We start from the raw sequence: 72,089 nt of genomic DNA, 5'->3' as shown, positions 1-72,089 counted from the left end.
CCTAAGTCAGGGCTGGGAAGCCAATACCACATTGCATATTGTAAATTGTTTAGGCCGCACGTACACATTTAAATCAAAACTACAGAATGCAACATCTGTTGGCGCTACTGATTGATTCATGGCAGAAGGCACTTAGGCTCTAGACCTGATGTTTTGACACGTTTACCTGAAATTGACCAAATGATGTAATTGTAAAAATGCTGCCGACTTGCTCCGCGTCCTGTGTTTTTCATTTCGCAGAAAGCGATTAGAGGAGATACGGTTGAAGTGTGCGCTGTAGAAGTGAGTGGGTTATTTTCCTTTTCTCCCTTGTAGAGTTGCCACCTGCTGTGCCACATTCTTAGATGTGTGCGTATGACGTCAGACTTATTTTTTGCAAGAAATAGATATCGTATGGAGATTAGTTCGCCGGTATTAACATTTTTAATGCATTAGGTTAATGTGATACAAAAAAACAATAATAAAAGCCAGTACCATTTACAGAACAAAACTCACACTAGTACACATGCAATGCAATAGATTTCGCAATTACAACAAAGTGAGCTATTGCCATTTTGCATTGCACCATTTGATTAATGTTTCACGAAGGGAAAAAAAACAATAACATTTACAATGCCAATAGCTCAAAACAATATCATTGCAAGACCTATTGCATTGTAAATGCTTGTTATTTCAGTTATACACTACAGCCCATGAAGAAGGAAGTGCATTCCGAAATGCATTGGGCAGTTTTTTCTTTACTGATTATAATGACAGAAATTCAAGTTTATTGTTCATGATTTGTATGCAATTGAATATAATGGTGTCATTAACACAATTGTTGTAGACTACACAGGAGTGGTCTGTGTGTTGGAGATGAATATACCACACATGATTTTAGTCTCAAATTTCAAATTATGAATAGAAATATAAAGTGAAATGTATGAACACGTTTTATTATTGTTCTGATATATTCTTTCAGCAGTGTTCTCAGGTCCAAGGAATCTGTGTCCTTGGCTATATTGAAAGATTATATTTTGTGTATGACAGACAACATACACACCTGGTGAGGCATGTATTTGTTTTAAACATAACTATCAGGGATTAATATAATGTGCACGACTATTATCAATTGGTAGAAAAAAGTTGAAATGGTAGTTAAAAACTGCATCCATGGGCTGCAATGGCAGGCCTGAGACATGTTTATAAGGCCTCTTAAGTGGGTGGCTCAATGAGTGCTGCAGGGCCACGGGTAGCATTTAATTTACAGTACATATAATCCCACTTTACTAGGGTCCTATAAGTAAATCAAGTGTGCCAATTAGGTGTAAGCAAATGCTACTATGTTTCAGGGAATTAGCTTATGTACTTTAGCACTGGTTATCACTATAAAAGTGCTAAGGTAAATAAAAATAAGATCAGCAAAGATGGAAGAGTAAAGCAAAATATTTGGGGGAAGACCACCCTAAGGCAGGTCTGGCAACTGAGTTCTGTTCAATGAGTGTATGAGTAGGTTAGGGCGCACATCATTACGTAGGAATACTCTGTCGACTGGATATTTCCAGTGTATTTTTCTGACAGTCCTAAAATGTGCCAATGCAGTAGCCTGTGTAGTAGAAGGCTGTGAGTCTTCCAAACGGCCGCAGGCTGCTATTAAGACAACATTAAAGTCCCCACCCAGGATGTGTAGGGAGGATGTCACCTTAAGAAGGATATCAATGATATTAGCCAGGTTCAGGCCTGCAATCAAGGTAGGGCATAGTTACACAAGAGGGACATCTCAGGCAGTCCCCAGCTGTCTTGTACCACCACATACCATTTGGATCAGTCCACGTTTTTAACATCCTTATTGGGGGGTTCTTTTTAATACCTATTTTCAGCCCCCCAGATCCCAATGTATAGCCCATGTGCCCAAGAGTGGAATATGCCTCTCACCCCAACAATGAGTCCCCTGCATATATCTCCTGAAGAAAAACCACATTCAGCTGAATACGCTTACGGTATTGAGCCACTTGACCACGCTTCGCCTTATTTCTCAAGCCATTAACATCCATTTCAGGACTGGGAAACCCTGCTCAGCCAGGGGTCCGGGCAGGGCCCTGCTGTAAATAAAAGGAGATGTATGACATGCTGTACCCCTTCCAAGAACAATCTATATAATACAACTAAACAATCCCATCAAATAACCCCACCTCACCTCCCACTATCCCCCTTTAGCATAGAACCACATTATCTTAGAACAACTGTGCACTAGAAGAGTAGGAGAGGTTTTTAGCTCACCCACCCACCTGAACTCAAACCCCAAGCAAGTCAAATACTCAAAAGAAACCAGAAGATTACTCCTAGTTCTTCCTAGGAGTTCCAGAGGGGGTAGCAGATACCCAGGTCATCCACAGCACCTCCGTCTCTGGTCTATAGTTATCATCTTTGTTCCTCTGGGTCAGCATTCAAGTCCTCAGCAGGAGACAGCTGACTCCCACAATCCTTTTCCAGTATGGCATTTGTGGCAGTAAGTGGATGGGTCCCCTCCGAGTCTGACTTCATCTCCCGTCTCGCTGATCCCGTTGAAGAGTCCCTTGATCAGTCACACCACTTGGACTTCTTGGAGACCAACCTGTTATCCCCCCTCCATGTCAGAGGACATTCCCAAATGCTGACCTTGTGCCATAGCCAGATGCAGAGTCCCTTTGATACACATAGTCTTGGACAGCAACTTTATCTCCTTACCAGCTGCCTGTCTTTCACCCTGAGGAAGACGCAGGCCAGTCCATCCTCCCTCTCCCGTCGCCACTCGAGGATGTTCTTCCAGCCAGGCCTAAGCCTCTTCCAGTAAGTGGAAGAAATTGCATTTCCTCTGATACAGAACTTTCAATTTTGCCAGAAACAGCAACATGTATTGCAACTGGAGTGCTCTCAGCTTGGGCTTCACAGAATCAAAGGTGCAGTGCTTTCATTGTCCCTCGCGTGTATAATGCGCGAACACCATGATTTTTGGAGTTATCATGGTGGACTTCACCATTGCGCTGCACTTCTCGGAGAATCATATCACGGTCCAGAAAGTTTAAGAATCTCGCTACTACTGGTCGTGGAGGGGTTCCTGGGGGACCTTCCGCCCAGAGCTCTGTGTGCCCTCTCGATTATGAAGCTGGAGCAGAACTGTTCAAGGGAAAGTTTCTACCAACCATCTATTCCATATTTGTACCCCCACCCCTTCAGGGAAACCGACAATGCAGATGTTATAGCACTGTGTGCAGTTTTCAGCCTCCTCCAACTCTCCACACTACAGTCCTGGTCGTGGCCCTGATTTGTGACAAATATTTGTACAGTTCCCGGACCACATCCTTCACCTTTGAAATTCTGGACTCCGCTGCCATCAGCCTCTCTGAGACATTATGTAGGTCCCGTCTCAGGAGAGAGACCACCAAGCCCAGATCTCCTATCCTTCTATTCAAGACTTCCCTGGGATGACTGAATCGACAGGAGTAATGAATCGTTGTCAGGCATGGAGGGTGGCTCCACTGCTGACTCTGTCGGGTGACACAACTTTAGTATAGCAAACAATATTCCCCTGCTGTGGGGTCTTCGGGTCCTTGCCTTTGGCTATCACCCCTGTGTTAATGACATCACACCAGGGAGGAAGGGCTACTCACAGCGGGAGGTGCACCAGGGTCTAGGAAGCTAACACAGAGCAAACACCCTCCTTGTACACCCGCACAAATGCTCAGCGGTCACATCTGTAGAGCCCACAGTGGTAGCATCATCTCACCAGTCGACTGTGTGAAGCTCTCTGTAGATGGTAGGGCCCTGCCAACCCAACACACATGCCCCGGTACCAAGGCGAGAGGGAGCATGGAGTAGGGGGAGTAGGAATGGAGTCAGGAGCTCCTGGGAGAATCCAGGCAGGCAAACATGCAGACAGTTTCAATACCACCTTCCTTGATCAGCAGCCACACCACAGCAGCACCACAGGCCCACCTAAACACAGCCAGGGGCCCACAAAGTCTCTGCACTAGAGGAGGGCACCACAACATGGATGAAGAGAAGACACACAGCCAGTGAGATCCAACAATACACCCTTCTCCCCCTGCCATTTTATTGAAAGGGGTTGAGAAGTATGCAGGTGGGTAATGGGGGGCAAGTACTGGATGACTGTTTGAGGTAGGAATAAATAGAGAAGAGAAGAAAAGAAGCACACTGGAGATGTGGATTTTAGGGTAAGACTGCGTATCAACATAATCTTCTCCATGCAGCCAAATAAGGCTTCAGAGCCTCTTACAGCACTGAATGGAAATCTCTGAGGCCATCCGGGGAACTTTAGATGCAGGGGGCAGGTCTGCAATGGTACTTTTGGACCTGTCTGCAGCTTTTGACACCCTACAGCATGCCTTGCTCATGTCCTGAATTAGAGTAATAGGGTCTGCATGGTTGTGGCTGTAATCTTACCTTGAGGGAAGAACTCAGCAAATCTGGATTCCTCCATGTACAGTAATGGGGTCAATGGGTTTATCGAAGCTGGAATTGTGGGAAAGGATACAGGAGATGAATAGATGACAAAAATGGATGATTTTGAATAATTATTACTATTATTATTATTATTATTAGTAGTATGCGTGATTTGTAAAGTGCATAGCTACCTAAAAAAGGTTTCCCAGCGCTAGTCTCCTCACTAAACCAAAGTCAATCAAGCATGCATCGTGCAATCAAAAGGGGACATCCAAGTTTTAAGCTGCTTCTAAAAGGCTGTGAGTGATTTACAGGCTCTCAGCGAGTGTGGCAGGACATTCCAAAGCTTGGGGTCCAGGTATGCGAATGTCTGGCCACCTTGGCAAGATTTCTTGAATCTAAGAACCACTTCCAAAACCTGATGGATGGAGCAGAGCACGCAATTTGGAATCTATTGAGACAACAGAAGTCTGAGGTACATAGACCCTGTGTTGGCAAGGCACTTGTGCACATATGACTTAAATATGACTGTGGACTACTGTGGCTCGCACTAGCGGGCTCATACTATAAGCGATGTGTGGTAGGTAATGTGGACATGTTGTATTGGTGGTGAGGTGTATGTTGAGTGAAGATTTGTGGTCTTATCTTTGGTGTCATGTAAGTTAATAAGGCTGCTCCACCTACCTTTTCTTCCACTGCCCTCCACCTCCCTTGGACTTTCCTTCCCCTTTAACATTCTCACACAGGTCTTGAAAAAGGAAATGATGATGGTGATGATAATGAAGACAATTTATAAAGTGAGTGAGTGTTTGATTTGCTCAAACGCTCCGTCCATCATCCCCTTTTGTATCGCTTTGTTCGCCCTAAGTGTGGCAGGATATGTTCAGACGTGAGTCCCTTGCTCACTTTGCCACTGGATTCAAGCAAGCCGGGCTGAAGACAGCTAAAATGCCAGAAACCGGTCCTCGGAAGCTTGTTTCCAGTGCAGGGAAGGCATGGCTTGGCAGTTCTGGCTGGACTGTTCCCATGAGGCACAGGGTCAGACTGATTTGCATATGGCCATGTCTGAACTGGGGTGGCTGAGTGGGCTAAAGAATGGTGATGGATTAAACCCAGATCAGTTGACCGGGGGTGAGTGTTTGATTTGCTCAAACGCTCCGTCCATCATCCCCTTTTGTGTTGCTTTGTTCGCCCTAAGTGTGGCAGGGTATGCTCAGACGTGAGTCCCCTGCTCACTTGGCCACTGGATTCAAGATAGCCTGGCTGATGAGGATTATGAATCCGAAACCAGTCCCAGGATGCTTGTTTCCGGTCCAGGGAAGACATGGCTTGGCAGTTCGGGCTGGACTGTTCCCATGAGGCACAGGGTCAGACTGATTTGCATATGGCCATGTCTGAACTGGGGTGGCTGAGTGGGCTAAAGAATGGCGATGGATTAAACCCAGATCAGTTGACTGGGGGTGAGTGTTTGATTTGCTCAAACGCTCCGTCCATCATCCCCTTTTGTATCAATTTATAAAGTTCAACAACTATCCCTTGGGGTGTCCTGGGTGTCCTGGCTCTATAATGCGAAATCAAACAGAAATAGAGTTGACAAAAAAGCCACGTTTTTAAACTTCTGAGAAATTTCCATTGATTAAATTATTTTCTCAGAGACGTTGAAAGATTCGTCCTGACATTGGGAACAAGAATGAGAAAAATCTTCCACCTTTCCTCCTACTTTGAATTTGGTGGTTTAAAAGAAGACATGCGGTCTCGGATCTTAAGGATGGATCTGTTTGATGCATAAACTCTGAGTTTCTGTAAATAGCAAATAGAACCAGTTTTTATAAAAGTCCCTATAGCGCAAACAGGCTGTTTTAAGCAGTATCCAATTAAGTTCGTTTAAAGCTGCCGAAGCAAAGTTATGCTTGTTTTTATTTTTAGCCAACTTTTGCCCAGTGATATTATCACCATGGCAAACCTGGGAAAACCTAAATTCACAACTAATTTACGTGAGTGTGCCTAATAGTAATCGTACGAATGCATTTCCATTATCTTTCAAATGTTAAAAGTGTCTATGTGTGAGACAAAATCAATGCAACCATTTTTATTTTATAATAGGAAGCAAAATAGTGCAAAATCAACTTGCTATATTATGTAAAGGGTCGGTCACGGACTAGGTTCTATTTTATGATATATCTATTACTCATGACAACGATGTATAAGCAATGAATATATTGCAACGTTGTCAAGTCCCTTTCCTCCATGTGTACAATTGTGTAAAACTCTATTTGTAATATGGTCTGCAAAAAAACATTATGTCTCTGTATTGCTCTGTCACATTCTTTTTTCTATGCTTGATGTAAATATCTTCTATTATGGAAGAAGTATGCATTTCAGAAGTAAGTATACAAATAAAAAATACATTTTTTTTTTCTTGTAATATTTTATTAAAGTTGAAAGGACATATAAATAGTTAAATACAATAAAAAGCAATACACTGACAACATAGCAATACAAGACTCAATGTCAATACTGTCATATATAGCTCCTACAGAACAATGTAATTATCAGTTGAGTTTCAGTTTATTTACCTTTATTTCGATTTTTATACAAAATCATGAAAGCACAAACATATAATACATATAATAAAATCAGTTCAATATTCAGCAAAGATCCAATCATAAAAATATACTAGGGTCCCGGAAATATACATATTGTTACGAGTGACGCAACATAATTTAACGCTAGCTAATCTAGTATTTACAAAAATAAAACCCAACAAGTATCACGTAGATTAAAACAGATAAAAATTCAGATAAAACAGGTAAAAATTCATTGTATTTCATAAGAAAAAGATTTAGTATGAGGAGACTAAATTAAAAAGATCACAGAACAGGCAGTTGGCTTGCTGAACACTCTTGACAATTCTCACAGGTTACATGGACTTCCTGAAAGCAATCGAAACTCTTAAATAAGAAGCCACTGCTTTAATCTCCAGCACTGTTTCCATCTGCTTTAGTTTGTAATAGGTATAGAAAGGAGGGGTCCCAGACAATACACAACAAATTACACAATTCAAGGTTTGATGCGTTGGATTATTTCACAAAAGATCGAATCAAGGTGCAAAGTGTTTTAATTTTCACCACACCTGTGCTAAACATTCATTAGCTCATTACTCAAAACATGAATATACACACATTAAACACAATTTCAATAAGCCCAAAGGGGGGGGAGGGGAAAGTGCAGGGGAGAGAAATATGCATTTCTTGATAGTTCAACATCACTATTCAAAAATTTCAATTGCGTGTGACCATATTTGAGAATCACAGGAGAAAATTACACAGATCCCCAGGAATGGGGTCAACAGCAGTGTGTGAAAATCAACATCATATTTTTGTACAGAATCTCCTATTTAGCTATATACATTAAACTGTTCTGTAGGAGTTCAAATTAGTAGAGAAAGTCCACGTTTCGACCCATAGATTGTAGGACAGTATATCCTTACTACGCGGGTCTTCGTCAGGACGTGAGGGAAGGGAAGGAATGTGGGGCTGTTCCTAAAGGTAAAACAATGAGAAGAGACTTTAAAAAGGTCTCCGAACGGAGTCCCTACACGATAAGTCAAAACAGAAAAAATTATAAAGACAGAAAATTCATAGAAGTAGTGATTGACAAGGAGGTATGTAAACCATGTTACCTGCTCAGGAGTCAGATAAAGGCCTGGTACCACATAGTTCTGGCCGTAGCCGAGCGGAATAGTAGAATTAGCTGTACCTAAGGGCCAATTAGTGAAAAGGCCAATCAATGAATGTGCTCGCCACACACGTTTGTATTAAAAATATGGAAACACTTAACCAATAATCCTACCTCTACAGCGGTGCTGTGTAGGATCATGGAAAGGATGTCAATGCAGTTGGTAAATTAGGTCCATACGCGTCAAAGTTCATCAGTGAATCTGTGGGTTTTTTTGGGGAGCCAGGTTAGTATTAGCGTCATAGCAGGTCTGGAAAAACGGGTTCTTATTACTATTCTGTTGCCTGTACCACAGGCGTCTAAACACAAATGACACTTAATTATCAACTCACCCGGGATGAAATTGTAAAGATAAACAGCGAGCCGGCGTCTGTCGCGGTCAAGGCACAGTCACAAAGTGCTGATAAAGACGTGTAGAGTTGCAGTTTCTAAGGACCAAATAATGGAAGCGGCAATCAGTGGATATGCGCGCCAGACATACCGTTTGTACCTCAAAGGACATTTAGCCCGATATCGTACCTCTGCTTAGGTAGGAATCCTTCAGCACGCTGTCAATTGCGGTCGGACGGTTTTTTAAAAAACGTTACATGGGTCCATGCTCCACCATTTGATCTGTGGATTAATATAGACCAGATTTAGTGAAAGCGTTACACTAACGCGAGGGATGAAGCAGTCATAAGACGCTGCTCGATTCAAAACAGACGCCGCGTAAAGCTAGACTCACCCGAAGTATTTTCTGTAGGCGCGCGTACGAGGCAGCGTCTAGTCCATGCCTGGAAAAATCAGGAAGTGCTGCCTTGGAAACGGAGACCAATTTGTAACCTCGCAAAGAGCGAGACTGGTGTTACCATGGTAACCCAGGACGCCAGCAAGCGTCAAGACGAGCGTCCATTAGATTAGAAGGAACGTAACCGAGGAACAAAGGACTTAAACGAAGGCTTATGTTAATGATATTGTTGAGGGGGCACTTAGCTATTACGGTGGGAAGCCTTTCTTTATTTATAACGACAACACAATGCTTTACATGGATAATGCGCGGACCTGCCATTAACACGGTAGTCAAGGCGCAACATTGAAGCACTAAAAGGGTAGTGATCACAATATTCACACAGATCATAGACTTGGTAAACACATCTCAAAACAGTGGACTATACCCACGTCAAAGCAGCTTTTACCAAACCAGGTATTTACACACGTATTCCACGGGCAGAGACATACATAGTGGTTCAAGACATTTTGTTGTGCGGACCTACCTTGCAAGGTGGTCAAAGGCACAGTTACTCAATACATTGATATGTTCAATAGAGCACAGTTTCTTAACACATTGATCAATAGAGATATCGCATAGTGGGGAGCAGTTTCTTAACACATTGATCAATATAGACATGATTCTCAGTACTGTGCGTGAACCTACCTCATGGTGGTTAAGACGCACGATTGATTTATAGAGTGGCCATCTGAGAAAAACTGCTTTCTGATTCATTCAGGCCCATGCGTACTGAATCAAAAAACCTGATCCATTTTATCTCTCTAATGTTGAGAATTGGCTCAAGATTGCCACCCCTGGGACCCAGTCTCACTTGTTCCAGAATGGTCCACTTAAGACTTTCCGGGGGGTGAGCAAGGTTTTTGCAGTGGTCTACCAAAGGTGCTCCCTCAACCTTACACCTTACACGGCTGCAGTGTTGCAAGAAACGTACTTTTGCTCGTTGCTGAGTCTGGCCAATGTATATTAAATTACAGGGGCACACTATGCAGTAAACTACATTGGATGAGTTACAGTTAGTATGTGACTTTAGTGTCACTTGATGTTGTCCATGGGCAAACACTTTGGTCTGGATTGTGACTGGGCAGGCTTTACAAGAGCCACAGCGGTAGTGACCCACGATGGGAGGTAGACTCCACATTGATGTTAGGGATTGTTCCTTTGCGGTATTCAAGAAAGAGCACACCACGTGATCTCGAATATTCTTCGCTTTTTTGAAAGCGTGAAGCGGTGGGTGGCTACAGTTGAGGTCCTCGGCGATCAAATGCCAGTACTTATTTATAGTTTTCTTTATCGCATTGCTTTTTGTGGAGAAGGTGGTCACACATACGATGCGTTGATCATCGTTGTCCCGTTGGGGTCCCGGCTGCAGTAGAAATTCCCTCGGGTTATGCCAAGCTCTCTTTTTGGCTTTTTTGACCAAACGCCTCGGGTACCCACGTTCCAACAGTCATTCCATCAGAATGGTTGCTTGCTCATCATAGTCATCCTTTTTGCTGCAGTTACGGCGAATCCGTAAAAATTGCCCGAAGGGCAGATTGTCACGGAGTCCCCGTGGGTGATGGCTCGAGTACAGAAGCAGGGAGTTCCTCTCCGCAGGTTTCCTGAAAAGGGTGGTTTGCAAGGTCTCATTCTCCACAAAGATGGTTAAATCCAGAAAATCTATAGATTTCTTATCATATTGAATAGTGAACTGAATGTCCGAAGTACGCCCATTTAGCCAAATGAAAAACGTTTCGATATCCTGTTCATTACCAGTCCAGATACAGATGATATCATCTATGTACCTCATCCACATGTTTATTTTAGGTCTGAAGGGATTGGCTTCATTGAGTATGAACACCTCTTCATACATGGACATGAAGATAATGGCCAGATCAGGAGCAAATGCCGCCCCCATCGCCACGCCCTTGGTCTGAAGGTAAAAAGAATTGCAAAAAATGAAGAAATTCCTCATCATTGCAATTTTTAATAGCAAGATGATAAAGGATGTAGGCACACGGGTTGGTGCCTCCCGTTTGTCAAGTGCAATAGTCATAGCTTGCAGGGCCTCATCTTGGGGTATGCTGGTATACAGTGACACGATGTCACAGGTTACCAACATTTCTTCATGTGAGTTATATGGACGTCCGTCAATCAGATTAATGACCTGTGTGGTATCTCACAGGTAAGTTGTAGTTGCTTCTGCTAAGGGCTTCAGAAAGAAATCAATGTACCTACACAGTGGTTCCAAAAGAGAGCCGCAACCCGATACTATTGGTCGGCCAGGAGGTTGGTGTAGATCCTTGTGTACCTTCGGTAGTGTGTAGATGGTAGGAAGGCGTGGGTTCTTTTGGTTTAGATACTGAAATTCATGGTCCGACAGGAAACCTTGTTGGAGGCCGTCCTGGGTCACTCTCAGGATTTCCGCTTTTAGTTCTCTAGATGGATCCCCATCCAATCGTTTGTAACTCACCCCATCATTTAATTGTCTCATTATCTCACTGGTGTAGTTGTCCAGGTCCTGTACAACAATTGCACCACCCTTATCGGCAGGTTTAACTACCACCTCAATGTTGTCCTTTAAAGATTTGAGCGCCAATTTCTCTGCTTTGCTAGTATTGAACTTAACGAATTGTTGTTCTCCCAAAATTTTGTTCACATCCCGTAGGACGAGGCTCTCATAGGCCAGGATACGTTGAGTCATGGCGTGAGTGGAATGTACGAAAGTAGATGGTGGCCTGAAATGGGTCGCCGATAGGGGCTGCACAAAAGGTTTATCCTTGAAAAAGTATCGCAGTCGTATTTTACGAAAAAACTTGTGGAGTTCTACTATGGTGTTGAAGGTATCAGGTTTTGCGGTTGGAACAAAAGATAAACCTCGACTGAGTACCTTGATTTCGTCATCAAGTAGAGTGTATTTGGAGATGTTGATCACAGGGGAAATCCTTTTTACCACCTGTAGTTCTTCCTGCGGGTAGACCGTTCCCCGTGCTCCTCCTGGGGGAAGCTCACTTGTTTCGTGCCCCTCCCTCTCCCGGAGTCCCACTCTTGACCAGCATTGGATTGACCCCTGCTGTTGCCTCTGTTCCAGTTGTTTGATCTGCCACGTGGAGGTCTCCATCCGCCCTGGCCTAAAAAAGGAGTAGGTTGGTATGCAGGTCCGTAGGGGTCTTGATACCCGTATGTACCACTTGGACCAGCTCGTTCAGAGTCTTCTCCCGAGCTGTACGACGAATCAGAGAAGGTGGTATAGTTTCGTCTACCTCTGAAGGAACCGCGGCCGCGGTTGGTGAATCTTCCCAGGCTATCTTGCCTGTAATATTCGTCCTGAAGGTAGGGGTATGTTCTTTTTTTGTCATACAATTTCACATCACGTGCCAGTTTCTCAAGTTTCCTTTTTATCGTGTTGGTTTCAAAGTCTTGTAGAGTAGCCACAAGTTTAGTCAAGGCTTCTTTTGAATTTGTGAGGGTAGCGTCCCCGGTTATTTCGGCCTTCAGGTCCGCTATCTGCTTGGTTAAGATGGCAATTTGCTCATTTGCAGTTTCAATTCCTAAGACCATCCAATGTCGCGAACAATTGTTCGCGACAAAACTGAAGCCTTCACGGAATTTGGGCACGTCTATAAAGATTGCGGGTTCTACCTTAACCTGTAAGCCCACAGGGATAATGTTCGATTGCAAACACTGTGCCAGAAAATGACCATGGAGTTTGGTTCTAACCAACTTCTTTTCCAGACGTTCCAGATTGTTTACTTTGTCATTAAGAGAGAAATCAATGACAGGTGTAGTTGGTGACAAAAAATTATTGGCAGGGTCTAGAAGAAGTTGCTTAATGTAGTCATCGGTATAGGAAAGGACCTCCTTGTCAACCATAATGGTTGGGTAAACTAACAAAATTACAAAAAGTATAAAAAAGAATTCAAAGGAGAAAAACCTCGCAGACCAGCGTCTGCACGAAGTATATTGTAAATTTTGGGGTTGAACCCATATAGTCAGTAGGACCTGGGTAATTGCTCGGTATAGAAAGGAGGGGTCCCAGACAATACACAACAAATTACACAATTCAAGGTTTGATGCGTTGGATTATTTCACAAAAGATCGAATCAAGGTGCAAAGTGTTTTAATTTTCACCACACCTGTGCTAAACATTCATTAGCTCATTACTCAAAACATGAATATACACACATTAAACACAATTTCAATAAGCCCAAAGGGGGGGGAGGGGAAAGTGCAGGGGAGAGAAATATGCATTTCTTGATAGTTCAACATCACTATTCAAAAATTTCAATTGCGTGTGACCATATTTGAGAATCACAGGAGAAAATTACACAGATCCCCAGGAATGGGGTCAACAGCAGTGTGTGAAAATCAACATCATATTTTTGTACAGAATCTCCTATTTAGCTATATACATTAAACTGTTCTGTAGGAGTTCAAATTAGTAGAGAAAGTCTACGTTTCGACCCATAGAATGTAGGACAGTATATCCTTACTACGCGGGTCTTCGTCAGGACGTGAGGGAAGGGAAGGAATGTGGGGCTGTTCCTAAAGGTAAAACAATGAGAAGAGACTTTAAAAAGGTCTCCGAACGGAGTCCCTACACGATAAGTCAAAACAGAAAAAATTATAAAGACAGAAAATTCATAGAAGTAGTGATTGACAAGGAGGTATGTAAACCATGTTACCTGCTCAGGAGTCAGATAAAGGCCTGGTACCACATAGTTCTGGCCGTAGCCGAGCGGAATAGTAGAATTAGCTGTACCTAAGGGCCAATTAGTGAAAAGGCCAATCAATGAATGTGCTCGCCACACACGTTTGTATTAAAAATATGGAAACACTTAACCAATAATCCTACCTCTACAGCGGTGCTGTGTAGGATCATGGAAAGGATGTCAATGCAGTTGGTAAATTAGGTCCATACGCGTCAAAGTTCATCAGTGAATCTGTGGGTTTTTTTGGGGAGCCAGGTTAGTATTAGCGTCATAGCAGGTCTGGAAAAACGGGTTCTTATTACTATTCTGTTGCCTGTACCACAGGCGTCTAAACACAAATGACACTTAATTATCAACTCACCCGGGATGAAATTGTAAAGATAAACAGCGAGCCGGCGTCTGTCGCGGTCAAGGCACAGTCACAAAGTGCTGATAAAGACGTGTAGAGTTGCAGTTTCTAAGGACCAAATAATGGAAGCGGCAATCAGTGGATATGCGCGCCAGACATACCGTTTGTACCTCAAAGGACATTTAGCCCGATATCGTACCTCTGCTTAGGTAGGAATCCTTCAGCACGCTGTCAATTGCGGTCGGACGGTTTTTTAAAAAACGTTACATGGGTCCATGCTCCACCATTTGATCTGTGGATTAATATAGACCAGATTTAGTGAAAGCGTTACACTAACGCGAGGGATGAAGCAGTCATAAGACGCTGCTCGATTCAAAACAGACGCCGCGTAAAGCTAGACTCACCCGAAGTATTTTCTGTAGGCGCGCGTACGAGGCAGCGTCTAGTCCATGCCTGGAAAAATCAGGAAGTGCTGCCTTGGAAACGGAGACCAATTTGTAACCTCGCAAAGAGCGAGACTGGTGTTACCATGGTAACCCAGGACGCCAGCAAGCGTCAAGACGAGCGTCCATTAGATTAGAAGGAACGTAACCGAGGAACAAAGGACTTAAACGAAGGCTTATGTTAATGATATTGTTGAGGGGGCACTTAGCTATTACGGTGGGAAGCCTTTCTTTATTTATAACGACAACACAATGCTTTACATGGATAATGCGCGGACCTGCCATTAACACGGTAGTCAAGGCGCAACATTGAAGCACTAAAAGGGTAGTGATCACAATATTCACACAGATCATAGACTTGGTAAACACATCTCAAAACAGTGGACTATACCCACGTCAAAGCAGCTTTTACCAAACCAGGTATTTACACACGTATTCCACGGGCAGAGACATACATAGTGGTTCAAGACATTTTGTTGTGCGGACCTACCTTGCAAGGTGGTCAAAGGCACAGTTACTCAATACATTGATATGTTCAATAGGGCACAGTTTCTTAACACATTGATCAATAGAGATATCGCATAGTGGGGCGCAGTTTCTTAACACATTGATCAATATAGACATGATTCTCAGTACTGTGCGTGAACCTACCTCATGGTGGTTAAGACGCACGATTGATTTATAGAGTGGCCATCTGAGAAAAACTGCTTTCTGATTCATTCAGGCCCATGCGTACTGAATCAAAAAACCTGATCCATTTTATCTCTCTAATGTTGAGAATTGGCTCAAGATTGCCACCCCTGGGACCCAGTCTCACTTGTTCCAGAATGGTCCACTTAAGACTTTCCGGGGGGTGAGCAAGGTTTTTGCAGTGGTCTACCAAAGGTGCTCCCTCAACCTTACACCTTACACGGCTGCAGTGTTGCAAGAAACGTACCTTTGCTCGTTGCTGAGTCTGGCCAATGTATATTAAATTACAGGGGCACACTATGCAGTAAACTACATTGGATGAGTTACAGTTAGTATGTGACTTTAGTGTCACTTGATGTTGTCCATGGGCAAACACTTTGAGGTACAAACGGTATGTCTGGCGCGCATATCCACTGATTGCCGCTTCCATTATTTGGTCCTTAGAAACTGCAACTCTACACGTCTTTATCAGCACTTTGTGACTGTGCCTTGACCGCGACAGACGCCGGCTCGCTGTTTATCTTTACAATTTCATCCCGGGTGAGTTGATAATTAAGTGTCATTTGTGTTTAGACGCCTGTGGTACAGGCAACAGAATAGTAATAAGAACCCGTTTTTCCAGACCTGCTATGACGCTAATACTAACCTGGCTCCCCAAAAAAACCCACAGATTCACTGATGAACTTTGACGCGTATGGACCTAATTTACCAACTGCATTGACATCCTTTCCATGATCCTACACAGCACCGCTGTAGAGGTAGGATTATTGGTTAAGTGTTTCCATATTTTTAATACAAACGTGTGTGGCGAGCACATTCATTGATTGGCCTTTTCACTAATTGGCCCTTAGGTACAGCTAATTCTACTATTCCGCTCGGCTACGGCCAGAACTATGTGGTACCAGGCCTTTATCTGACTCCTGAGCAGGTAACATGGTTTACATACCTCCTTGTCAATCACTACTTCTATGAATTTTCTGTCTTTATAATTTTTTCTGTTTTGACTTATCGTGTAGGGACTCCGTTCGGAGACCTTTTTAAAGTCTCTTCTCATTGTTTTACCTTTAGGAACAGCCCCACATTCCTTCCCTTCCCTCACGTCCTGACGAAGACCCGCGTAGTAAGGATATACTGTCCTACATTCTATGGGTCGAAACGTAGACTTTCTCTACTAATTTGAACTCCTACAGAACAGTTTAATGTATATAGCTAAATAGGAGATTCTGTACAAAAATATGATGTTGATTTTCACACACTGCTGTTGACCCCATTCCTGGGGATCTGTGTAATTTTCTCCTGTGATTCTCAAATATGGTCACACCAAATTGAAATTTTTGAATAGTGATGTTGAACTATCAAGAAATGCATATTTCTCTCCCCTGCACTTTCCCCTCCCCCTCCTTTGGGCTTATTGAAATTGTGTTTAATTTGTGTATATTCATGTTTTGAGTAATGAGCTAATGAATGTTTAGCACAGGTGTGGTGAAAATTAAAACACTTTGCACCTTGATTCGATCTTTTGTGAAATAATCCAACGCATCAAACCTTGAATTGTGTAATTTGTTGTGTATTGTCTGGGACCCCTCCTTTCTATACCGAGCAATTACCCAGGTCCTACTGACTATATGGGTTCAACCCCAAAATTTACAATATACTTCGTGCAGACGCTGGTCTGCGAGGTTTTTCTCCTTTGAATTCTTTTTTATACTTTTTGTAATTTTGTTAGTTTACCCAACCATTATGGTTGACTAGGAGGTCCTTTCCTATACCGATGACTACATTAAGCAACTTCTTCTAGACCCTGCCAATAATTTTTTGTCACCAACTACACCTGTCATTGATTTCTCTCTTAATGACAAAGTAAACAATCTGGAAACGTCTGGAAAAGAAGTTGGTTAGAACCAAACTCCATGGTCATTTTCTGGCACAGTGTTTGCAATCGAACATTATCCCTGTGGGCTTACAGGTTAAGGTAGAACCCGCAATCTTTATAGACGTGCCCAAATTCCGTGAAGGCTTCAGTTTTGTCGCGAACAATTGTTCGCGACATTGGATGGTCTTAGGAATTGAAACTGCAAATGAGCAAATTGCCATCTTAACCAAGCAGATAGCGGACCTGAAGGCCGAAATAACCGGGGACGCTACCCTCACAAATTCAAAAGAAGCCTTGACTAAACTTGTGGCTACTCTACAAGACTTTGAAACCAACACGATAAAAAGGAAACTTGAGAAACTGGCACGTGATGTGAAATTGTATGACAAAAAAAGAACATACCCCTACATTCAGGACGAATATTACAGGCAAGATAGCCTGGGAAGATTCACCAACCGCGGCCGCGGTTCCTTCAGAGGTAGACGAAACTATACCACCTTCTCTGATTCGTCGTACAGCTCGGGAGAAGACTCTGAACGAGCTGGTCCAAGTGGTACATACGGGTATCAAGACCCCTACGGACCTGCATACCAACCTACTCCTTTTTTAGGCCAGGGCGGATGGAGACCTCCACGTGGCAGATCAAACAACTGGAACAGAGGCAACAGCAGGGGTCAATCCAATGCTGGTCAAGAGTGGGACTCCGGGAGAGGGAGGGGCACGAAACAAGTGAGCTTCCCCCAGGAGGAGCACGGGGAACGGTCTACCCGCAGGAAGAACTACAGGTGGTAAAAAGGATTCCCCCTGTGATCAACATCTCCAAATACACTCTACTTGATGACGAAATCAAGGTACTCAGTCGAGGTTTATCTTTTGTTCCAACCGCAAAACCTGATACCTTCAACACCATAGTAGAACTCCACAAGTTTTTTCGTAAAATACGACTGCGATACTTTTTCAAGGATAAACCTTTTGTGCAGCCCCTATCGGCGACCCATTTCAGGCCACCATCTACTTTCGTACCTTCCACTCACGCCATGACTCAACGTATCCTGGCCTATGAAAGCCTCGTCCTACGGGATGTGAACAAAATTTTGGGAGAACAACAATTCGTTAAGTTCAATACTAGCAAAGCAGAGAAATTGGCGCTCAAATCTTTAAAGGACAACATTGAGGTGGTAGTTAAACCTGCCGATAAGGGTGGTGCAATTGTTGTACAGGACCTGGACAACTACACCAGTGAGATAATGAGACAATTAAATGATGGGGTGAGTTACAAACGATTGGATGGGGATCCATCTAGAGAACTAAAAGCGGAAATCCTGAGAGTGACCCAGGACGGCCTCCAACAAGGTTTCCTGTCGGACCATGAATTTCAGTATCTAAACCAAAAGAACCCACGCCTTCCTACCATCTACACACTACCGAAGGTACACAAGGATCTACACCAACCTCCTGGCCGACCAATAGTATCGGGTTGCGGCTCTCTTTTGGAACCACTGTGTAGGTACATTGATTTCTTTCTGAAGCCCTTAGCAGAAGCAACTACAACTTACCTGCGAGATACCACACAGGTCATTAATCTGATTGACGGACGTCCATATAACTCACATGAAGAAATTTTGGTAACCTGTGACATCGTGTCACTGTATACCAGCATACCCCAAGATGAGGCCCTGCAAGCTATGACTATTGCACTTGACAAACGGGAGGCACCAACCCGTGTGCCTACATCCTTTATCATCTTGCTATTAAAAATTGCAATGATGAGGAATTTCTTCATTTTTTGCAATTCTTTTTACCTTCAGACCAAGGGCGTGGCGATGGGGGCGGCATTTGCTCCTGATCTGGCCATTATCTTCATGTCCATGTATGAAGAGGTGTTCATACTCAATGAAGCCAATCCCTTCAGACCTAAAATAAACATGTGGATGAGGTACATAGATGATATCATCTGTATCTGGACTGGGAATGAACAGGATATCGAAACGTTTTTCATTTGGCTAAATGGGCGTACTTCGGACATTCAGTTCACTATTCAATATGATAAGAAATCTATAGATTTTCTGGATTTAACCATCTTTGTGGAGAATGAGACCTTGCAAACCACCCTTTTCAGGAAACCTGCGGAGAGGAACTCCCTGCTTCTGTACTCGAGCCATCACCCACGGGGACTCCGTGACAATCTGCCCTTCGGGCAATTTTTACGGATTCGCCGTAACTGCAGCAAAAAGGATGACTATGATGAGCAAGCAACCATTCTGATGGAACGACTGTTGGAACGTGGGTACCCGAGGCGTTTGGTCAAAAAAGCCAAAAAGAGAGCTTGGCATAACCCGAGGGAATTTCACTGCAGCCGGGACCCCAACGGGACAACGATGATCAACGCATCGTATGTGTGACCACCTTCTCCACAAAAAGCAATGCGATAAAGAAAACTATAAATAAGTACTGGCATTTGATCGCCGAGGTCCTCAACTGTAGCCACCCACCGCTTCACGCTTTCAAAAAAGCGAAGAATATTCGAGATCACGTGGTGTGCTCTTTCTTGAATACCGCAAAGGAACAATCCCTAACATCAATGTGGAGTCTACCTCCCATCGTGGGTCACTACCGCTGTGGCTCTTGTAAAGCCTGCCCAGCCACAATCCAGACCAAAGTGTTTGCCCATGGACAACATCAAGTGACACTAAAGTCACATACTAACTGTAACTCATCCAATGTAGTTTACTGCATAGTGTGCCCCTGTAATTTAATATACATTGGCCAGACTCAGCAACGAGCAAAAGTACGTTTCTTGCAACACTGCAGCCGTGTAAGGTGTAAGGTTGAGGGAGCACCTTTGGTAGACCACTGCAAAAACCTTGCTCACCCCCCGGAAAGTCTTAAGTGGACCATTCTGGAACAAGTGAGACTGGGTCCCAGGGGTGGCAATCTTGAGCCAATTCTCAACATTAGAGAGATAAAATGGATCAGGTTTTTTGATTCAGTACGCATGGGCCTGAATGAATCAGAAAGCAGTTTTTCTCAGATGGCCACTCTATAAATCAATCGTGCGTCTTAACCACCATGAGGTAGGTTCACGCACAGTACTGAGAATCATGTCTATATTGATCAATGTGTTAAGAAACTGCGCCCCACTATGCAATATCTCTATTGATCAATGTGTTAAGAAACTGTGCCCTATTGAACATATCAATGTATTGAGTAACTGTGCCTTTGACCACCTTGCAAGGTAGGTCCGCACAACAAAATGTCTTGAACCACTATGTATGTCTCTGCCCGTGGAATACGTGTGTAAATACCTGGTTTGGTAAAAGCTGCTTTGACGTGGGTATAGTCCACTGTTTTGAGATGTGTTTACCAAGTCTATGATCTGTGTGAATATTGTGATCACTACCCTTTTAGTGCTTCTGTGTTGCGCCTTGACTACCGTGTTAATGGCAGGTCCGCGCATTATCCATGTAAAGCATTGTGTTGTCGTTATAAATAAAGAAAGGCTTCCCACCGTAATAGCTAAGTGCCCCCTCAACAATATCATTAACATAAGCCTTCGTTTAAGTCCTTTGTTCCTCGGTTACGTTCCTTCTAATCTAATGGACGCTCGTCTTGACGCTTGCTGGCGTCCTGGGTTACCATGGTAACACCAGTCTCGCTCTTTGCGAGGTTACAAATTGGTCTCCGTTTCCAAGGCAGCACTTCCTGATTTTTCCAGGCATGGACTAGACGCTGCCTCGTACGCGCGCCTACAGAAAATACTTCGGGTGAGTCTAGCTTTACGCGGCGTCTGTTTTGAATCGAGCAGCGTCTTATGACTGCTTCATCCCTCGCGTTAGTGTAACGCTTTCACTAAATCTGGTCTATATTAATCCACAGATCAAATGGTGGAGCATGGACCCATGTAACGTTTTTTAAAAAACCGTCCGAACGCAATTGACAGCGTGCTGAAGGATTCCTACCTAAGCAGAGGTACGATATCGGGCTAAATGTCCTTTGAGGTACAAACGGTATGTCTGGCGCGCATATCCACTGATTGCCGCTTCCATTATTTGGTCCTTAGAAACTGCAACTCTACACGTCTTTATCAGCACTTTGTGACTGTGCCTTGACCGTGACAGACGCCGGCTCGCTGTTTATCTTTACAATTTCATCCCGGGTGAGTTGATAATTAAGTGTCATTTGTGTTTAGACGCCTGTGGTACAGGCAACAGAATAGTAATAAGAACCCGTTTTTCCAGACCTGCTATGACGCTAATACTAACCTGGCTCCCCAAAAAAACCCACAGATTCACTGATGAACTTTGACGCGTATGGACCTAATTTACCAACTGCATTGACATCCTTTCCATGATCCTACACAGCACCGCTGTAGAGGTAGGATTATTGGTTAAGTGTTTCCATATTTTTAATACAAACGTGTGTGGCGAGCACATTCATTGATTGGCCTTTTCACTAATTGGCCCTTAGGTACAGCTAATTCTACTATTCCGCTCGGCTACGGCCAGAACTATGTGGTACCAGGCCTTTATCTGACTCCTGAGCAGGTAACATGGTTTACATACCTCCTTGTCAATCACTACTTCTATGAATTTTCTGTCTTTATAATTTTTTCTGTTTTGACTTATCGTGTAGGGACTCCGTTCGGAGACCTTTTTAAAGTCTCTTCTCATTGTTTTACCTTTAGGAACAGCCCCACATTCCTTCCCTTCCCTCACGTCCTGACGAAGACCCGCGTAGTAAGGATATACTGTCCTACATTCTATGGGTCGAAACGTAGACTTTCTCTACTAATTTGAACTCCTACAGAACAGTTTAATGTATATAGCTAAATAGGAGATTCTGTACAAAAATATGATGTTGATTTTCACACACTGCTGTTGACCCCATTCCTGGGGATCTGTGTAATTTTCTCCTGTGATTCTCAAATATGGTCACACGCAATTGAAATTTTTGAATAGTGATGTTGAACTATCAAGAAATGCATATTTCTCTCCCCTGCACTTTCCCCTCCCCCCCTTTGGGCTTATTGAAATTGTGTTTAATGTGTGTATATTCATGTTTTGAGTAATGAGCTAATGAATGTTTAGCACAGGTGTGGTGAAAATTAAAACACTTTGCACCTTGATTCGATCTTTTGTGAAATAATCCAACGCATCAAACCTTGAATTGTGTAATTTGTTGTGTATTGTCTGGGACCCCTCCTTTCTATACCGAGCAATTACCCAGGTCCTACTGACTATATGGGTTCAACCCCAAAATTTACAATATATTAGTTTGTAATAGGCTGCCCGGCATCCCCTTATGCCCCAGTTGATAAAAATTGGTTTTAAAAACAGTTTCCTGGGTGACTCGAAAAATTCACAAAAGAGAATCGAATGCATATTTGATTGCTGTGAATGCCCATCACAAGGGCATTTTCCCAGATTTTTTGACCAATCACTTTGGTTAGGGAATGTTATCAAACGATAAAAGGTATCAGCCCTAACCTTGTCAGTAGCATTCTAGAGAAAGGGCTAGGGTCCAGCAATAGATATGGCTGTATACCTGTATAAAAAATAAAACCCTGTCCCAGTTTAGCTGTCATTTTTTCTCTTACAGCAAGCCATCTTTTGTTATCCAGGGACTCCATGATCATCTTTTTCAAAACCCGTCTTGGGACAAGTTCCAGGCACGTGGGGTTCTCAAAGTATTCTGTGTGACCAATGTCTGTAGCCATGCTTTTTACATATTGTAGCCATTTGATATTTCTCACTCCATCTAACTGTAGGCAGCCTACGATGACCTCTCTATTAAACAATGTTTCTGGAGTAACCCAGATCTTGTGCCACAGGAGGAGTGGAGCAGATTTAATTATATCCTCTATATGTACGATACCCAGTTCCTTATGGATAAAGAAAGTAGACATAGATTTTGGTATCGCGAGCAGATAACAAATGCATTCGTTTTCTGTTCGTTGTAACTGGTCAGTTTCAACAAAACCCACAGATGCCCGCGCCATACGTGCCCGTTGGGATACACTTGGCTTTATATATTTGGAGGAGTTCTCTAACTGGGCGACCACCTATCCTCCTTGCAAAGTTTATCAGCGCTCCCTTTGCTCTTTTAATCGGCAGGTTTCGGGCCTGCACTGCCTTAGTCCAGTTACCCCTGCTATCGAAATTTACTCCCAGATATGTAAAACTGGAAGTATTTTTGATTTTTTTCCCATTCAAGATGATTGCTTTGTTGGGTTTTAGAGAAGAGCCACACCTCATAGAATATGTCTTGGAGACAATAATCTCTAGCCCCCTCATACTTATGTAGTCTGAGAATTTAGCCACTGCCCTCTGGAGGCCAATAAATGTTCCTGAAATAATTGCAGCGTCATCCGCGTGTAAATATCATTTTCCAGAAATAAGAACCTAGAGGAACCATATTAAAAAGTCAGATGCATCACTTGATAAAAATTTATCAAAAGAAAGAAAAGGAAAGGAAGGAGAAGAAAGAGAAAGAAAGGAAAGATAAAAGAGGAAAAAGAAAGAGAAGAGAGTAGAGTGAAGAGTGAAGAATGAAGAGAGAGAGAGTGTCTACTGCTACAAAAAGAACGAGAAAAAGAATTTAAGGAGACAACGCAAAGGGAAATTGCTCTACCAATCCTTTCGAAGCCATGTCCACATAACTATCCAGAGTTCTCCATACCCCACTAGAAATGGAGGGAGAGAGATGATTCTCCTCCACAGAGGTATGAGCCCCACGGAGAAAAGAGACCCAAGCCTACCATGTATGATAGTATACGGATCCAAATGATTTCCACTCCGTAAGAATAATCTTTACTGCAATTGTCAACAATAAATCTAACAATTGGATGTCCAAAGAATCTAACGGTAATGGTAATGGTGCAGCCCATGGACCCAACAAAATCAAAGGTAATGAAAGTTGAAACTGAATATTAAAAATTAGCATGAGATGTTTATGAACCAATTCCCAAAAAGATTGGAGTAAAGCACATTAAAAAAACATATGCTGATGGGTACCAGCGGCTAAGTTGCAACTCCAACAAAGGTCATTATCTTTAAGATTGAGAGAGTGCAGGCGTACCGGTGTCCAATGTAACAGATTAAGAGAAAAGAATTTAGACTGAATTAGGGAGGGGGCAATCTTAGTACGAAGAGAAAGTCTCCCAATAAGTTTCCAAGTGTCTGGGGAGATATGTTTGAGAAGATCATGGTCAAAATGGTGTAGCCATTTCTGTTGTGTAACAGTCGTCAACAGAGGTGGTGTGGAAGATAGAAATTTATAAATCTTAGAAGCCATATGATCTGATGTATACCACTTAGATAGGAGAGAAACTGTATGAGAAGCCGGATCAAAATGAACCTTAGCAACGGCAACTTTGATTTAAAAAAATGTATAAACATTGAAATTAGTGAGAGAAAACTGCCGAGCTAAGGAAGAAAAAGGTAATGTATCATGATTGGAACCATAAAGATGGTGGGCAAGGGTAATACCTTTATTAGCCCAGTAGGCCACCAAAGACGAATCAATATCAATCTTAATTTTAGGATTGTGCCACAAAGAAGACCGTCTAGACTTATGGATTGGCTTAGATACTTTTTTATCAATCGCTTTCACTGCAGCAATGGTATCTAAAATAATAGCACAAGAAAAAGGGATAGACAATGTGGACGCAGTTAAAAAAGAAGAAGTAGGTAGAGGAGAAAATAATTCCCGCTCAATAAACACCCACGGTGGAGTATGCTGAGGATCTGTGGAAAACCAAAGAGCCCCTTGGGAGGCTAAAAAAGCCACTTGATATAGATCCCAGTCAGGAAAATTACAACCCCCCATGTCAGGTTTCCTCAAATGTTTATAGGCTATTCTGGCTCTCTTATCACTCCAAAGGCATTTTGAAGTAAGAGAATCAATTTCATGAAAAAAAGATGAAGATAATTTAACAGGAAGCATTGAGGACACAAAGTTAATAATAGGTGTTATCATCATCTTTAAAGTTTGAAGACGCCCCCACCATGAAATATACTTAGGTGACCAAATATCCAGAAGTTGACGAACCTTAAGTAACGTTTGCGCTTTATTATAAGAAACTGTGTCTGTTGGAGTACTGCAAAACCAAATCCCCAAATATTTAGTACGTTTTGATTGCCATTTAAAACCAGCATCCCCCATGTGTGCAGGAAAACAATACACGTTGAGGGGAAACATTTCCATTTTATCTTTGTTAAGAGTATATCCTGAGACACTAGAAAATAGATTAATAGACTCGGAAATACCAGGAAGTGCCATAACTATATCATCGGAAAAAAATGAGCACATCATCTGCATAGCCAGCTGTTTTGAGACAAGTGGAACCAAATTGAAACCCTTTAATATCTTGATTAAGATTAAGTAAGCGAAGGAGAGGATCAATAGATAATAAAAACAAAAGAGGCGATAACGGGCACCCTTGTCTAGTACCTTGACACAGATGAAAGAAAGAAGAGATAGCACCGTTAACCCTAATATTTGCCCTAGGATGTGCGTACAAAGACATCACCATATTAATAAAAGGATCTAAAAGATTGTGGGCTCGAAGCACTGCTTGCAGAAAGGGCCATGAGACCTTATCAAAGGCCTTTTCGGCATCAAGGGCAAGGGCCGCCACTGGCAGATTGGATAATTTTGCTTTCCCCAGGATATAACAAAATGTTCGAATATTATCCCTAGCCAACCTACCTTTAACAAAGCCAGTCTGCAAAGGGTGAATAAGTAGAGGAATATAGGATTCCAGACGTTTGGCCAGGATCTTGGCAAACATTTTTGCTTCCATATTTAGGAGAGATATAAGGCGAAAATGTTTAGGATCCAAATGATCTTTACCCTCTTTAGGGATTACTACAATGGTAGCCTCCGCCGCAGAACCAGAAACCGAACCTGTTGAAATAAAGTTATCGAAAACATCTTTGAGACGCGGTACAAAAGATGGGAGAAAGGTTTTATAAAAAAAATGGGAAAACCATCTGGACCCGGTGCTTTCCCAGAGCGGGTGTCCTTAATAGCATTAATAATTTCTTCGGATCCAATCGATCCCCCCAACTTTGCCCCACCAGCATCAGACACGGTCTGAATAGGAATTGTGTTTAAAAATTGTTGACATTGATCAAGAGAAGATTGATTGTGAGGAGTGTATAATTTACTATAATACTCCCGAAAGACCTCAAGGATCTCCTTAGTTTGAAATTTCCTATTACCAGTCGTTTATACAAGATATCTGTGCTAATCTGATATTTGACTCCTGAAACTTTAATGTAGCCGCCAAAACCTTCTCTGCTCGGTTTTTGAGGAGTAGCCGTTTAGACTTTTGTGCCTGTACGCCGATGTGAACTCTCTTAGTTACAATAGAATTGTAAGAGTATTTTAAATTCTTGATATCTTGTAAGAGCACCTTGTCTTTAGAAGTTCGATATAGAGATTCTTTCTGCTTAATGGTATCTGCTAAAACAGCAAGTTCCTTCTTGATATCTGAGTGCTTTTTTGCCATTTTGTTAATAATCTGTCCTCTGATCGTACATTTAAAAGCGTGCCATAAAACCACAGGAGAACTAACCGAAGACTAATTTTCAAGAAAAAAAGTTTCAATATCCTTGTTGAGTAAGGCAACTTGAGTCCGATCATGCAAAATTTCTGAATTCAGACGCCAAGTGCGAGGCTTCCTGGTTTCTGATACATTGAGGAGTGTAAAAGAAACCGGAGCATGATCGGACACAAGAATAGGATGTATGACAGGAGTCGAGGAGTATTGTAAAATAGCTGAGTGAACTAGGAGATAATCAATACGAGAAAAACTAGAGTGAGGAGAAGAGAAAAGAAAAAAGTGAAGTCACTAACAGAGGGATTATGTAATCTCCATACATCAGTAAAATTAGAGGAGGAACACATTTTAGACATCTGTTTATGAGCCCTAGGCGGACGAAATTTAAAAGCAGAATGTCTGTCCAAAATGGGATCCATTGGGAGATTAAAATTCCCGCCGACAATCAAATTACCATTATGAGGAACCTCTGAAAGCTTTTTAGTAATAGAACGCCAAAAAGATGGATCATCACTATTCGGTGCATAAATATTCATGACATAGATATCAAGAGAGCCATTGGATAGACAAGTCAGCAACCACCTACCCTCAGCATCATGTTCTGCAGCAACAACAGTCAAACCCGAATTTTTAGAAACCATAGTCACCACTCCATTCTTCTTTCCAAAGGCCTCAGAACAAACAACATCAAGCACCCAATCTTTTCGCAATAATAGTGCTTCTTTATATGATATTTTGGTTTCTTGTAACAAAACTAAGTCACTAGAAAGGCTTTTACAATAATCCAAAATGTTTGCCCTCTTAACAGGATGATTCAAACCACGCACATTAAGGGATAAGACGTTCGAACCTGGCATAATAGCGAAAAATCAAAAAACCAATTACTATTTGGTGCCAGAAAAAAGAACCCCATAACAGAGACATCTGCACAACAAGAATAGGACAGAACCGCTGAAGATACGAACAATGGACACCAGTAGGAGACTCTAGGAAAGAAGGAATAAGAAGAGATTGGAGAAAGAGAAACAGAAAAGAAATAAAGGAAGAGAAAAAACAGAAAAAAAGAGAAAAAAGACCCCACCAGGGGAAGTCTATAAGAGACAAAATGCATACGAGGGCGGAACATGGAGGGGCAACCAAAGAGGCCAACAAAAAGAAAAAGAAAAAACCCCAATCACCACACAGGCAGAAAGCAATAGAGACTTAAAGATAGAAGCAACAAAGAAAGGCAAGGCATAATAAATATATAAATACACTACAATATATAAACTGATGAAGAACAATTGATCTAACAAGGATCCATCAATCCATATGAACAGTATTTGAAAAGAATAGCATATAAAATGTTCATCATTTACATAACATATCAAAGCGCAATATCGATAATACTATAATAACAGTATAAATAAAGGAAGTGTATCTAAGTATATATACAATCTCAGCATCAAAAGAGAATTCATATATAACCATTCATGCAGCATATTGGTAAAAGGCAACTATCGAAAAAGAAATAGAACACAATATTAAGAAAATTATCTAGAACAGGGTAAAGGAACAGTGGGTTATATTACCAGAATACGAATGGTAGAACAACAGAGACAAAATAAAGATGAACTACGAACATGAATAATCCGTGAGAAGATGAGAAGTACACCATGTATTATATTCACAAACTCAAACAAAGAAAAGATATAACAGACCATCACAGACCAAAGATACTCAGACACACCATCAGACAAGAATAAGAGGACAAAAGGATTTACATAGACAACAAACAGGAATTGAAGACAACTAAATATATGCAATAGGCTCTCATCTTAGAAAAAGAGAAAAGGAGAATTACCTAAAGAAAACAGTAAAACAAGAAATATCAAGGAACCTTAAACCAGAAATGACAGAAGTTCCCCAGCAACACCCAAAGTCCATAAAGAAGAGATATTATTCTAAGAGAAAATAGTCAGAGAAAATAGAAAAATAGAACAAAGAAAATAATAGTAAAGCATACTATTACTAGAGCCACAAACAAGACAGCTATGAAGAAAAGTGCAACCTATACCACAGAAGTTAAACCTGTAAATAAAAGATGAGAACATAGTAAAAGCTGCAATTATAGTTCAACATTTCTTCTAAAATAGTAACAAATACCCAAGCTACATCGCAAAGATGTAGAGACCATTAGAAGCAAAAATACAGATATTTCCCAAAAAATACTCAAGAGCCAGAGGGACCAGGAGAAGGTGTAGACTCCATCTGGGATTCAGTTTGATTGTCCAAAAAAGTAGACAAATCAGAAGGCTGATAAAAAATCTGAAAGCGACCTCTAAAAGTTATTCCAAATCGTGAAGGACCAGCAAAGGAAAACAGAATGTTCATGTCAAGAAGTCGTCGTCGCAGATTGAGAAAACCTTTCCGTCGGATGACCGTATCTCTAGCAAAATCCTGGGATATGGCAATTCTATGGCCCTCCCAATTAATCGCCTTAGTTTTCCTTATCTGCGCCAAAATTTGCTCACAGTGCTGATGCCGCAATGGTTTAAAAACCACTGGTCTAGGATGAGATGAAGACTTCGGTCTAAAAGTAGGAACTCTGTGTGCACACTCTATTTCAAGCCCCTCTGAAAGGAAATATTCGAAACAGTAGGGATCCAATTGAGCAAAAACTCTAGCATTGATGGCGCTATTTTCTCTGCATCCTCGGGTAAACCAAAGATACGTAGACTGCTTCTACGATTCCTGTCCTCCTGCTCCGTAAGATCTCTCGGTAAAGTAGCCAAGGAGCGCTCCACATTCTGCACTGATTTAGCCTGTTGGTGTGAGGTATCCTCCACTGCACTTATCCTTGATTCAGCATTTGAGACACGAAGTGTTAAGTTCTTCCTGATTGCTGTGACTTCATCTTGAAGTAAATCAGTATTAGTTTTTGTGCTCTGCGCAATATCATGAACAGCATTGAGGCGAGAGAGAATAGCATCTAAAGTTGTACCAGATTCCTTCGGTACAAGCTCCGGAGTAGGAGAAGTTTGATTAGACCTTTTAAGGTTACCTTTAGAGTCCTTGGTTTTGGGAGAAAGACCCATATTTTCTGCCATGTGAAAATGTAATAGAGCAAAAAGGAAGCCCTCAGCGTATAGGTGTCTCCACTGAGGTAACACCAGACACCACACTGTTAAAGAACAGCCGCCTGGGAGACAACAGTAAGAGCAACTCACGGCATAAAATATAATGCTCCTATTACCCCTCAACAATTAAGTCAAAACAGCGCACAAACCTGCATCAAAAATATAGTATTGTATAAGAACAGCAAAAAGAGCGGAAACCTTAATATGGACCGCAATACCTCCTAAAGGTGCGCTGTACAGGTTGAAAAATGCGCTAAGGTAATGCTAGAGAAGACACCAACATGTCGAGAGTTCCAGCACAATAGGAGCTGTACGTCAAAGTGGCATCCAAAGCAGAAGCAAACTGCAGGTGAAGCATGAAGTACATGGAAGAGCGACAAACAGAAGAAGGTGCACTTAAATATTCCGCTGTAATAATGATATGGCGAAGTGCAAAGCAGAAATCCACGGAAATGCTGACTAAAAAGAATATTGAAAGGGCAAGAGAAGGCTACAAACAGTATTTATCCTCAAAGTGCCGTCATTCAAATGCTGTTGTTCATGCCGCCATTTTGAGAAGCTTCTTCTGAGGAAACAGCCCTCACATAATGTTGATCCAAAAGGCGCCGCAGCCTCACCAAAACCGCTCACAGCGCTCCCTGCGCATTCCGCCGGTAAAATCCGATATTCTTGTGGGCAAAAACGAGTGCGGTCACGTATTTAAACGCGCAACCTGCCGGCAGCGCAACGGAGCTTACAGAAATGCGGCCATCTCGGCTGCGCGCAAGCCACGCCCCACAAATAAAAAATACTTAAATTAATATACTTTCCTTTATCTTTACTTGCCCACCTATGTCTTCTACTTGGAACTCTTGTCTTCTGCGTTACTTTTCTTTTTTCCGTTTCATATTTTCACTATCCGTTTCCTTCCATAGAGAATTCTAATTGACTCGCATATCCCATCCATTCAATTTCTTTTTCTTTTTACTCTGATACTTTAGAGCCCAGGATTTTGAAGAGAAATGCAAAACTGCACATGGAAGGGCACAGGTCAGGGGTGGACGCAAGTGGCGAGAGTCCTGCTACTGTTTTTTTAGACAGGGGGCTTCCCTACCTCTTATCCACTTTTTGCCACAATATTGAACTGCTTTAATTTGCTAACATTGCCTGGCATTATATATCTTGTTTAACTTGCAATGTGGCCTTGAGGTGTTTATATCTCACTGCTCCCCAATCAGCCTTTTGAGGTGTGAAAATGGCCCTGCAGGGGTTTTTAGGATTTAAATTTTGAGAACTCGTGAAACAGATGATCTTTGACCCTTCTTTCGCTAAATAAGTTGGAAATGTAAGGTGTTTTTGGGCTTTGAACCTGCATGAAGAATGCTAGTAGGAAAAACACAATAAAAGGAAACTTATAAGTGTTTAAAAATACACCCACTGTGTTGTCCTTAATCAGTGAAAGCAATTTAAACATTTAATTTACGAGTAACCCTAGGTCTGTTAAAAAGGTTTAAGGCATTTCTAAGTTTAATTATTGTGAACAATATGTATGTGATTTATAACAAAAAATGCAATAAATATCAGAAATTTGTTTTCACATTTCCATATTGCTTTTCCTCCTCCTGCTGTTGCGGGGGGCGGCGGGGGACTTGACGGACGGTAACATAGAGCATCTGAAGAGGGAACACAGCCTGATCAAGCCCTACCAGGGGGTCGGCTCAAGTTCAATGCCCTCATAGGACCTTGGGGGAAGCACTATGCTGATGAGCCAGTACGTCCGACTGACACCAGATGAGCGTAGTCGGGAGGGGTCCATCTGGAACAGATTGCCATGTTTCCTTAAGGACTGGGAGATGCATGTTCAGTTTAAGATCAATGGATCTGGCAAGAAGAACATGCATGGGGATGGTTTTGCACTATGGTACACAAAGGACCGACTTGCACCAGGTCCTGTGTTTGGAAGCAAAGATAAATTTCATGGCTTGGCTCTTTTTCTCGACACGTACCCTAACGACGAAACAACTGAGCGGGTGTTCCCCTACATTTCAGTCATGATGAATAATCACTCCTTGGAATACGACCACAGCAAGGATGGCCGAGCAGCTGAGCTGGCAAGATGCACAGTCGATGTTTGGAACCAGAACCATGACACCTTTCTTGTACTCTTGTGGCAGGCTGATGGCAATGACGGACATTCAGTGGTCCAAGTGGGGGAAAAAAGTAGGTGAACTGTGGGAGACTCTGAGGGTGGGGATAACCCAAGGATTGAACCAGTGGGCGGAGTCAGAGGTGTGGCCAGAATGTGCCAAACATCCCAATTTTTAGTATTTGTTTGGCATTTCACCGACCAGTTACAACCTATTGTGTTATTTAATTCAACCACTTGATTATTTAGGGTTTAATAGGAGTTATTTGCATTTAAATACGTTCACAAAGTGGAATATATTTCTAATCACACAATGTCCCAAATACGCTTAAAAGTGGAATCACAAGGCATTTGTCTCCACGCCATGCAGTTTCTCTCATTAGCACTTCTCTCTTCTTCCACAAGAGCAGTTCAAACATGAATGGCAAAATATCCTAGTTTGCAAATGTTTTCTATATAATGATGGCTCTGCCATATTGCCACATAATACATCATCCACTTCATAATCTTACAGTTCTAATCATTTTTGTAGCTCAAACGGATAAAAAGTTACTAAAAAACGTGACTTGAGTTGCTGCAAAGTGGACGGCCCTTTACAAAGGTTGACTGATCACCTTTCTCACTGCTGCATTTGTATGTTGTACTGATAGTAATGAGGCAGAATCTTTGCAGAGACTTAACATGTGTTAAGATGCCTAAATAATAAAGTATAAGAAAATATATTGCATTAGGTGCAGCCGTTTTTTTGTTGCATAATTTAGTCAACACTGCAGCATCATGTTATCCCCCATTGCTGCATAATTCCAGTGGCTCCAGAGCAGGTAGCACATGTTAAAAGTCTTTGTGCATGAAGCAGAGAGACTGTGAAGTTTGCAAACTAGTTTGGTGTGCATGCAAATCCTGCATTGCCAATCCTTGGTGAGTTGCAGCGACTACTGCTAAAACAAAGCCAATATAGGTACCAATGGGTGAGGCAGACTGGCCTCAAGGGCAGGGCCAGCTTTAGTGCTGGTGGCGCCCTGTGCAACCATGTTTGTTGGTGGCCCCAATGATCACCTACGCCTCTGACTTCCTCACTACCACCCTTTAACAGTCCCCCTCAAATCTCCTTAACCACGCTCTTTCTCAGATGCATCAAATTTGATTTACAGTACCACTCATACCAGTGTACGGTGTCAGAGAACTTTACATCACACACACCACACAGAGACAATCATTTATATGTGTGTAAATCACTGTATATGAAATGTTACATAAGACTAAGGACTACAAGGTGTAGAAGCCACATGACAACCATACTAGTAGGCAGTATAGTTTAATAGCTCACTGTTCTATGTTAGGATTTTAACTTATAAACTGCAAGTAACAAAAGGATCTCTCTGACAAAAGCAGTAACCTACTAACCTAGTTAACATTTTGTGCACTTTGTGATCTGCATGGTACATGTTCTTTGCAGCAGGCACATTCACCCTCTGTGCTACCTTTCCAGGAGTCAACCCTTCCACTAGACAAAACTCTGACCTCTTTCTAGGAAGAACTTCAATCACTCAAGTTATCATGACATTTTTATTGTTGCTGAAAATTGCTGGAGGCCAGGAAGGAGGCAGCAAGTTTTTGAAAAACCATAATATACTTGCAAACACTACGCACTTACCCAAAATAGGTACCCAGTGCGGTCACACCGTTCGCGCCGCCCTAACCTGCTCAAGGTTCATGTGACCTCAGTGACAGTCATAGTGACTGGATCACTGTTGCTTTAGGGTGTGCTGCTTTGTAGACCTGCTCGCACGACTGGAAATGAACTTCAGTATGGATTGTGGTAGACATGCCTTCAAGGTTTAACCACAATTGACACCACTAGGGTACACCTTCTTGTGCTAGGATATCAGGACTTCTAAGGTCTAGTGGGGCCTTCTAAGGTCTAACATGGGAATATGCTCCCTCAGTAGAGTGGTCTGGTGGACTGGTCATGAAGGCTGAACCCGATTCCCTAGTTCCAAATTCGACAGCTCTGGCCATAGTGCCACATCCTCTCCCCTACTGAAAACCATACTGCCCCACTGAGAGAAACTCACACTGCCTTCAGCTATAACCTAATTGGGCCCGCTATAAATATAAATATAAATATAAAATATATTGGATGTGGCTCGATTCAAATTATGCACTTGATAAGTGTAATATGCTGCCTAAAAAAAAAAAAAGTAAAAGCAAACACTCATAGGGAATGCAAGATTAAGTAAAGCAGGTGAAATGTAAGCAGTAACAACATGGTTACCTTAACGATCTCTCACTCACAATTCAGAAATCAGCAAAGTTAAGGACATGACTACAGGGCCCTGAAGGGAACCGTTTCAAAGGGATGTATGACGTTACAACGCATACTTTTACAACGCATACCTTTACAATACATTTTTTACAACGCAACATCCATTACAACGCATTCCATTACAACGCATGCCATTACAACAAATTTTTAAAAAACTACCTTTACAACGCATTCCATTACAACGCATACTGCCTTTACAACGTATACCATTATAACGCATAACATTACATTGCATGTATGGTAAGTATTGGATAGTGTAGGGGTAAAAATTACTATTATAACTCCAGGGGGGTGCAACAGTAGGGTAAGTGTTAGATAGTGTAGGGGTAAAAATTACTATTCTAACTCCAGGGGGTGCAAAAGTAGGGTAAGTGTTGGATAGTGTAAGGGTACTATGCGTTGTAATGTTATGCGTTGTAATGGTATGCGTTGTAATGACATGCGTTGTAGTGGTATGCGTTGTAGAGTCATGCATTGTAATGGTTGCGTTGTAATGGCATGCGATGTAATGGATGTTGCATTGTAAAAGTTTTGTTGTAATGGTAGTGCGTTGTAAAAGTTGCGTTGGTAAGGTTGTTTCCTGTTTCAAAGTCCATAGCTTATATCCTTACAAAACATAAGCAGTATGGTTTAAAAAGACCACATCCATAAACACAGCCATGGTACACATTTTGTTTTCCAATCCACCCATCAACCAGGTATTGCAATACATCCAGGAATGGTGCACTTCTCCACCTGGGGACAACAATGGTGTTCAAAGAAAGACGGGAAAACAAAAGTAGTGCTTCACTGCAAAGTTTGTTAAGTGAGGCTGAGATGTGTTTGGATGTGAATAAAACCACTCTGGCCACTTTACAACCACTCTGTCTTGCTTTATTTAGTTATGTATTTCTTTTTCATATTTAAAACCTTTTATTTCCCTCCATCCCGAGGCTGCACTTTGGAATAGAAAAATGTCAGAAAAATTGCATTTCCCGCAAGAGTGTTTTTTCTTTTTTGGATCCATTTCACAGGGAAGCAACTAAATAAAAGAAGGAAAGAGAGGTTGTGAACTTTTTCTTCAAGACATGGTTTTCAGTAAGTGAGGACTAAGACAGAAAGAGAGGGAATAATAGGGAGAGGGAGGGTTGGTCAGCTGCAAGCACAGAAAAAAAGAGGACATCGTCTGTATCTTCTCTGGGCAGTAAGGAAGAGGCAGAGTCCTTTTCCTTCTCTGCCCATTCCAAAACATCCACGAAAGCATGGCAATCTTATCTGAATGCCTTTGCTATTTCTGTCATCCTGGGACACAGTTTTGAAAAGAAAAAGTAGGGGAATGGAATCTTTTTAATAAAAGAAGTAGGGGCACACCGTGCCCTTCCGATCCCGCCCACTTCGACCACTGCGGACATTGAAGATAAGAATGCATGGAAGAATTGCCTTGACATTGCTGGAGTCTGTTTGCCTACTGGCTACTTCTTTGGGGCCTCTTTCGCCACAGGAGTTTTGTCTGACAACCACAACAGCATCTCTCTGAAGGTGTTCCAGCTGATGGTGGTGCACCCGCCTGAGGATGAGAATGTGGACTGGACCAAGATCAAGCCCGGCGCCAGCCTGCTCCAGTCTCCGAAAGATAACGTTGATGATGACCCGACTGGTAACTCCCGCAGCGGGCCCCAGACCGGGTGGAAAGTGTTCATGCTGTTGCTGTGCACCTTGCTCGACACCATTGTCTGTGCTGTGGTAGGCGCACTGGTGTTTCAGAAACGCCAGGAGAGGAACAAAGGTTTCTATTGAAGATGGATCGCGGCCAATCACCTTTCGCCTCCGAGATGTGGATTGTACAAGAACTTTCTCTAAAGACTGACAGTTGTGTAGAATATTTTTGTAATTTTTTGTTTTGAGTTGACAGCAGCAGAAGTAAGACTTGAATTTCCGGCTCTCTGGATGTTTGGGACGTTTGGGGCTTTCTTGCCATTTCAGAGAAGTCCTTTTGTGAAGCACAACCATATTCCTCAGCACACTTGAATACCGGCGGACAAGGGGAGTTGATGAGAAAACTGGACTGGTTTGGTTGAATGGATGGCCACTTGCATTGATGGAGTGGTTGGCCTGGTATACTGTTTAATTGTTTTCCTTTTTTGGGTTAGGATAGTAGTTACTTTGGCTTCTTCACTTCAGGGGGGTACGTGTGAAATTCATGATGGAAGTCCTTGCCTTTGTGCACAGGAGTGCTGTACACACCATTCCCTCCTTGTTAGTGGGAGGACAGTGCTGCCAAAGGTGGAGGAATCTTAGACAGAAGTGTTGCAGGTGGATATAATTGCTGGGGAGTTATAGGGCACCATTTTAGCTTTGCCCTCTGGTAAGGCGCCAGGTGAAGATTCAATCCATTTAGAATATTATAAAACGTTCAATGATATTATAATTCCCCCACAAGGGTAACGCAGTATATTGACAAGGTTGACAAAGTCCCAGATACCTTTAATATGAACAATATAGCAATATTTTTTAAAAAGGGCAAGCCACCAGAAGAGATGGGATCGTATCAACCCTTATCTCTCATCAATGCGGATGCTCAGATTTTTGCCAATGTCCTAGCCATGCGGCTGACCCCTCTTTTACCAGCCATAGTCCCTTATTTATGAAGGGCTTGCGCCACCGTTGCGCCACTTTTTTTGTGACACTGCAGCAGCATAATCAAAGTGCTACACTGTGCCCTATATACAAATTGAAGCATCCAGGCAGATGCATCACTTTGTAAAGGCCTGTGCTACATTATACCAGTGTCAGGTATAATGTATGCAGGGTTGGCATTTAATCGTAAAAAATCCTTGTAGAAATGGTGCAGTGAAATTTATGAGATTTCACTACGCCACTACTATGACTTGACTGCGTCAAAATTATTACGCCTGCTTCAAGCAGGCATAAGGATTGATGAAGGTCTTTTCCCATGGGTCATGACACATTGCTGGAGTTGCATTTTAGACACACTCCAACAGTGCGTCATTTTTGCGCCACCTGATACGTCAGAATTCCTGATGTATTTGTTAATCCTTGCTCCATGGAGCGCCTTATTGTAAATACTGTTTTTGCCCAGTGATGCGTCACTTTTCATAATTGAGGCTCTAAATCTCCCACCAGCATCTTCCTTTTTGCCTGGTTGGAATACCCCTTTTAACACAAACATTGTCTCTTTCTATGTAGCAGAGAGAATGGGTGCAAAACTTGAACTTGTCCTGATTTTATTAGAGGCCAAGAAGGCTTTTGATGGAGTATCCTGGGAATGTCCCTGGAAAACAAAGGGGGTTATTGAGTTGGGTGCACAATTATGCATATGAGTGTAGGCTTTGTATAACTCTCCTTCTGCTGAGCTGGTATGTACTGGCATATCCTTGCCGGCCTTTACGTTCGAGTGTGGTACTCTGCAGGGCTGCCCATTCTCTCCTCTTTTATTTGCTATATATATAGAGCCTTTCTTGCAGTCACTACAGAATAATAGCAGTATTCGACCCATGGTCGCCGGTGAGTGGGAACTGAAGGTTTTGCATATGCTGACAATGTGGCAATATTTTCCACGGAGCCACAAACTGCTATGAACTGTATAGTAGAGGAGGCTGAAAATGTGTGCTGGTACCTTGCTGTAAATTTAATATCGATAAGACTCAGCTATTGCTGAATCATGAGCCGGCATCCCCAGTGTCAGGGGTAGTGTATACAGCCACGTATTTGGATGTCAAATTAAGTGCTAAGAATGATAAAATCTTCAAGCTGAACTACGAGCCAATTACTCCGGTCTGGTATTTTAAAATTGCGAGCTTGGAATAGATTACCCGTTAGTATTATAGGACGTTGCAATTTTATAAAGATGAATGTTCTTCTTAAGTTTTTGTATCTTTTTGCTCTGTTCCATTAAGGGTCCCAAATATTTTTTTGAGAAGTTAGAATGTGCTTTAGATAGTTTTATTTGGGAGTATAGGCGTGCAAGGTGCTCTACAAGCTTATCAAAGCTACCATATCGGCAAGGGGGTTGCAGTTACAGGATTTTAAACAATATTTTTTGGGCAGCTTTTGCAAGCCGTTTGCACAATCTGTTGGTCCTAGGTGAATCGGACTCACTCACTCTTGTGTACTATCTAGTATTAGGGCAAGAGAGTTGGCTTCTTTTTATAGCATAACGGACCCCAACTACTACAAGGGGGTAAGGTACAAGTTTTCTTGGAAAACAGCAACTATTTGGCGAGAACTCTGTGCTAAATACTCTATAAAGCTAATCTGTGAGAGCACAACACTCTGGGACAATCGGCTTTTCCTGGGCTGTTTCACGATTATATCTGTAAAACTTGGTATAGACTGGGATTATCGTCCACTGGGCAGTTGTTTGACATGAATGGCTTTCGCACTTTCACTGAGATACAATCCGAGTTTAAACTCCTGTGTCAACACTTTTTAATATACTTACAGTCGAGGGACTCTTTCCATACTGAAGGCAAGGTATTTATCAATTTGGAAACACCCGCTATTTTGACAACGATCCTCAAAGCCATCCGGAAATTGATGATCAGCACCATTTACAAAGGGCTGAGCAAGCATAGGTGCGATGCTAGTACCCGCTGGGAAGCTGTAGGGAGCAAAGTGCTCTCAGGAGGTGCTTCCATAGGAAATATATCGGGCCTTGGAGATGCTTGAGGGAGCTATGCACTCAGTCAAGTTAAACTTACAGCAATTTAAGACTGTTTGCATTTTATATTATACACCAGAAAAATATATGAGGTGGGGTGCGAATCTCTATCCAGATGAAATTAGTTGCGCAAAGTGCGGATGTCACACAGCAGATACTCTGCACATGTTATATGCATGTCCTGTCCTTAGGGTATTTTGGGAGGAGGTGTTTAAATTGGCTACTGAAAGTCTAGGATATGAACTCCAGCTAACTCCTACAGAAATAACGCCGGGTTATAAAATGGTCTTCGATATTGGATTAAGACAACTATCGTCTATACTCATAGTTTCAGACAGACTCTGTAGTGCCAGATCATAGGTTTGAGTCATCCCTCCACTTGGTGCTGAACGGTGGGTAACCATTGGGCAAAAACATGGTGCTGAACAGGCACTGGCTAGAGTAAGGGGCATCCGATGATTTATGACGTTTGACAGAATATGGGCACGGCTCAACTAGGAATTTTTAGAATGAGGTTAAGGAACGCCTCTGGCCTTAAGTACATTGAATGTGTGCATTCTTTCTTTTTCTTCCTTATGGTGAATGTGCCATGATCTGCCCTACGTAATGGACTGTATTTATGTCATTTGTATACCTGCTTATCTGTTACAACATTTTTGTGTTGAATGCAGTAATGATTATCATTATGTATAAAGCAAAAACAAGGAGATGATGGACGGAGCGCTGAGACTTTTCAGACAATAACCCCAGTCACAGATCTGGGTTGAATCGCACACATGGTGCACTCTACTAGGGTCTGACAAGTAAATCAAATAGCCAATAATGGAGTCACTAATCCATTACATCAATTTACAGCAGAGAGCATATGCACTTTAGCACTGATTAGCAGTGGTGAAGTGCCCAGAGTCATAAAACCACCAACAACAGGTCAGAAAAAATACAGGAGATATACAAAACGTTCAGTGAAACAGGGCTAAGTCCAACACAACCCCCTTCCAGCCAAAACGCATGGTATACTAATCACAACCTTGATGGGATTCCCTGCTTTGGGCTATAGAACATGGACCCTGGCCCACAACTGCAGGGGCATACTCCGGTTCTACGCCATTCTGAACCTTTTTGGATCCCTCTGTCCATACTCTTACGGCCCACTAAGCTAACCCATGGACACCACCTGTGCAGCACCTCACCTTAGCTTGCTCACCGGTGTGTCCCAATAGACAGACAGTACCCACATGGCCAACACAGTGGTGTGGCCCAGTCCACCCCCGGGGTTCGACTCCTGTCCCCCTCCCAGGGGCAACTCTGTCCACCAGGACAGAAGGCACAGTGGCTTCTGACAACTGTCAGTGAGGAGAGCCAGGCCTTTAATGGTACTCCAACCTGTGCGGCATCAGAGTGGGGAGCAGTAGCCACAGATGCCTCACTAAAAGATGTATTTTATCATTCTGAGTTCAGGCATACTAAACTCAAATTTCTACCTAGTTCCCTGAGTCAGTTAGGATTATAAGATGTTATAATCAAACTGCCCATTCTGGCCTATGGGAACAGGACATGTCACACACATCAGGGCATGTCCTACCTTTCACATACAATGCACCCTGACCATGGGGGTACCTTGTGCCTGCCAAAGGGGTGAATATTAAGTAGAAAATGGAAGGTTTAGGGACTGGCAAGTGGGTGCACTTGCCAAGTCGACATGGCAGCCCCAGGCTGCACACAGCTCTACAATGGCAGACCTGAGTCATATTTTACAAGCTGCTTCTGTGGGTGACACAACCAGTGCTGCAAGCCCACCAGCGATTCATGACAGGGGGTGGTGATGGACAGAGTATCTGAATTAAGCAGAACACTCCTACCCAGTCAAAAGATCAGGGCTTGATCCATCACCGTTTTTTAGCTCACTGCACCATCCCAGTTCAGAACCTGGCTACATGCAAATTAGTCTGACCCTGGCCCAGTGCATCATGGGAACAGGGCAGATCAAACTACCAAGCCAATTCTTTACTGGAAAGGAAACAAGCTTCCGGGGACCGGTTTCTGGCATTGCAGCCGTCTTCGGCCCGGCTTGCTTGAATCCTGATGGTGCAGTGAGCAAGGGACTCACATCTGAGTATACCCTTCCACACTTGTGGTGGCCAAAACAATTCATGACAGGGGTGGACAGAGTATCTGAATTAAGCAGAACACTCCTACCAAGTCAAAAGATCAGGGCTTGATCCATCACCGTTTTTTAGCTCACTGCACCATCCCAGTTCAGAACCTGGCTACATGCAAATTAGTCTGACCCTGGCCCAGTGCATCATGGGAACAGGGCAGACCAAATACCAAACCAATTCTTTACTGGAAAGGAAACAAGCTTCCGGGGACCGGTTTCTGGCATTGCAGCCGTCTTCGGCCCGGCTTGCTTGAATCCTGATGGTGCAGTGAGCAAGGGACTCACATCTGAGTATACCCTTCCAAACTTGTGGTGGCCAAAACGATTCATGACAGGGGGTGGTGATGGACAGAGTATCTGAATTAAGCAGAACACTCCTACCCAGTCAAAAGATCAGGGCTTGATCCATCACCGTTTTTTAGCTCACTGCACCATCCCAGTTCAGAACCTGGCTACATGCAACTTAGTCTGACCCTGGCCCAGTGCATCATGGGAACAGGGCAGACCAAACTACCAAGCCAATTCTTTACTGGAAAGGAAACAAGCTTCCGGGGACCGGTTTCTAGCATTGCAGCCGTCTTCGGCCCGGCTTGCTTGAATCCTGATGGTGCAGTGAGCAAGGGACTCACATCTGAGTATACCCTTCCACACTTGTAGTGGCCAAAACGATTCATGACAGGGGTGGTGATGGACAGAGTATCTGAATTAAGCAGAACACTCCTACCCAGTCAAAAGATCAGGGCTTGATCCATCACCGTTTTTTAGCTCACTGCACCATCCCAGTTCAGAACCTGGCTATATGCAAATTAGTCTGACCCTGGCCCAGTACATCATGGGAACAGGGCAGACCAAACTATCAAGCCAATTCTTTACTGGAAAGGAAACAAGCTTCCGGGGACCGGTTTCTGGCATTGCAGCCGTCTTCGGCCCGGCTTGCTTGAATCCTGATGGTGCAGTGGGCAAGGGACTCACATCTGAGTATACCCTTCCACACTTGTGGTGGCCAAAACGATTCATGACAGGGGGTGGTGATGGACAGTGTATCTGAATTAAGCAGAACATTCCTACCCAGTCAAAAGATCAGGGCTTGATCCATCACCGTTTTTTAGCTCACTGCACCATCCCAGTTCAGAACCTGGCTAAATGCAACTTAATCTGACCCTGGCCCAGTGCATCATGGGAACAGGGCAGACCAAACTACCAAGCCAATTCTTTACTGGAAAGGAAACAAGCTTCCGGGGACCGGTTTCTAGCATTGCAGCCGTCTTCGGCCCGGCTTGCTTGAATCCTGATGGTGCAGTGAGCAAGGGACTCACATCTGAGTATACCCTTCCACACTTGTGGTGGCCAAAACGATTCATGACAGGGGGTGGTGATGGACAGAGTATCTGAATTAAGCAGAACACTCCTACCCAGTCAAAAGATCAGGGCTTGATCCATCACCGTTTTTTAGCTCACTGCACCATCCCAGTTCAGAACCTGGCTACATGCAAATTAGTCTGACCCTGGCCCAGTGCATCATGGGAACAGGGCAGACCAAACTACCAAGCCAATTCTTTACTGGAAAGGAAACAAGCTTCCGGGGACCGGTTTCTGGCATTGCAACCGTCTTCGGCCCGGCTTGCTTGAATCCTGATGGTGCAGTGAGCAAGGGACTCACATCTGAGTATACCCTTCCACACTTGTGGTGGCCAAAACGATTCATGACAGGGGGTGGTGATGGACAGAGTATCTGAATTAAGCAGAACACTCCTACCCAGTCAAAAGATCAGGGCTTGATCCATCACCGTTTTTTGGATGTATGACGGTACCACGCGTACTTTTACAACGCGTACCGTTACAACGCTACTTTTACCACGCAAGTCATTACTACGACTTGCGTGGAGGGGCGCTGGATAGTAAATTTTTTAATTTACTATTCCAACTCCAGTCCCCGTGGACTCTAGGGAAGGAGTTGGATAGTAAATTAAACTATTTACTATCCTGGAGCGCCCCCCAACGCAAGTCGTGGTAACGACATGCGTTGTAAAAGTAGCGTTATAACGGTACCGCGTTGTAAAAAATGCGTGGTAACCGTTGTATACCCCGTTTTTTAGCTCACTGCACCATCCTAGTTCAGAACCTGGCTACATGCAAATTAGTCTGACCCTGGCCCAGTGTATCATGGGAACAGGGCAGACCAAACTACCAAGCCAATTCTTTACTGGAAAGGAAACAAGCTTCCGGGGACCGGTTTCTGGCATTGCACCCGTCTTCGGCCCGGCTTGCTTGAATCCTGATGGTGCAGTGAGCAAGGGACTCACATCGGAGTATACCCTTCCACACTTGTGGTGGCCAAAACAATTCATGACAGGGGGTGGTGATGGACAGAGTATCTGAATTAAGCAGAACACTCCTACCCAGTCAAAAGATCAGGGCTTGATCCATCACCGTTTTTTAGCTCACTGCACCATCCCAGTTCAGAACCTGGCTACATGCAAATTAGTCTGACCCTGGCCCAGTGCATCATGGGAACAGGGCAGACCAAACTACCAAGCCAATTCTTTACTGGAAAGGAAACAAGCTTCCGGGGACCGGTTTCTGGCATTGCAGCCGTCTTCGGCCCGGCTTGCTTGAATCCTGATGGTGCAGTGAGCAAGGGACTCTTATCTGAGTATACCCTTCCACACTTGTGGTGGCCAAAACGATTCATGACAGGGGGTGGTGATGGACAGAGTATCTGAATTAAGCAGAACACTCCTACCCAGTCAAAAGATCAGGGCTTGATCCATCACCGTTTTTTAGCTCACTGCACCATCCCAGTTCAGAACCTGGCTACATGCAAATTAGTCTGACCCTGGCCCGGTGCATCATGGGAACAGGGCAGACCAAACTACCAAGCCAATTCTTTACTGGAAAGGAAACAAGCTTCCGGGGACCGGTTTCTGGCATTGCAGCCGTCTTCGGCCCGGCTTGCTTGAATCCTGATGGTGCAGTGAGCAAGGGACTCACATCTGAGTATACCCTTCCACACTTGTGGTGGCCAAAACGATTCATGACAGGGGGTGGTGATGGACAGAGTATCTGAATTAAGCAGAACACTCCTACCCAGTCAAAAGATCAGGGCTTGATCCATCACCGTTTTTTAGCTCACTGCACCATCCCAGTTCAGAACCTGGCTACATGCAAATTAGTCTGACCCTGGCCCAGTACATCATGGGAACAGGGCAGACCAAACTATCAAGCCAATTCTTTACTGGAAAGGAAACAAGCTTCCGGGGACCGGTTTCTGGCATTGCAACCGTCTTCGGCCCGGCTTGCTTGAATCCTGATGGTGCAGTGAGCAAGGGACTCACATCTGAGTATACCCTTCCACACTTGTGGTGGCCAAAACGATTCATGACAGGGGGTGGTGATGGACAGAGTACCTGAATTAAGCAGAACACTCCTACCCAGTCAAAAGATCAGGGCTTGATCCATCACCGTTTTTGGATGTATGACAGTACCACGCGTACTTTTACAACGCGTACCGTTACAACGCTACTTTTACCACGCAAGTCATTACTACAACTTGCGTGGAGGGGCGCTGGATAGTAAAATTTTTAATTTACTATTCCAACTCCAGTCCCCGTGGACTCTAGGGAAGGAGTTGGATAGTAAATTAAACTATTTACTATCCTGGAGCGCCCCCCAGCGCAAGTCGTGGTAACGACTTGCGTGGTAAAAGTAGCGTTATAACGGTACCGCGTTGTAAAAAATGCGTGGTAACCGTTGTATACCCCGTTTTTTAGCTCACTGCACCATCCCAGTTCAGAACCTGGCGACATTCAAATTAGTCTGACCCTGGCCCAGTGCATCATGGGAACAGGGCAGACCAAACTACCAAGCCAATTCTTTACTGGAAAGGAAACAAGCTTCCGGGGACCGGTTTCTAGCATTGCAGCCGTCTTCGGCCCGGCTTGCTTGAATCCTGATGGTGCAGTGAGCAAGGGACTCACATCTGAGTATACCCTTCCACACTTGTGGTGGCCAAAACGATTCATGACAGGGGGTGGTGATGGACAGAGTATCTGAATTAAGCAGAACACTCCTACCGAGTCAAAAGATCAGGGCTTGATCCATCACCGTTTTTTAGCTCACTGCACCATCCCAGTTCAGAACCTGGCTACATGCAAATTAGTCTGACCCTGGCCCAGTGCATCATGGGAACAGGGCAGACCAAACTACCAAGCCAATTCTTTACTGGAAAGGAAACAAGCTTCCGGGGACCGGTTTCTGGCATTGCAACCGTCTTCGGCCCGGCTTGCTTGAATCCTGATGGTGCAGTGAGCAAGGGACTCACATCTGAGTATACCCTTCCACACTTGTGGTGGCCAAAACGATTCATGACAGGGGGTGGTGATGGACAGAGTATCTGAATTAAGCAGAACACTCCTACCCAGTCAAAAGATCAGGGCTTGATCCATCACCGTTTTTTGGATGTATGACGGTACCACGCGTACTTTTACAACGCGTACCGTTACAACGCTACTTTTACCACGCAAGTCATTACTACGACTTGCGTGGAGGGGCGCTGGATAGTAAATTTTTTAATTTACTATTCCAACTCCAGTCCCCGTGGACTCTAGGGAAGGAGTTGGATAGTAAATTAAACTATTTACTATCCTGGAGCGCCCCCCAACGCAAGTCGTGGTAACGACTTGCGTGGTAAAAGTAGCGTTATAACGGTACCGCGTTGTAAAAAATGCGTGGTAACCGTTGTATACCCCGTTTTTTAGCTCACTGCACCATCCCAGTTCAGAACCTGGTTACATGCAAATTAGTCTGACCCTGGCCCAGTGTATCATGGGAACAGGGCAGACCAAACTACCAAGCCAATTCTTTACTGGAAAGGAAACAAGCATCCGGGGACCGGTTTCTGGCATTGCACCCGTCTTCGGCCCGGCTTGCTTGAATCCTGATGGTGCAGTGAGCAAGGGACTCACATCTGAGTATACCCTTCCACACTTGTGGTGGCCAAAACAATTCATGACAGGGGGTGGTGATGGACAGAGTATCTGAATTAAGCAGAACACTCCTACCCAGTCAAAAGATCAGGGCTTGATCCATCACCGTTTTTTAGCTCACTGCACCATCCCATTTCAGAACCTGGCTACATGCAAATTAGTCTGACCCTGGCCCAGTGCATCATGGGAACAGGGCAGACCAAACTACCAAGCCAATTCTTTACGGGAAAGGAAACAAGCTTCCGGGGACCGGTTTCTGGCATTGCAGCCGTCTTCGGCCCGGCTTGCTTGAATCCTGATGGTGCAGTGAGCAAGGGACTCTTATCTGAGTATACCCTTCCACACTTGTGGTGGCCAAAACGATTCATGACAGGGGGTGGTGATGGACAGAGTATCTGAATTAAGCAGAACACTCCTACCCAGTCAAAAGATCAGGGCTTGATCCATCACCGTTTTTTAGCTCACTGCACCATCCCAGTTCAGAACCTGGCTACATGCAAATTAGTCTGACCCTGGCCCAGTGCATCATGGGAACAGGGCAGACCAAACTACCAAGCCAATTCTTTACGGGTAAGGAAACAAGCTTCCGGGGACCGGTTTCTGGCATTGCAGCCGTCTTCGGCCCGGCTTGCTTGAATCCTGATGGTGCAGTGAGCAAGGGACTCTTATCTGAGTATACCCTTCCACACTTGTGGTGGCCAAAACGATTCATGACAGGGGGTGGTGATGGACAGAGTATCTGAATTAAGCAGAACACTCCTACCCAGTCAAAAGATCAGGGCTTGATCCATCACCGTTTTTTAGCTCACTGCACCATCCCAGTTCAGAACCTGGCTACATGCAAATTAGTCTGACCCTGGCCCAGTGCATCATGGGAACAGGGCAGACCAAACTACCAAGCCAATTCTTTACTGGAAAGGAAACAAGCTTCCGGGGACCGGTTTCTGGCATTGCAGCCGTCTTCGGCCCGGCTTGCTTGAATCCTGATGGTGCAGTGAGCAAGGGACTCACATCTGAGTATACCCTTCCACACTTGTGGTGGCCAAAACGATTCATGACAGGGGGTGGTGTTGGACAGAGTATCTGAATTAAGCAGAACACTCCTACCCAGTCAAAAGATCAGGGCTTGATCCATCACCGTTTTTTAGCTCACTGCACCATCCCAGTTCAGAACCTGGCTACATGCAAATTAGTCTGACCTTGGCCCAGTACATCATGGGAACAGGGCAGACAAAACTATCAAGCCAATTCTTTACTGGAAAGGAAACAAGCTTCCGGGGACCGGTTTCTGGCATTGCAACCGTCTTCGGCCTGGCTTGCTTGAATCCTGATGGTGCAGTGAGCAAGGGACTCACATCTGAGTATACCCTTCCACACTTGTGGTGGCCAAAACGATTCATGACAGGGGGTGGTGATGGACAGAGTATCTGAATTAAGCAGAACACTCCTACCCAGTCAAAAGACCAGGGCTTGATCCATCACCGTTTTTGGATGTATGACGGTACCACGCGTACTTTTACAACGCGTACCGTTACAACGCTACTTTTACCACGCAAGTCATTACTACGACTTGCGTGGAGGGGCGCTGGATAGTACATTTTTTTTTTACTATTCCAACTCCAGTCCCCGTGGACTCTAGGGAAGGAGTTGGATAGTAAATTAAACTATTTACTATCCTGGAGCGCCCCCCAGCGCAAGTCGTGGTAACGACTTGCGTGGTAAAAGTAGTGTTATAACGGTACCGCGTTGTAAAAAATGCGTGGTAACCGTTGTATACCCCGTTTTTTAGCTCACTGCACCATCCCAGTTCAGAACCTGGCTACATGCAAATTAATCTGACCCTGGCCCAGTGTATCATGGGAACAGGGCAGACCAAACTACCAAGCCAATTCTCTATTGGAAAGGAAACAAGCTTCCGGGGACCGGTTTCTGGCATTGCACCCGTCTTCGGCCCGGCTTGCTTGAATCCTGATGGTGCAGTGAGCAAGGGACTCACATCTGAGTATACCCTTCCACACTTGTGGTGGCCAAAACGATTCATGACAGGGGGTGGTGATGGACAGAGTATCTGAATTAAGCAGAACACTCCTACCCAGTCAAAAGATCAGGGCTTGATCCATCACCGTTTTTTAGCTCACTGCACCATCCCAGTTCAGAACCTGGCTACATGCAAATTAGTCTGACCCTGGCCCAGTGCATCATGGGAACAGGGCAGACCAAACTACCAAGCCAATTCTTTACTAGAAAGGAAACAAGCTTCCGGGGACCGGTTTCTGGCATTGCAGCCGTCTTCGGCCCGGCTTGCTTGAATCCTGATGGTGCAGTGAGCAAGGGGACTCTTATCTGAGTATACCCTTCCACACTTGTGGTGGCCAAAACGATTCATGATAGGGGGTGGTGATGGACAGAGTATCTGAATTAAGCAGAACACTCCTACCCAGTCAAAAGATCAGGGCTTGATCCATCACCGTTTTTTAGCTCACTGCACCATCCCAGTTCAGAACCTGGCTACATGCAAATTAGTCTGACCCTGGCCCAGTGCATTATGGGAACAGGGCAGACCAAACTACCAAGCCAATTCTTTACTGGAAAGGAAACAAGCTTCCGGGGACCGGTTTCTGGCATTGCAGCCGTCTTCGGCCCGGCTTGCTTGGATCCTGATGGTGCAGTGAGCAAGGGACTCACATCTGAGTATACCCTTCCACACTTGTGGTGGCCAAAACGATTCATGACAGGGGGTGGTGATGGACAGAGTATCTGAATTAAGCTGAACACTCCTACCCAGTCAAAAGATCAGGGCTTGACCCATCACTGTTTTTTAGCTCACTGCACCATCCCAGTTCAGAACCTGGCTACATGCAAATTAGTCTGACCCTGGCCCAGTGCATCATGGGAACAGGGCAGACCAAACTACCAAGCCAATTCTTTACTGGAAAGGAAACAAGCTTCCGGGGACCGGTTTCTGGCATTGCAGCCGTCTTCGGCCCGGCTTGCTTGAATCCTGATGGTGCAGTGAGCAAGGGACTCACATCTGAGTATACCCTTCCACACTTGTGGTGGCCAAAACGATTCATGACAGGGGGTGGTGATGGACAGAGTATCTGAATTAAGCAGAACACTCCTACCCAGTCAAAAGATCAGGGCTTGATCCATCACCGTTTTTTAGCTCACTGCACCATCCCAGTTCAGAACCTGGCTACATGCAAATTAGTCTGACCCTGGCCCAGTGCATCATGGGAACAGGGCAGACCTACCTACCAAGCCAATTCTTTACTGGAAAGGAAACAAGCTTCCGGGGACCGGTTTCTGGCATTGCAGCCGTCTTCGGCCCGGCTTGCTTGAATCCTGATGGTGCAGTGAGCAAGGGACTCACATCTGAGTATACCCTTCCACACTTATGGTGGCCAAAACGATTCATGACAGGGGTGGTGATGGACAGAGTATCTGAATTAAGCAGAAAACTCCTACCCAGTCAAAAGATCAGGGCTTGATCCATCACCGTTTTTTAGCTCACTGCACCATCCCAGTTCAGAACCTGGCTACATGCAAATTAGTCTGACCCTGGCCCAGTGCATCATGGGAACAGGGCAGACCAAACTACCAAGCCAATTCTTTACTGGAAAGGAAACAAGCTTCCGGGGACCGGTTTCTGGCATTGCAGCCGTCTTCGGCCCGGCTTGCTTGAATCCTGATGGTGCAGTGAGCAAGGGACTCACATCTGAGTATACCCTTCCACACTTGTGGTGGCCAAAACGATTCATGACAGGGGGTGGTGATGGACAGAGTATCTGAATTAAGCAGAACACTCCTACCCAGTCAAAAGATCAGGGCTTGATCCATCACCGTTTTTTAGCTCACTGCACCATCCCAGTTCAGAACCTGGCTACATGCAAATTAGTCTGACCCTGGCCCAGTGCATCATGGGAACAGGGCAGACCAAACTACCAAGCCAATTCTTTACTGGAAAGGAAACAAGCTTCCGGGGACTGGTTTCTGGCATTGCAGCCGTCTTCGGCCCACTTGCTTGAATCCTGATGGTGCAGTGAGCAAGGGACTCTTATCTGAGTATACCCTTCCACACTTGTGGTGGCCAAAACGATTCATGACAGGGGGTGGTGATGGACAGAGTATCTGAATTAAGCAGAACACTCCTACCCAGTCAAAAGATCAGGGCTTGATCCATCACCGTTTTTTAGCTCACTGCACCATCCCAGTTCAGAACCTGGCTACATGCAAATTAGTCTGACCCTGGCCCAGTGCATCATGGGAACAGGGCAGACCAAACTACCAAGCCAATTCTTTACTGGAAAGGAAACAAGCTTCCGGGGACCGGTTTCTGGCATTGCAGCCGTCTTCGGCCCGGCTTGCTTGAATCCTGATGGTGCAGTGAGCAAGCGACTCACATCTGAGTATACCCTTCCACACTTGTGGTGGCCAAAACGATTCATGACAGGGGGTGGTGATGGACAGAGTATCTGAATTAAGCAGAACACTCCTACCCAGTCAAAAGATCAGGGCTTGACCCATCACTGTTTTTTAGCTCACTGCACCATCCCAGTTCAGAACCTGGCTACATGCAAATTAGTCTGACCCTGGCCCAGTGCATTATGGGAACAGGGCAGACCAAACTACCAAGCCAATTCTTTACTGGAAAGGAAACAAGCTTCCGGGGACCGGTTTCTGGCATTGCAGCCGTCTTCGGCCCGGCTTGCTTGGATCCTGATGGTGCAGTGAGCAAGGGACTCACATCTGAGTATACCCTTCCACACTTGTGGTGGCCAAAACGATTCATGACAGGGGGTGGTGATGGACAGAGTATCTGAATTAAGCTGAACACTCCTACCCAGTCAAAAGATCAGGGCTTGACCCATCACTGTTTTTTAGCTCACTGCACCATCCCAGTTCAGAACCTGGCTACATGCAAATTAGTCTGACCCTGGCCCAGTGCATCATGGGAACAGGGCAGACCAAACTACCAAGCCAATTCTTTACTGGAAAGGAAACAAGCTTCCGGGGACCGGTTTCTGGCATTGCAGCCGTCTTCGGCCCGGCTTGCTTGAATCCTGATGGTGCAGTGAGCAAGGGACTCACATCTGAGTATACCCTTCCACACTTATGGTGGCCAAAACGATTCATGACAGGGGTGGTGATGGACAGAGTATCTGAATTAAGCAGAACACTCCTACCCAGTCAAAAGATCAGGGCTTGATCCATCACCGTTTTTTAGCTCACTGCACCATCCCAGTTCAGAACCTGGCTACATGCAAATTAGTCTGACCCTGGCCCAGTGCATCATGGGAACAGGGCAGACCAAACTACCAAGCCAATTCTTTACTGGAAAGGAAACAAGCTTCCGGGGACCGGTTTCTGGCATTGCAGCCGTCTTCGGCCCGGCTTGCTTGAATCCTGATGGTGCAGTGAGCAAGGGACTCACATCTGAGTATACCCTTCCACACTTGTGGTGGCCAAAACGATTCATGACAGGGGGTGGTGATGGACAGAGTATCTGAATTAAGCAGAACACTCCTACCCAGTCAAAAGATCAGGGCTTGATCCATCACCGTTTTTTAGCTCACTGCACCATCCCAGTTCAGAACCTGGCTACATGCAAATTAGTCTGACCCTGGCCCAGTGCATCATTGGAACAGGGCAGACCAAACTACCAAGCCAATTCTTTACTGGAAAGGAAACAAGCTTCCGGGGACTGGTTTCTGGCATTGCAGCCGTCTTCGGCCCACTTGCTTGAATCCTGATGGTGCAGTGAGCAAGGGACTCTTATCTGAGTATACCCTTCCACACTTGTGGTGGCCAAAACGATTCATGACAGGGGGTGGTGATGGACAGAGTATCTGAATTAAGCAGAACACTCCTACCCAGTCAAAAGATCAGGGCTTGATCCATCACCGTTTTTTAGCTCACTGCACCATCCCAGTTCAGAACCTGGCTACATGCAAATTAGTCTGACCCTGGCCCAGTGCATCATGGGAACAGGGCAGACCAAACTACCAAGCCAATTCTTTACTGGAAAGGAAACAAGCTTCCGGGGACCGGTTTCTGGCATTGTAGCCGTCTTCGGCCCGGCTTGCTTGAATCCTGATGGTGCAGTGAGCAAGGGACTCACATCTGAGTATACCCTTCCACACTTGTGGTGGCCAAAACGATTCATGACAGGGGGTGGTGATGGACAGAGTATCTGAATTAAGCAGAACACTCCTACCCAGTCAAAAGATCAGGGCTTGATCCATCACCGTTTTTTAGCTCACTGCACCATCCCAGTTCAGAACCTGGCTACATGCAAATTAGTCTGACCCTGGCCCAGTGCATCATGGGAACAGGGCAGACCAAACTACCAAGCCAATTCTTTACTGGAAAGGAAACAAGCTTCCGGGGACCGGTTTCTGGCATTGCAGCCGTCTTCGGCCCGGCTTGCTTGAATCCTGATGGTGCAGTGAGCAAGGGACTCACATCTGAGTATACCCTTCCACACTTGTGGTGGCCAAAACGATTCATGACAGGGGGTGGTGATGGACAGAGTATTTGAATTAAGCAGAACACTCCTACCCAGTCAAAAGATCAGGGCTTGACCCATCACCGTTTTTTAGCTCACTGCACCATCCCAGTTCAGAACCTGGCTACATGCAAATTAGTCTGACCCTGGCCCAGTGCATTATGGGAACAGGGCAGACCAAACTACCAAGCCAATTCTTAACTGGAAAGGAAACAAGCTTCCGGGGACCGGTTTCTGGCATTGCAGCCGTCTTCGGGCCGGGTTGCTTGAATCCTGATGGTGCAGTGAGCAAGGGACTCACATCTGAGTATACCCTTCCACACTTGTGGTGGCCAAAACGATTCATGACAGGGGGTGGTGATGGACAGAGTATCTGAATTAAGCAGAACACTCCTACCCAGTCAAAAGATAAGGGCTTGACCCATCACCGTTTTTTAGCTCACTGCACCATCCCAGTTCAGAACCTGGCTACATGCAGATTAGTCTGACCCTGGCCCAGTGCATCATGGGAACAGGGCAGACCAAACTACCAAGCCAATTCTTTACTGGAAAGGAAACAAGCTTCCGGGGACCGGTTTCTGGCATTGCAGCCGTCTTCGCCCAGCTTGCTTGAATCCTGATGGTGCAGTGAGCAAGGGACTCACATCTGAGTATACCCTTCCACACTTGTGGTGGCCAAAACGATTCATGACAGGGGGTGGTGATGGACAGAGTATCTGAATTAAGCAGAACACTCCTACCCAGTCAAAAGATCAGGGCTTGATCCATCACCGTTTTTTAGCTCACTGCACCATCCCAGTTCAGAACCTGGCTACATGCAAATTAGTCTGACCCTGGCCCAGTGCATCATGGGAACAGGGCAGACCAAACTACCAAGCCAATTCTTTACTGGAAAGGAAACAAGCTTCCGGGGACCGGTTTCTGGCATTGCAGCCGTCTTCGGCCCGGCTTGCTTGAATCCTGATGGTGCAGTGAGCAAGGGACTCACATCTGAGTATACCCTTCCACACTTGTGGTGGCCAAAACGATTCATGACAGGGGGTGGTGATGGACAGAGTATCTGAATTAAGCAGAACACTCCTACCCAGTCAAAAGATCAGGGCTTGATCCATCACCGTTTTGTTAGCTCACTGCACCATCCCAGTTCAGAACCTGGCTACATGCAAATTAGTCTGACCCTGGCCCAGTGCATCATGGGAACAGGGCAGACCAAACTACCAAGCCAATTCTTTACTGGAAAGGAAACAAGCTTCCGGGGACCGGTTTCTGGCATTGCAGCCGTCTTCGGCCCGGCTTGCTTGAATCCTGATGGTGCAGTGAGCAAGGGACTCACATCTGAGTATACCCTTCCACACTTATGGTGGCCAAAACGATTCATGACAGGGGGTGGTGATGGACAGAGTATCTGAATTAAGCAGAACACTCCTACCCAGTCAAAAGATCAGGGCTTGATCCATCACCGCTTTTTAGCTCACTGCACCATCCCAGTTCAGAACCTGGCTACATGCAAATTAGTCTGACCCTGGCCCAGTGCATCATGGGAACAGGGCAGACCAAACTACCAAGCCAATTCTTTACTGGAAAGGAAACAAGCTTCCGGGGACCGGTTTCTGGCATTGCAGCCGTCTTCGGCCCGGCTTGCTTGAATCCTGATGGTGCAGTGAGCAAGGGACTCACATCTGAGTATACCCTTCCACACTTGTGGTGGCCAAAACGATTCATGACAGGGGGTGGTGATGGACAGAGTATCTGAATTAAGCAGAACACTCCTACCCAGTCAAAAGATCAGGGCTTGATCCATCACCGTTTTTTAGCTCACTGCACCATCCCAGTTCAGAACCTGGCTACATGCAAATTAGTCTGACCCTGGCCCAGTGCATCATGGGAACAGGGCAGACCAAACTACCAAGCCAATTCTTTACTGGAAAGGAAACAAGCTTCCGGGGACTGGTTTCTGGCATTGCAGCCGTCTTCGTCCCACTTGCTTGAATCCTGATGGTGCAGTGAGCAAGGGACTCTTATCTGAGTATACCCTTCCACACTTGTGGTGGCCAAAACGATTCATGACAGGGGGTGGTGATGGACAGAGTATCTGAATTAAGCAGAACACTCCTACTCAGTCAAAAGATCAGGGCTTGATCCATCACCGTTTTTTAGCTCACTGCACCATCCCAGTTCAGAACCTGGCTACATGCAAATTAGTCTGACCCTGGCCCAGTGCATCATGGGAACAGGGCAGACCAAACTACCAAGCCAATTCTTTACTGGAAAGGAAACAAGCTTCCGGGGACCGGTTTCTGGCATTGCAGCCGTCTTCGGCCCGGCTTGCTTGAATCCTGATGGTGCAGTGAGCAAGCGACTCACATCTGAGTATACCCTTCCACACTTGTGGTGGCCAAAACGATTCATGACAGGGGGTGGTGATGGACAGAGTATCTGAATTAAGCAGAACACTCCTACCCAGTCAAAAGATCAGGGCTTGACCCATCACTGTTTTTTAGCTCACTGCACCATCCCAGTTCAGAACCTGGCTACATGCAAATTAGTCTGACCCTGGCCCAGTGCATTATGGGAACAGGGCAGACCAAACTACCAAGCCAATTCTTTACTGGAAAGGAAACAAGCTTCCGGGGACCGGTTTCTGGCATTGCAGCCGTCTTCGGCCCGACTTGCTTGGATCCTGATGGTGCAGTGAGCAAGGGACTCACATCTGAGTATACCCTTCCACACTTGTGGTGGCCAAAACGATTCATGACAGGGGGTGGTGATGGACAGAGTATCTGAATTAAGCTGAACACTCCTACCCAGTCAAAAGATCAGGGCTTGACCCATCACTGTTTTTTAGCTCACTGCACCATCCCAGTTCAGAACCTGGCTACATGCAAATTAGTCTGACCCTGGCCCAGTGCATCATGGGAACAGGGCAGACCAAACTACCAAGCCAATTCTTTACTGGAAAGGAAACAAGCTTCCGGGGACCGGTTTCTGGCATTGCAGCCGTCTTCGGCCCGGCTTGCTTGAATCCTGATGGTGCAGTGAGCAAGGGACTCACATCTGAGTATACCCTTCCACACTTGTGGTGGCCAAAACGATTCATGACAGGGGGTGGTGATGGACAGAGTATCTGAATTAAGCAGAACACTCCTACCCATTCAAAAGATCAGGGCTTGATCCATCACCGTTTTTTAGCTCACTGCACCATCCCAGTTCAGAACCTGGCTACATGCAAATTAGTCTGACCCTGGCCCAGTGCATCATGGGAATAGGGCAGACCAAACTACCAAGCCAATTCTTTACTGGAAAGGAAACAAGCTTCCGGGGACCGGTTTCTGGCATGGCAGCCGTCTTCGGCCCGGCTTGCTTGAATCCTGATGGTGCAGTGAGCAAGGGACTCACATCTGAGTATACCCTTCCACACTTGTGGTGGCCAAAACGATTCATGACAGGGGGTGGTGATGGACAGAGTATTTGAATTAAGCAGAACACTCCTACCCAGTCAAAGGATCAGGGCTTGACCCATCACCGTTTTTTAGCTCACTGCCCCATCCCAGTTCAGAACCTGGCTACATGCAAATTAGTCTGACCCTGGCCCAGTGCATTATGGGAACAGGGCAGACCAAACTACCAAGCCAATTCTTAACTGGAAAGGAAACAAGCTTCCGGGGACCGGTTTCTGGCATTGCAGCCGTCTTCGGGCCGGGTTGCTTGAATCCTGATGGTGCAGTGAGCAAGGGACTCACATCTGAGTATACCTTTCCACACTTGTGGTGGCCAAAACGATTCATGACAGGGGGTGGTGATGGACAGAGTATCTGAATTAAGCAGAACACTCCTACCCAGTAAAAAGATAAGGGCTTGACCCATCACCGTTTTTTAGCTCACTGCACCATCCCAGTTCAGAACCTGGCTACATGCAGATTAGTCTGACCCTGGCCCAGTGCATCATGGGAACAGGGCAGACCAAACTACCAAGCCAATTCTTTACTGGAAAGGAAACAAGCTTCCGGGGACCGGTTTCTGGCATTGCAGCCGTCTTCGCCCAGCTTGCTTGAATCCTGATGGTGCAGTGAGCAAGGGACTCACATCTGAGTATACCCTTCCACACTTGTGGTGGCCAAAACGATTCATGACAGGGGGTGGTGATGGACAGAGTATCTGAATTAAGCAGAACACTCCTACCCAGTCAAAAGATCAGGGCTTGATCCATCACCGTTTTTTAGCTCACTGCACCATCCCAGTTCAGAACCTGGCTACATGCAAATTAGTCTGACCCTGGCCCAGTGCATCATGGGAACAGGGCAGACCAAACTACCAAGCCAATCCTTTACTGGAAAGGAAACAAGCTTCCGGGGACCGGTTTCTGGCATTGCAGCCGTCTTCGGCCCGGCTTGCTTGAATCCTGATGGTGCAGTGAGCAAGGGACTCACATCTGAGTATACCCTTCCACACTTGTGGTGGCCAAAACGATTCCTGACAGGGGGTGGTGATAGACAGAGTATCTGAATTAAGCAGAACACTCCTACCCAGTCAAAAGATCAGGGCTTGATCCATCACCGTTTTGTTAGCTCACTGCACCATCCCAGTTCAGAACCTGGCTACATGCAAATTAGTCTGACCCTTGCCCAGTGCATCATGGGAACAGGGTAGACCAAACTACCAAGCCAATTCTTTACTGGAAAGGAAACAAGCTTCCGGGGACCGGTTTCTGGCATTGCAGCCGTCTTCGGCCCGGCTTGCTTGAATCCTGATGGTGCAGTGAGCAAGGGACTCACATCTGAGTATACCCTTCCACACTTATGGTGGCCAAAACGATTCATGACAGGGGGTGGTGATGGACAGAGTATCTGAATTAAGCAGAACACTCCTACCCAGTCAAAAGATCAGGGCTTGATCCATCACCGCTTTTTAGCTCACTGCACCATCCCAGTTCAGAACCTGGCTACATGCAAATTAGTCTGACCCTGGCCCAGTGCATCATGGGAACAGGGCAGACCAAACTACCAAGCCAATTCTTTACTGGAAAGGAAACAAGCTTCCGGGGACCGGTTTCTGGCATTGCAGCCGTCTTCGGCCCGGCTTGCTTGAATCCTGATGGTGCAGTGAGCAAGGGACTCACATCTGAGTATACCCTTCCACACTTGTGGTGGCCAAAACGATTCATGACAGGGGGTGGTGATGGACAGAGTATCTGAATTAAGCAGAACACTCCTACCCAGTCAAAAGATCAGGGCTTGATCCATCACCGTTTTTTAGCTCACTGCACCATCCCAGTTCAGAACCTGGCTACATGCAAATTAGTCTGACCCTGGCCCAGTGCATCATGGGAACAGGGCAGACCAAACTACCAAGCCAATTCTTTACTGGAAAGGAAACAAGCTTCCGGGGACTGGTTTCTGGCATTGCAGCCGTCTTCGTCCCACTTGCTTGAATCCTGATGGTGCAGTGAGCAAGGGACTCTTATCTGAGTATACCCTTCCACACTTGTGGTGGCCAAAACGATTCATGACAGGGGGTGGTGATGGACAGAGTATCTGAATTAAGCAGAACACTCCTACCCAGTCAAAAGATCAGGGCTTGATCCATCACCGTTTTTTAGCTCACTGCACCATCCCAGTTCAGAACCTGGCTACATGCAAATTAGTCTGACCCTGGCCCAGTGCATCATGGGAACAGGGCAGACCAAACTACCAAGCCAATTCTTTACTGGAAAGGAAACAAGCTTCCGGGGACCGGTTTCTGGCATTGCAGCCGTCTTCGGCCCGGCTTGCTTGAATCCTGATGGTGCAGTGAGCAAGCGACTCACATCTGAGTATACCCTTCCACACTTGTGGTGGCCAAAACGATTCATGACAGGGGGTGGTGATGGACAGAGTATCTGAATTAAGCAGAACACTCCTACCCAGTCAAAAGATCAGGGCTTGACCCATCACTGTTTTTTAGCTCACTGCACCATCCCAGTTCAGAACCTGGCTACATGCAAATTAGTCTGACCCTGGCCCAGTGCATTATGGGAACAGGGCAGACCAAAATACCAAGCCAATTCTTTACTGGAAAGGAAACAAGCTTCCGGGGACCGGTTTCTGGCATTGCAGCCGTCTTCGGCCCGGCTTGCTTGGATCCTGATGGTGCAGTGAGCAAGGGACTCACATCTGAGTATACCCTTCCACACTTGTGGTGGCCAAAACGATTCATGACAGGGGGTGGTGATGGACAGAGTATCTGAATTAAGCTGAACACTCCTACCCAGTCAAAAGATCAGGGCTTGACCCATCACTGTTTTTTAGCTCACTGCACCATCCCAGTTCAGAACCTGGCTACATGCAAATTAGTCTGACCCTGGCCCAGTGCATCATGGGAACAGGGCAGACCAAACTACCAAGCCAATTCTTTACTGGAAAGGAAACAAGCTTCCGGGGACCGGTTTCTGGCATTGCAGCCGTCTTCGGCCCGGCTTGCTTGAATCCTGATGGTGCAGTGAGCAAGGGACTCACATCTGAGTATACCCTTCCACACTTGTGGTGGCCAAAACGATTCATGACAGGGGGTGGTGATGGACAGAGTATCTGAATTAAGCAGAACACTCCTACCCAGTCAAAAGATCAGGGCTTGATCCATCACCGTTTTTTAGCTCACTGCACCATCCCAGTTCAGAACCTGGCTACATGCAAATTAGTCTGACCCTGGCCCAGTGCATCATGGGAACAGGGCAGACCAAACTACCAAGCCAATTCTTTACTGGAAAGGAAACAAGCTTCCGGGGACCGGTTTCTGGCATTGCAGCCGTCTTCGGCCCGGCTTGCTTGAATCCTGATGGTGCAGTGAGCAAGGGACTCACATCTGAGTATACCCTTCCACACTTATGGTGGCCAAAACGATTCATGACAGGGGTGGTGATGGACAGATTATCTGAATTAAGCAGAACACTCCTACCCAGTCAAAAGATCAGGGCTTGATCCATCACCGTTTTTTAGCTCACTGCACCATCCCAGTTCAGAACCTGGCTACATGCAAATTAGTCTGACCCTGGCCCAGTGCATCATGGGAACAGGGCAGACCAAACTACCAAGCCAATTCTTTACTGGAAAGGAAACAAGCTTCCGGGGACCGGTTTCTGGCATTGCAGCCGTCTTCGGCCCGGCTTGCTTGAATCCTGATGGTGCAGTGAGCAAGGGACTCACATCTGAGTATACCCTTCCACACTTGTGGTGGCCAAAACGATTCATGACAGGGGGTGGTGATGGACAGAGTATCTGAATTAAGCAGAACACTCCTACCCAGTCAAAAGATCAGGGCTTGATCCATCACCGTTTTTTAGCTCACTGCACCATCCCAGTTCAGAACCTGGCTACATGCAAATTAGTCTGACCCTGGCCCAGTGCATCATGGGAACAGGGCAGACCAAACTACCAAGCCAATTCTTTACTGGAAAGGAAACAAGCTTCCGGGGACTGGTTTCTGGCATTGCAGCCGTCTTCGGCCCACTTGCTTGAATCCTAATGGTGCAGTGAGCAAGGGACTCTTATCTGAGTATACCCTTCCACACTTGTGGTGGCCAAAACGATTCATGACAGGGGGTGGTGATGGACAGAGTATCTGAATTAAGCAGAACACTCCTACCCAGTCAAAAGATCAGGGCTTGATCCATCACCGTTTTTTAGCTCACTGCACCATCCCAGTTCAGAACCTGGCTACATGCAAATTAGTCTGACCCTGGCCCAGTGCATCATGGGAACAGGGCAGACCAAACTACCAAGCCAATTCTTTACTGGAAAGGAAACAAGCTTCCGGGGATCGGTTTCTGGCATTGTAGCCGTCTTCGGCCCGGCTTGCTTGAATCCTGATGGTGCAGTGAGCAAGGGACTCACATCTGAGTATACCCTTCCACACTTGTGGTGGCCAAAACGATTCATGACAGGGGGTGGTGATGGACAGAGTATTTGAATTAAGCAGAACACTCCTACCCAGTCAAAAGATCAGGGCTTGATCCATCACCGTTTTTTAGCTCACTGCACCATCCCAGTTCAGAACCTGGCTACATGCAAATTAGTGTGACCCTGGCCCAGTGCATCATGGGAACAGGGCAGACCAAACTACCAAGCCAATTCTTTACTGGAAAGGAAACAAGCTTCCGGGGACCGGTTTCTGGCATTGCAGCCGTCTTCGGCCCGGCTTGCTTGAATCCTGATGGTGCAGTGAGCAAGGGACTCACATCTGAGTATACCCTTCCACACTTGTGGTGGCCAAAACGATTCATGACAGGGGGTGGTGATGGACAGAGTATCTGAATTAAGCAGAACACTCCTACCCATTCAAAAGATCAGGGCTTGATCCATCACCGTTTTTTAGCTCACTGCACCATCCCAGTTCAGAACCTGGCTACATGCAAATTAGTCTGACCCTGGCCCAGTGCATCATGGGAACAGGGCAGACCAAACTACCAAGCCAATTCTTTACTGGAAAGGAAACAAGCTTCCGGGGACCGGTTTCTGGCATTGCAGCCGTCTTCGGCCCGGCTTGCTTGAATCCTGATGGTGCAGTGAGCAAGGGACTCACATCTGAGTATACCCTTCCACACTTGTGGTGGCCAAAACGATTCATGACAGGGGGTGGTGATGGACAGAGTATTTGAATTAAGCAGAACACTCCTACCCAGTCAAAAGATCAGGGCTTGACCCATCACCGTTTTTTAGCTCACTGCACCATCCCAGTTCAGAACCTGGCTACATGCAAATTAGTCTGACCCTGGCCCAGTGCATTATGGGAACAGGGCAGACCAAACTACCAAGCCAATTCTTAACTGGAAAGGAAACAAGCTTCCGGGGACCGGTTTCTGGCATTGCAGCCGTCTTCGGGCCGGGTTGCTTGAATCCTGATGGTGCAGTGAGCAAGGGACTCACATCTGAGTATACCCTTCCACACTTGTGGTGGCCAAAACGATTCATGACAGGGGGTGGTGATGGACAGAGTATCTGAATTAAGCAGAACACTCCTACCCAGTAAAAAGATAAGGGCTTGACCCATCACCGTTTTTTAGCTCACTGCACCATCCCAGTTCAGAACCTGGCTACATGCAGATTAGTCTGACCCTGGCCCAGTGCATCATGGGAACAGGGCAGACCAAACTACCAAGCCAATTCTTTACTGGAAAGGAAACAAGCTTCCGGGGACCGGTTTCTGGCATTGCAGCCGTCTTCGGCCCAGCTTGCTTGAATCCTGATGGTGCAGTGAGCAAGGGACTCACATCTGAGTATACCCTTCCACACTTGTGGTGGCCAAAACGATTCATGACAGGGGGTGGTGATGGACAGAGTATCTGAATTAAGCAGAACACTCCTACCCAGTCAAAAGATCAGGGCTTGATCCATCACCGTTTTTTAGCTCACTGCACCATCCCAGTTCAGAACCTGGCTACATGCAAATTAGTCTGACCCTGGCCCAGTGCATCATGGGAACAGGGCAGACCAAACTACCAAGCCAATTCTTTACTGGAAAGGAAACAAGCTTCCGGGGACCGGTTTCTGGCATTGCAGCCGTCTTCGGCCCGGCTTGCTTGAATCCTGATGGTGCAGTGAGCAAGGGACTCACATCTGAGTATACCCTTCCACACTTGTGGTGGCCAAAACGATTCATGACAGGGGGTGGTGATGGACAGAGTATCTGAATTAAGCAGAACACTCCTACCCATTCAAAAGATCAGGGCTTGATCCATCACCGTTTTTTAGCTCACTGCACCATCCCAGTTCAGAACCTGGCTACATGCAAATTAGTCTGACCCTGGCCCAGTGCATCATGGGAACAGGGCAGACCAAACTACCAAGCCAATTCTTTACTGGAAAGGAAACAAGCTTCCGGGGACCGGTTTCTGGCATTGCAGCCGTCTTCGGCCCGGCTTGCTTGAATCCTGATGGTGCAGTGAGCAAGGGACTCACATCTGAGTATACCCTTCCACACTTGTGGTGGCCAAAACGATTCATGACAGGGGGTGGTGATGGACAGAGTATTTGAATTAAGCAGAACACTCCTACCCAGTCAAAAGATCAGGGCTTGACCCATCACCGTTTTTTAGCTCACTGCACCATCCCAGTTCAGAACCTGGCTACATGCAAATTAGTCTGACCCTGGCCCAGTGCATTATGGGAACAGGGCAGACCAAACTACCAAGCCAATTCTTAACTGGAAAGGAAACAAGCTTCCGGGGACCGGTTTCTGGCATTGCAGCCGTCTTCGGGCCGGGTTGCTTGAATCCTGATGGTGCAGTGAGCAAGGGACTCACATCTGAGTATACCCTTCCACACTTGTGGTGGCCAAAACGATTCATGACAGGGGGTGGTGATGGACAGAGTATCTGAATTAAGCAGAACACTCCTACCCAGTAAAAAGATAAGGGCTTGACCCATCACCGTTTTTTAGCTCACTGCACCATCCCAGTTCAGAACCTGGCTACATGCAGATTAGTCTGACCCTGGCCCAGTGCATCATGGGAACAGGGCAGACCAAACTACCAAGCCAATTCTTTACTGGAAAGGAAACAAGCTTCCGGGGACCGGTTTCTGGCATTGCAGCCGTCTTCGGCCCAGCTTGCTTGAATCCTGATGGTGCAGTGAGCAAGGGACTCACATCTGAGTATACCCTTCCACACTTGTGGTGGCCAAAACGATTCATGACAGGGGGTGGTGATGGACAGAGTATCTGAATTAAGCAGAACACTCCTACCCAGTCAAAAGATCAGGGCTTGATCCATCACCGTTTTTTAGCTCACTGCACCATCCCAGTTCAGAACCTGGCTACATGCAAATTAGTCTGACCCTGGCCCAGTGCATCATGGGAACAGGGCAGACCAAACTACCAAGCCAATTCTTTACTGGAAAGGAAACAAGCTTCCGGGGACCGGTTTCTGGCATTGCAGCCGTCTTCGGCCCGGCTTGCTTGAATCCTGATGGTGCAGTGAGCAAGGGACTCACATCTGAGTATACCCTTCCACACTTGTGGTGGCCAAAACGATTCATGACAGGGGGTGGTGATGGACAGAGTATCTGAATTAAGCAGAACACTCCTACCCAGTCAAAAGATCAGGGCTTGATCCATCACCGTTTTGTTAGCTCACTGCACCATCCCAGTTCAGAACCTGGCTACATGCAAATTAGTCTGACCCTGGCCCAGTGCATCATGGGAACAGGGCAGACCAAACTACCAAGCCAATTCTTTACTGGAAAGGAAACAAGCTTCCGGGGACCGGTTTCTGGCATTGCAGCCGTCTTCGGCCCGGCTTGCTTGAATCCTGATGGTGCAGTGAGCAAGGGACTCACATCTGAGTATACCCTTCCACACTTATGGTGGCCAAAACGATTCATGACAGGGGGTGGTGATGGACAGAGTATCTGAATTAAGCAGAACACTCCTACCCAGTCAAAAGATCAGGGCTTGATCCATCACCGCTTTTTAGCTCACTGCACCATCCCAGTTCAGAACCTGGCTACATGCAAATTAGTCTGACCCTGGCCCAGTGCATCATGGGAACAGGGCAGACCAAACTACCAAGCCAATTCTTTACTGGAAAGGAAACAAGCTTCCGGGGACCGGTTTCTGGCATTGCAGCCGTCTTCGGCCCGGCTTGCTTGAATCCTGATGGTGCAGTGAGCAAGGGACTCACATCTGAGTATACCCTTCCACACTTGTGGTGGCCAAAACGATTCATGACAGGGGGTGGTGATGGACAGAGTATCTGAATTAAGCAGAACACTCCTACCCAGTCAAAAGATCAGGGCTTGATCCATCACCGTTTTTTAGCTCACTGCACCATCCCAGTTCAGAACCTGCCTACATGCAAATTAGTCTGACCCTGGCCCAGTGCATCATGGGAACAGGGCAGACCAAACTACCAAGCCAATTCTTTACTGGAAAGGAAACAAGCGTCCGGGGACCGGTTTCTGGCATTGCAGCCGTCTTCGGCCCGGCTTGCTTGAATACTGATGGTGCAGTGAGCAAGGGACTCACATCTGAGTATACCCTTCCACACTTGTGGTGGCCAAAACGATTCATGACAGGGGGTGGCGATGGACAGAGTATCTGAATTAAGCAGAACACTCCTACCCAGTCAAAAGATCTTGGCTTGATCCATCACCGTTTTTTAGCTCACTGCACCATCCCAGTTCAGAACCTGGCTGCATGCAAATTAGTCTGACGCTGGCCCAGTGCATCATGGGAACAGGGCAGACCAAAATACCAAGCCAATTCTTTACTGGAAAGGAAACAAGCTTCCGGGGACCGGTGTCTGGCATTGCAGCTGTCTTCGGCCCGGCTTGCTTGAATCCTGATGGTGCAGTGAGCAAGGGACTCACATCTGAGTATACCCTTCCACACTTGTGGTGGCCAAAACGATTCATGACAGGGGTGGTGATGGACAGAGTATCTGAATTAAGCAGAACACTCCTACCCAGTCAAAAGGTCAGGGCTTGATCCATCACCGTTTTTTAGCTCACTGCACCATCCCAGTTCAGAACCTGGCTACATGCAAATTAGTCTGACCCTGGCCCAGTGCATCATGGGAACAGGGCAGACCAAACTACCAAGCCAATTCTTTACTGGAAAGTAAACAAGCTTCCGGGGACCGGTTTCTGGCATTGCAGCCATCTTCGGCCCGGCTTGCTTGAATCCTGAAGAATGCAGTGAGCAGTTGGCCTTCCACACTTGTGGTGGCCAACCCACCAGCAGCATTTGATTTACACATGGTGCACTGTACTAGGGTCTGACAAGTAAATCAAATAGCCAATTATGGAGTCACTAATCCATGACATCAATTTACAATAGAGAGCATATGCACTTTAGCACTGATCAGCAGTGCAGTGCCCAGAGTCATAAAACCACCAACAGGTCAGAAAAATACAAGAGGAAGGCAAAAAGTTCAGGGATGACCCTGCAAAAAAGGGCCAAGTCCAACACTGACCCTAGAGGAGGTGTGTGAGTGCGTGCATGTGTGTGCCCGTGAACACAGTTGTGACTGGTAGGCCTACATTTTGTGCCCCTTCGCCTATGTTTTGCCACACTATCTGCAGTCACCAATTCTGTCTTTCCTCATGTACTGTGGCTGCTTTATATAGCATGGTAGGGTTAAACAGATGTTCATGGTCAAGGCCAACTAGATTTCCTATCTTACTGCTGCAGTAAATTTATAGACCCAACTCAGGGGCATAGTTAACCTTCGATGTGATATACATAATTTTGCCAGGTCATCAGGGGGATGTACTCACTGTTCTTGCGGGGTACAGCACAGCTTGTTTAAAGGCCTCTACTACGCAGGTGGATATATCTGTGTCTTCAGCATAACTGCTTCCTTAGCACTCTGCTACACAAGACTCACTTCTTGGTTGGGGGTCTCTTTTGCAATGTGCTATGCTGCAGCTCGGTTTTTCTCTCGGCAGCTATGGTGTGAAAACTGTCTTTACATTGACAACTTAGATGATAGGTAAAAAATGAGGCCAGAAGAAACGTAGGCGCTGCACAGGGCCCATCTGACCCTATCCTAGTGACGCCACTGAAAGATTACTTCACAGAATTGGAACAGTTAAAGCATGGCTTCAAACGTGTATTCTTTCCTCCAACACACAGAATAAGTACGAGAAAAAAGAAGAAAGGAAAGTAGCAGACGAGAGCTCATGTAGAAAGAGCGTGGGGGATCACAGGAACATGGGACATTAGCAAATCATGCATTTTGTATGTCAATAAAACCTTTTAAACAACTAAATAGAAGATTAAACTTGCTTTTCCTTTAACTGCACTTATCTGTGGACATTTAATAAAACCTTATATCCAGTGCCATTGAAACTAAGAGGCAAGGGAGGACCATGTGATGGAGCAGGGTTTACAATATATAAAAGAAAATTATGCGGCATTATGCGTCACATTTTATGATAGCATCAGTTCATTGTTTTGTCATTTTTAAACATCCTAACACTGTCTGAATAAAGATTTTACCTTATTAGTACTAGTTTAATACCCAAATACAGCTATATGCAACCGAAAGGTAAACAGCCAACTTCTGCAAAGTGCCTTCCGCTGCACAGCAACAAGTATTGCTAAATTTTTGACCTTTTGATCCGTTTGAGTTACAAACTATTCTTTGGGGTTACAATCTACAAAGTATGGAACAGATGATGGAATATATTTCAAATGCTGCAAATCCATAATTATGAAAACAAATATCCCGCAGACACACAAATGCATAATTCCAGTGTCTCTGCGTCTAGCCCAATGCAGAGGGCCACACAGATTTTTAAAATCCCTGTACCCGAGTTATAGGCCCAGACTGCAGGTGAGGGCCTATAATGATGGATAGAGCCTTTAAAAACTGGCATAGCCCAAGTCAGTACAGCTATAAGTTTATGAGTTAGAACATTAAACCCACTAACGGTAGAATGCACTAATTTAAAAAGTCAGAAACACAAATACAACCTGGGGAATGTTAGCACAGAACGCCAGTACAGCAACTATTAGCCCAGACACTCTATTGTCTCCAAAGGAGCTCTCAACATTCCAATGTTCTAAGTAGGCTAATTCACCTCTCTACCTTCCCAGGATGCAGAAGCCTTAAACTGGACTGATTTGATTTTGTTTGTCATGGGCACAAGTCACTTTCTGATGACTAATAACTCTACTGTTGTCTGAAAATCAAGGCCTGACAGAAACAAATGTGAGGCCCACCATAGCTCCTTGCCGGATCACCATCAAGCCTGTCTGAAATTCCTCTCTCTTTGAGGAGAAGTCGGTGAAGATGTAACATGTCCTTCTGTAACATTTGACCCAACAAGGAGCCAAGGGAGCAGAAGAGGCCAGATATCACCTGAAGCTCCCATTTACAGACAATGAACCACTGGTGAGTGTTTCTGTTCAATGCATGCATCGATTTGTATATGTCAATCACTGTGGTTCGCTTACAGCAATAGGCATGTCAGAATTGTTGGTGTGTTTTCAAATAAAATGCAAAAATATATAGTTTTAGTTAATGAGCAGTATTAATATGCAAAGTTAAATGGAAAGAAAATGCATTTAGAAATGCTACATTTGTAGTTTACAGTCACATTTGCCCGTACTGAAACACATATACAATGGTTAATACTTGACCTTTCCATGATCAAGTTATAATAAATAAAAAGTGTATTATATGATTTCACCTAAAACTCTGCAGAATGTTTGGACTTAAAAAATAACACTGTTAACACACGATTAGAAATTATCCTTTAGTGAAGTAATGAAGAAAAACCTCACATAAAAAAATGCAGCATTTATGATTTAAACATTGAACTTGACCTTTTTAACTTACTTGAATGGATTTATACTAAAGATTTTTCTTTTTTTACGACAGATTTTTCAAGTTTTACATAGATCATTGTTAGTGAAACATACAGTTTGATACTTACAAGGTTGTACATGTAAGGGGATTTGTGGGAAAGAAGTCTTGGATGAAAAAGTGTTTTCATATGAATCTATAAGTGATACATGTAACTTTCAAAGCTAATATTGCTCTCTGAAGACTATAGTGTTATTGTGAGAAGAAGAGGAGAGAGCCTGTTCCCAGGAGAACACCGACAGCTGATTAGATTAGTGGAGGAGAAAATGCAACATGAATTGCAACATCGTTTTCAACTGTTTATAATAATGTGTGTTCCTAGTGCAGGTTACGCTTTACATTCCACACCTTACCCACCCTTTCTCAGACCCTTATACCCTACCTTATTCCAAATTGCTCTGAGACTCTGCTGAGTTTCATTAGCCTCTCTTTATGGGAAGTTCTACTTTGATGGATTTTTGAATTATTTGAACTGCTCTATATGCTGAAGCTTTATGCTTTCTCTCACTCTCTCGCACTAAGAGTCACAACGGGTCTTACGGACACCTATTTTTTGCCCCGTTCCTAGAATTTAGATTTTTTTCCTCAATAGGGCATGTTTAATGCATTTTTATATTTGATTGCTAACAGATTTATTATTGATTTCAAATAAGATTCTAATGACTAAAATTGATTAATTTACTTGTGTTCTAATAAAGATAACTTACTAAAAGATTTATAATAAACTCCTTAACACATACCAAACTCTCAATATTGACTGAACTTAGAATAGAAATTGTGATTTTAATTATTGTGATGAATTGCTCCTGATCTTCTCTAAACCAACGGCAAAGGTCTATCGACCAGTGAGATAACATTTAGCTGGGATCACCCCTTGTGATGGTAAACCAAGTTTGTCTTTAAACTGATTCCCACTCCACCAAATTTGGTAGCAGGCGGTAGGTTTTCGTTTTGAGAAGAGAAGCAATAAATAATTGCCCCTGTTAGAGTAATCCCCAAGTCCCAAAGACCAATGCCCAGAAATTGCAGTCTTACAAGGTGCAATTTTGAAGGTGGTTGCTAGGTGTGAGTATTCTAGGGTTATGCTTTGTGAATTGCGATTATTGTTGTCAATCAATCAATCAAGACATTTGTAAAGTGCGCTACTTACCCGTGAGGGTCTCAAAGCGCTGGGGGGAGGGCTGCTGCTACAGCCAGGTCTTGGGTAGCCTCCTGAAGGTAAGTAGGTCTTTGGTCTGCCGTAGGAGAATGGGGAGGGTGTTTCAGGACTTGGGCGGTGAGGTAGGAAAATGATCTGCCGTCGGTGGTTGCTCTCCGGATGTGGGGGACGGTGGCGAGGTCGGCGGAGCGGAGCTGGCGGATCAGGATGTGGAAGGTGAGTAATTTGTTAAGGTAAGCTGGTCCGGTTTTGTGTGTGTGTGAGTGAGGAGCTTGAAGGTGATCCTCTTGTTGACGGGAAGCCAGTGCAGGTCTCTCAGGTGGGGAGTGATATGGCTGTGGCGAGGGATGTTGAGGATCAGGCGTGCATTGGCGTTTTGTATGTGTTGCAGTCGTTTCAGCAGTTTGGCCTGGGCTCCCGGGTAGAGGGCGTTTCCGTAGTCCAGTCTGCTGCTGACGAGGGCCTGGGTGACCGCTCTTCTAGTGTTGGTGGGGATCCACCTGTAGATCTTTCGGAGCATGCGGAGGGTGTTGAAACAGGAGGATGCGATGGCGTTGACTTGCTTGGTCATGGAGAGTGTTGAATCGAGGATGAATCTCAGGTTGTGTGAGTGGTCGGGTCCAGGGCAGTCAGCCACCAGGAGTCATCCCAGGCAGAGGGGGTGGTGCCGAGGATGAGGACCTCCATCTTGTCCGAGTTCAGCTTCAGGCGGCTGTTATTCATCCATTCGGGGACGGCTTTCTTTCCTTGGTGGAGGTTGGTTTTGGCTGTGAGAGGGTCCCTGGTGAGCGAGAGGATCAGTTGTGTGTTGTCGGCCTAATAGATGATGTTGAGGCTGTGCAGTCTGGCTACGTGGGCGAGCGGGGCCATGTAGATGTTGAACAGTGTCGGGCTGAGGGAAGATCCTTGGGGTACGCCACAGATGATCTTGGTGGCTACGGATCGGTTGGGGGGGAGGCGGATGCACTGCATTCTGCCGGAGACAAAGGAGGTGGTCCAGTCTAGTGCTTTGCCTTGGACTCATGTGTCGTGGAGGCGAGTGCGTAGGGTTGATGGAGCAAGGTTTCACACGTAAAGTGACTTGCTTGTATTCAGCCCTCTTGAAAATAATATTAATGTACTAACTAACATGTTTTGTTATTTTAATATTGCATTACACAACATTACTAGTATCTAAGGGAAGCTCGACAAAGTGCTTTTACTAACTATAATCCTAAATGGCTGCTTCTACGCGGGATTTTCTACTGCACATGCGTCTGTCAAAATCACGTGACGTGACGTTCTATCCCGTTTGGTGGGAAACTTTTGCTTCTGCACACTAGAACTAAGATGGCTGCTCTGTGTCCTAACGTGCAAGAAGCTTGCATCGCTGCTTTTGCTAAGTTGTTTGTTCTGCTTAACCTCTAATGCAATAGTTAAAAATAAAATAATGGGAATAGAATAGAGATAAGTGGTATACAGTGCATTTATTCATTCTGTGTCTCTAAAACTGTTTCTCTTCTATTTTTACATGTATCGCATTTGGGTGTGAAATGTGTTTCTGAACTCCATCTTTGGAGGAACTGCGCCTGTGCAAAGAAACGCAAGTCACTGAAGTCAATGGCCTTGAATCAGTGCCAGAAAACTGATATGGACTAAGAAACTATGAAAAGTGACCTCCTCACCCTGCCAAAGATAGCTGAATTGAATAAAATGTTAAAATATTACATGTTATTATTACATTCACTGCCAGGTGGAATAAAAGTACTGAGAAGATAAAGTCATGGGAGGGAACATTTAAATACATGAGTGACAAGTTACCTCATATCAATATGGTGTGATGTTTTCTCCTCGTCTTCTGACCAATAAAATTGTGGGATTTACACATTTGAAACATTTGGGGTGGTACACTGACCTGAAAAACAGTATAACTAGGGTAGGCTTGGTTAGTTAGATTGTCCGGCTTTTCCAAATAGCTGACCTGTCACTGACCCAACGCACTCAATAGGTGATCGAGTTCAGAGGTGCTGGCGGAGCACTCTGGCAGAAGACTCGATAACCCAATCGGGGTTCTGGGAAGGAGTTAGATGGCCCAGTCGGGGTTCGACTGTTAGCTGCAGAGAGGGTTTACAACGCAGGTGTTTTGAACTTTAGCTGTGGTGCCGATCCTAGCCTGTGGTGGTCTTGTCCGGATCCAATTTGCTTCGGAACCTGTCCTGATTCGGGTCTGCACCTGTTCTTTCTCGCTGGCACCTGCACTTTGGGATTCTTGTCCTTTGTCTCAGCCTGTGGCCAGGGATGGTCTTCACACCATTCTAGGTAACTATAAAGTGTTGGTTTGTCATTGTATTGTTTTCCCTTCTCTACCCATCCTCTGTCTAAGGCTTAAGGATATTTCTTTCCAAATTACTGCATATGTTTGTTTCAACATTATTTTAAATAAGAAATTATTGATTTCATGGTTTCAACATTTAAAGATATTACTTAGATAAAAGAACCTAAACTTTTCCTCAAGTTTGTGGTTATTTACGAAATGCTAAATGTTATTATTCTACCTATTTTCTTGCTAACTCCCTAGATCCTCTAGGACTTTAGGTATCAGTGATTTGGATTGGTAAGTTGAAGGTATTGATCCCGAATGGTAACATTTTAAAAATTGATTGAGTGTAAGTTTACCTGTTTAAATATATACTTAGTTTTATGGGCCCAGGTGAGTATGTTGAGCAGGTGAGCTTGCGCTCTATCAGGGTTCAGTGGCAGACTGTGTCGACAGCGGAGGAAAGGTCCAGGAGGATGAGGTCCGCGGTCTCGCCGTTGTCCAGCAGGGCCCTAATGTCATCAGTGGTGGTGATGAGGGCAGTTTCGGTGCTGTAGTTGCTGCTGAATCTGGACTGGGACAGGTCCAGGATGTTGTTCTCCGCGAAGTAGCGGGTCAGCTTTTTGTTGACAGTTTTCTCGATGACCTTCGCCGGGAACAGGAGCAGGGAGATGGGCCGGAAGTTCTTGAGGTCCTTGGGGTCTGCTTTTGGTTTCTTGAGCAGGGCGTTGATCTAGGTGTGCTTCCAGCTCTCCGGGAAGGTCGTAGTCTCGAAGGAGATGTTGATGGCTTTGCGGAGGTGGGGTGAGATGGTGGCGCTGGCTTTGTTGAAGATGTGGTGAGGGCATGGGTCTGATGAGGAGCTGGAGT

At 45.1% G+C, this 72,089-nt stretch overlaps 1 pseudogene; it reads left to right on the top strand.

The window, feature by feature from the left end:
- The first annotated feature begins 28,986 nt into the window (after positions 1 to 28,986).
- Positions 28,987 to 35,886, top strand: LOC144766988 (vesicular integral-membrane protein VIP36-like; annotated as a pseudogene).
- Positions 35,887 to 72,089: the final 36,203 nt, after the last annotated feature.

Source organism: Lissotriton helveticus, chromosome 7 (genome assembly GCF_964261635.1).
Source record: "Lissotriton helveticus chromosome 7, aLisHel1.1, whole genome shotgun sequence".
Taxonomy (NCBI): domain Eukaryota; kingdom Metazoa; phylum Chordata; class Amphibia; order Caudata; family Salamandridae; genus Lissotriton; species Lissotriton helveticus.
Note: the sequence above shows the minus strand (reverse complement) of the source record. Positions and strands in the feature narration are given on the sequence as shown.